The sequence below is a fragment of the Pseudophryne corroboree genome, chromosome 1, assembly GCF_028390025.1.
Source record: "Pseudophryne corroboree isolate aPseCor3 chromosome 1, aPseCor3.hap2, whole genome shotgun sequence".
NCBI lineage: Eukaryota > Metazoa > Chordata > Amphibia > Anura > Myobatrachidae > Pseudophryne > Pseudophryne corroboree.
Genome location: NC_086444.1, coordinates 443,057,503 through 443,129,591, shown reverse-complemented (window position 1 = coordinate 443,129,591; position 72,089 = coordinate 443,057,503). Strand labels below are relative to the sequence as shown.

Sequence of the window (72,089 nt, the reverse complement as noted above, 5' to 3'; positions counted from 1 at the left end):
GAGTGTTTTTTTGAAGGGCCATCCTGCGTGACACTGCAGTGCCACTCCTAGATGGGCCAGGTGTTTGTGTCGGCCACTAGGGTCGCTTTGGTTACTCACACAGCTACCTCATTGCGCCTCTTTTTTTCTTTGCGTCATGTGCTGTTTGGGGAGTGTTTTTTTGAAGGGCCATCCTGCGTGACACTGCAGTGCCACTCCTAGATGGGCCAGGTGTTTGTGTCGGCCACTAGGGTCGCTGAGCTTACTCACACAGCTACCTCCATTGCACCTCTTTTTTTCTTTGCGTCATGTGCTGTTTGGGGAGTGTTTTTTGGAAGGGCCATCCTGCCTGACACTGCAGTGCCACTCCTAGATGGGCCAGGTGTTTGTGTCGGCCACTAGGGTCGCTGAGCTTAGTCACACAGCTACCTCATTGCGCCTCTTTTTTTTCTTCTTTGCGTCATGTGCTGTTTGGGGAGTATTTTTTGGAAGGGCCGTCCTGCCTGACACTGCAGTGCCACTTCTAGATGGGCCAGGTGTTTGTGTCGGCCACTTGGGTCGCTGAGCTTAGTCACACAGCTACCTCATTGCGCCTCTTTTTTTCTTTGCGTCATGTGCTGTTTGGGGAGTGTTTTTTGGAAGGGCCATCCTGCCTGACACTGCAGTGCCACTCCTAGATGGGCCAGGTGTTTGTGTCGGCCACTAGGGTCGCTGAGCTTAGTCACACAGCTACCTCATTGCGCCTCTTTTTTTTCTTCTTTGCGTCATGTGCTGTTTGGGGAGTATTTTTTGGAAGGGCCATCCTGCCTGACACTGCAGTGCCACTTCTAGATGGGCCAGGTGTTTGTGTCGGCCACTTGGGTCGCTGAGCTTAGTCACACAGCTACCTCATTGCGCCTCTTTTTTTCTTTGCGTCATGTGCTGTTTGGGGAGTGTTTTTTGGAAGGGCCATCCTGCGTGACACTGCAGTGCCACTACTAGATGGGCCAGGTGTTTGTGTCGGCCACTTGGGTCGCTGAGCTTAGTCATCCAGCGACCTTGGTGCAAATTTTAGGACTAAAAATAATATTGTGAGGTGTGAGGTGTTCAGAATAGACTGAAAATGAGTGGAAATTATGGTTATTGAGGTTAATAATACTTTGGGATCAAAATGACCCCCAAATTCTATGATTTAAGCTGTTTTTTAGGGTTTTTTGAAAAAAACACCCGAATCCAAAACACACCCGAATCCGACAAAAAAAATTTGGTGAGGTTTTGCCAAAACGCGTTCGAACCCAAAACACGGCCGCGGATCCGAACCCAAAACCAAAACACAAAACCCGAAAAATTTCTGGTGCACATCTCTACTTTGTAGTGTACTGTACTGTAATGTAATACTGAATAATAATACTGCATGTTTTTTGAGCATATGTTTGTTATTATTTAGTGATGGTAATGTTTTGTGAGTTTTGCCTTTTGAATATTGTCATAGCCAATTAGTAACTAGTAATATGTGTCATTGGTTTAGTTTTGTTTGTGTTTTTCTGGGTCCAAAAATGTTATGGCTATATTTTTAGTTTTTAGTTTTTAGTTTTGCTGTATAAAACGAGATTTATGGTAAGAACTTACCTTTGTTAAATCTCTTTCTGCGAGGTACACTGCGCTCCACACAGTGGCGTAAGTTCGCCCCAGTCGCCCGGAGGCATGATAAAATGTGGGTGCCCCCCCACCACCCCTATACATATAGGGATATATATATATATATATATATATATATATATATATATATATGTATATATATATATATATACACATACGCCACATGTAGATATCTGGTACACAGGGTGAACAGTAGCAGTGTACTCAGGCGCCTTTCAAAATAGTATAGATACACACACACACACCTCTTTTCTTTGCACACACATGCCTTTTTCACTTAAAACACACACACCTCTTTCACTTACACACACACATCTTTTTCACTAACTCGCACGCCTCTTTCACTTACACACGTCTCTTTCATTTACACACATGCCTTTTTCACTTACACACACCTCTTTCACTAACTCACACGACTCTTTCACGTAGACACACGCCTCTTTCACTTACACACACGCCTTTTTCACTTACACACAATTACACACACGTCACTTTCACTTACTCACAATTAAACACACACGCCACTTTCACTTACATACACACGCCACTTTCACACAATTACACACACACACACACGTGTCACTTTCACTTACACACAAAAATTACACAAATGCCTCTTTCACTTACACACCCACACACACACACACAATTGCACGGGTGGTCTTCAGTATGCCGGCGGTCGGGCTCCCGGCGACCAGCATACCGGCGCCGGGAGCCCGACAGCCGGCATACCGACACTTATTCCCCCTCGTGGGGGTCAACGACCCCCCTGGAGGGAGAATAAAATAGTGTGGCGCGCGTAGCGTGGAGAGCGCAGCGAGCCCGCAAGGGGCTCATTTGCGCTCGCCACACTGTCGGTAAGCCGGCGGTCGGGCTCCCGGCGCCGGTATGCTGGTATACCGCCGGCATATCGTAGTGAACCCCAATTGCACACACACCACTTTCACTTACACACACGCCACTTTCACTTACACACAATTACACACACACGTCACTTTCACTTACACACACAATTACACAAACACACATGCCTCTTTCACTTACACACACACAATTACACACACATGCCACTTTTACTTACACACAATTACACACACACATGCGTCTTTCACTTACACACATGCCTTTTTCACTTACACACAATTACACACACATGTCACTTTCACTTACTCACAATTACACACACACGCCACTTTCACTTACATACACACGCCACTTACACACAATTACACACACACGTGTCACTTTCACTTACACACACAAATTACACAAATGCCTCTTTCACTTACACACCCACACACACACACAATTGCACACACACCACTTTCACACACGCCACTTTCACTTACACACAATTACACACACACGTCACTTTCACTTACACACACAATTACACAAACACACATGCCTCTTTCACTTACACACACACAATTACACACACATGCCACTTTTACTTACACAATTACACACACACACACACACACACACATGCGTCTTTCACTTACACACACGCCACTTTCACTTACACACAATTACACACACATCACTTTCACACACACAATTAAGGGGGGTACACACAGAGCGATAATCTAAGCAATCTGACTAGATTGCTTAGATTTTCAGCAAGATCGCTCCGTGTGTAGCCCTAACAGCGATAGCGATGCGCAGCCCCGCGCATCGCTATCGCTGCTGCTAGATTGGCCTGCATGCAGGCCAATCTAGCGAGTCGCTCACTTCACCCGCTGGGTGAAGTGAGCGGCCCCCCCGTCTCCCCCCGCACGCTCAGCACAGATCGCGCTGTGCTGAGCGCCGGGAGACATGTGTGCTGAGCGGTTCGCTCAGCACACATCTCTCCAGCATCGGGCCGTGAGTACTGGCCTTTACACAAACACACACATGCCACTTTTACTTACACACAATTACACACACACGCCTCTTTCACTTAAACACACAACTTTCCTTTAAAAAACACAGACACACACCTCACTTAAAAACATTCACACACATAAACACAGTGCTGCCAACATTTATTAAAGATACCCCCCCACACACACACACACAAACATACACATACACCACACACATACACACACAATGCAGCAGCTGGAGGCAGGTGGTGCCAGTGCCTACCTGTTGCTATCCCCAGGACGGAGGAAGCGAGAGCTTCAGCAGGCCAGCTCTGTTGGAAGTCCTGTGAGCAGCTGTGCGCTAGAGCTCCCCCTAGCTGCAGCCAGCTGTCAGCTGAGCTCTCGTCTCTGTGCATAGATAGAGGAGGCAGCTGCTGCTGCTGCCGTGTCCACAGCTCCTCCGTCCACTCGCGGCGATGGATTGTCGGGTGGGAGGCAATGGAGAAGTGCCCCCTGCAGGTCAAGAGCCCGGCGGCAGCCGACTCCATTGCCTCCCACAGTTCCGCCACTGGCTCCACAAGGATAGACATTGGGGTGTAGAGTAGGATCTTGATCCGAGGCACCAACAGGCTCAAAGCTTTGAATGTTCCCAGAATGCACAGCGTTGCCTCCTCTATAACCCCGCTTCCTTGCACAGGAGCTCAGTTTTTAGTTAACCAGCCCAATGCAGTAGCAGGAAAAGAGACGACAACGGTTAGTAGCCACATACACCACACTCTCATGACAGGAGACGTGTCAGCGGCTAATGCCATACCAAAGAAGCTAAGTGCGTCAGGGTGGGCGCCTTGTGGAGCCCAGTGTACCTCGCAGAAAGAGATTTAACAAAGGTAAGTTCTTACCATAAATCTCGTTTTCTGCTGCGGGGTACACTGGGCTCCACAAGGGTAGACATTGGGGATGCCCTAAAGCAGTTCCTTATGGGAGGGGACACACTGTAGCGGGCACAAGAACCCGGCATCCAAAGGAAGCATCCTGGGAAGCGGCAGTATCGAAGGCATAGAACCTTATGAACGTGTTCACTGATGACCATGTAGCCGCCTTGCACAATTGTTCAAGGGTTGCACCACGGCGGGCCGCCCAAGAAGGTCCAACAGACTGAGTAGAATGGGCCGTAATGTGAGCAGGAGCTGACAGACCAGCCCTCACATAAGCATGTGCAATCTCCATTCTAATCCATCTGGCCAAAGTCTGTTTGTGAGCAGGCCAGCCCCGTTTGTGAAATCCAAACAGTACAAAGAGAGAATCAGATTTCCTAATGGAAGCAGTTCTCTTCACATAGATATGGAGAGCCCATACCACATCCAAAGACTTCTCTTTGGGAGACAGATCAGGAGAAACAAGTGCCGGAACCACAATCTCCTGGTTAAGGTGGAACGAGGAAACCACCTTAGGTAAATATCCGGGACGAGTCCTAAGAACCGCCCGGTCACGGTGAAATATCAGATATGGGGAACTACAGGACAAGGCACCCAAATCCGACACTCTTCTAGCTGAAGCAATAGCCAGCAGAAACACCACCTTAAGGGAAAGCCACTTAAGATCAGCTGAACCAAGAGGTTCAAACGGAGACTCTTGTAACGCCTCCAAAACCACCGACAAGTCCCAAGGAGCCACAGGCGGCACATAGGGAGGTTGGATACGCAACACACCCTGAGTAAAGGTATGCACATCAGGAAAGGTCGCAATTTTTCTCTGAAACCACACCGACAAGGCAGAAACATGAACCTTGAGGGAGGCCAGACGGAGGCCTAAGTCCAGGCCCTGCTGAAGAAAAGCCAACAACTTGGCTATACTAAACTTAGAAGCATTATAATCATTAGATGCGCACCAAACAAAGTAAGAATGCCAGACCCTATAGTAAATCCGAGCCGAAGCCAGTTTCCGGGCTAGGTCCTGGTGGACACAGGGGCCCTAAACGAGGAGGTCTGGGCATTGTGGAAGTAGAATTGGACGCTCTGACGATAGGCCCTGCAGGTCTGAGAACCAGTGCCGTCTGGGCTACGCTGGAGCTATGAGAAGCAGAATTCCTTTTTCTTGCTTGTACTTCCAAATTACCCTGGGCAGGAGTGACACCGGAGGGAACATGTACGGCAGCCGAAACCTCCACGGCACCGCCAGCGCATCCATGAATGCTGCTTGAGGATCACTTGTCCTTGCTCCGAAGACCGGAACCTTGTGATTGTGTCGAGACGCCATCAGATTTACGTCTGGAAGGCCCCACTTTTCCACTAGGAGTTGAAACACTTCTGGATGGAGGCCCCACTCGCCGGCATGCACGTCCTGACTACTGAGAAAGTCCGCTTCCCAATTCAGGACTCCCGGAATGAAGATTGCCGATATGGCCGGTAGATGGCGTTCCGCACAAGAATCCGTGAGACTTCCTTCATTGCCAGACGACTTCGAGTGCCGCCTTGATGATTTATGTAAGCCACTGTGGTGGCGTTGTCCGACTGCACTTGAACAGGACGGTTGTGAATTAAATGCTGGGCTAGGTTCAATGCATTGAAGACCGCCCGCAATTCCAGAATGTTGATTGAGAGGAGGGACTCCTCCTTGGTCCACCAACCCTGAAGGGAGTGTTGCTCCAGCAGCGCGCCCCAACCTCTTAGACTGGCATCTGTCATCAACAGGATCCAGTTGGATATCCAGAAGGGACGGACACTGTACAATTGTTGGTCCTGGAGCCACCAGAGCAGCGACCGATGGACCTCCGGAGTCAATGAGATCATTTGAGACCTAATCCGGTGAGGCAGGCCATCCCACTTGGCTAGAATCAGCGTCTGGAGGGGGCAAGAATGGAATTGAGCATACTCCACCATGTCGAATGCTGATACCATGAGGCCCAGCACCTGCATCGCCGAATGTATCGACATTTGCGGATAAGAAAGGAAGCAACGAATCCTGTCCTGAAGCTTCAGGACTTTCTACTGACACAAGAACAACCTTTGGTTGTGAGTGTCCAATAGCACTCCCAGATGCACCATGCTCTGAGCAGGGATCAGGGAGGATTTCTTCCAGTTGATGAGCCACCCGTGGGCTTGCAGACACCGGACCGTCATATCTAGATGACGTAGGAGAAGTTCTGGGGAATTTGCCAGGATTAACAAGTCGTCCAGATACGGCAGTATCCTGACACCTTGACGGCGGATTACCACGGCATCACCGCCATTACTTTGGTGAAGACTCGCGGAGCCGTTGTTAAATCAAAAGGTAACGCCCGAAACTGGTAATGGAGGTTGCCAATAGCAAACCTCAGGTATTGCTGATGTGACGCTGCTATAGGAATATGCAGGTAAGCATCCTGTATGTCCAGGGAGACCATGTAGTCCCCAGGTTCCAAGGCCAGAACTATAGAGCGAAGGGTTTCCATACGGAACTTGGAAACGTTTACAAACCTGTTCAATGCCTTGAGGTTGAGAATGGGCCGGGAGAACCCATTCGGTTTCGGGACCAGAAACAGTGGAGAATAGTACCCCCGGCCCCTCTGAGCAAGAGCCACCTGTACTACGACTCCTGTATCCAGGAGGGTCTGTACCACCGAATGCAGAGTGTTTGCCTTTGTCTGGTCCAACGGGACGTCTGTCTGGCAAAATCGATGAGGGGATTGGTTTTTAAAGGCTATGGCGTAACCTCGAGAGACGACTTCCCATACCCAGGCATCTGAAGTGGTCTTCAACCATTCCTGTGTATACCCTAGAAGCCGGCCCCCCACCCTGGGATCCCCAAGGGGGAGGCCCACCCCGTCATGCAGCAGGCTTATCAGCCTTGGAAGCTGGCTGATGGGCCGCCCAGGCTCTTTTTGGCTTTGGCTTACCAGGTTTGGAAGTGCGGGCCTGCTTGTTGTACGCCTGACCTTTTGCTTTACCTGAAGGACGAAAGGGGCGAAAGGAAGTACCTTTAGCCTTCGACACAGAAGGAGAGGTACTTGGCAGACAGGCAGTTTTGGCAGTAGCCAAGTCAGCCACTCTCTTATTTAAGTCCTCCCCAAACAGAATATCTCCCTTGAAAGGGAGTACCTCCAGGGTTCTTCTAGAGTCCAGATCCACAGACCAGGATCTCAGCCACAATATCCGGTGAGCCAGGACTGACGTAGTAGAGGCCTTGGTTGCTAGGATACCGGCATCAGAAGCCGCCTCTTTAATATAGCGAGAAGCTGTGACAATATATGACAAGCATTGTCTAGCATGGTCAGAAGAGATTTCAGCTTCTAACTCCAAGGCCCATGCTTCAATAGCCTCTGCAGCCCATGTTGCTGCAATAGTGGGCCTTTGTGCAGCACCCGTGAGGGTGTAAATCGCTTTAAGACAGCCCTCCACATGTTTATCCGTAGGCTCTTTTAGAGACGTGACGGTAGTGACAGATAGAGCTGAGGAAACCACCATCCTAGCCAGATGTGAGTCTACTGAAGGAGGCGTTTCCCAATTCTTAGACAGCTCTGGTGCGAGGGGATAGCGAGTCAGCATCTTCTTTTGAGGCACAAACTTCGTACCCAGGTTTTCCCAGGGTTACTGACGTATATCCACTAGGTGATCAGAGTGAGGTAAAACTTGTTTAACCACCTTCTGACGCTTGAACCTATCTGGTTTCTTAGGAGGAACAGATGGCTCGGGATCATCCGTAATCTGTAGAATTAACTTAATAGCCTCCAAAAGATCAGGAACATCCACATGTAAACTACCCTCCCCATCAACAGTATCTGAGTCAGAACCTGTGGGGTCAGTGTAAGTGCCGTCTTCATCAGACGAGGTGTCAGTGACAGCAGTGGATTGTGAGGAGACAAGCGCTCGCTTAGAGGACCCCTTGGACTTAGGCGAGCGATGCTCAGACTTTTTAGTAGTCAGGGACTGGTTCAACTTCTTCAATTGAGCAGATAAATTGTCCGCCCACGGCGGGTTAGCTGCAGGGACCACATACGGTTGTACCGACATTGGGGGTCCCATAGGGGGTGTTAGTTTATTAACTAGTGTATGTAGAAGCATGGAAAAAGCGGCCCACGGTGGGTCATTATGTACCTCCGTTGCCACACTCCCACTGGGGGGCAAGGAGCCCCCAGAACCAGAGCCCACAGCTGCTATATTCTCCTCATAGGGATCTGTGGCTTCAGCAACACCGGCAGTGTGTTCAGCCCCAGAACCGTTACCCTCAGAAGCAAACATGATATAACTTGCAGTATCAGGTAACACAGTACAATTGGCAGCAGCACAATACCTCTTACCCAAACCCCTGCGCAGTGTAGTCAGCACTAGCAGATATAAAGGAGAGATATGGTGACTAAATCACAGAGAAAAATACGTATTAAAGTATATCTTTGTGAAAATCCTATAACAATATAAAACCTGACGCACCAAGCCCCCTCAGGTTATAGAATATAGGGATAGCAAGTTGAGTGAAAGACACGAAATGGACCCCACTCAGCTATCTAATGCACACACAGATAGTCACAGTTTGTACAATGCAGAGGTTATTACTAACAATAATACTGCACTGGACTAGCTTATATATATATATATAGCTATATAGTCAATAGATATAACACTGCACAGTAAGAACTGGATGTATATCACAGGGTAATTGTACTAGAAAACCCTGACTAAATGCACTCTTTCTTAACTAGCACTGTCTAAAAAGGCAGGTAGAATACTTCAGTGTCATGTAAAGTCACAGCACTGACAACCAGGTGGCTTTACACAGGAGGATTTGCTCAAGCAGTCCCAGGAACAGTGAAGCTGAGAGATAATGGCACCCAGACACTGACAGGGAGTGAGGGAGAGACAGATATGCAGCTCCAGGGTGGGAACATTTGCGGGAAATGATGCCCTGGGGCTGGGGGAGGGGCTTCAGGTCTAAGCCTTATCCCCCTGCTGTCAAAACCACCGGGTACTGTGGGCTACTGAATGGTTTAGAGAGAAAATCTGACCTGCACCCATGCCCTGGTGATCTAGTGGGATCGCCTGTACTGCCACAGTTTCCACTGCCAGCGCGCATGGCCCGCCTCCCACTGACCGCGCTGGATCGCGATAAAGACCGGGTCCCGCAAGCAGGACCCACTCACCACTTCCCGCAGCACGGCCACGCGATCCCGGAGAGCCCCCGTCGTGTGTGCCTGTTTATTCGTGTGTGCCTGTCGTGAAGAAAACCTGAGCCTCCAGCTGTAGTTACCAGGCAACCAGGGCTCAGGAGTGTACAGCGCCGCTGGGGAGAGCTGGAGCTGCAGCAGTGAATGTCTTCTGACATTTACCACCGCTGCTGCCCTTGAAGTCTTTACTTTTTACTTCAAAAAAAGCTCTTCTTAGGGCTGCCTGGAGCAGCCCCTCTGTTATGTGCCTGCTTACTGCAGCACCAACTACAAAACTGAGCTCCTGTGCAGGGAGGCGGGGTTATAGAGGAGGCGGCGCTGTGCATTCTGGGAACAGTCAAAGCTTTGAGCCTGTTGGTGCCTCGGATCAAGATCCTACTCTACACCCCAATGTCTATCCTTGTGGAGCCCAGTGTACCCCGCAGCAGAAAAAAATGTTCACATAATTTTATAATGTCATTTGGCCTGATGCCTTAATGGCATTGTCCTTACCTCCACTACTTCTTACAGTAGGGTCTTGAACATTGTATGGGCCATGAGCATGAGTGTCTTATTATGGGTCTGCTCACAAGACTGACATCTATGTTAACAACTGTCTTTTCAAGCATATATCATTCAATATTTGTACTTTGCTGATAGAGTTAGTGCCTTCACCTATATACTGCCACCCCTTACGACAGAATTTTTGGGAACTAGCCCCAAAGAAGATTCCTTTTATTATGTATAATACATTTTTATATGGTTATAATCTTAAAACGTAACTTTTAATTCTTTCTTATAAAAAAGAGAACAGGGGCTGACTGTGTATAGTGAGACACTATTACACATGTGGCTAAAAAATATATTTGTATCTGTCACCCCTCAATTGACTAAAAAGGCAAATATAAAGCATTAAATAATGTCTACAGTATGTTAAACATTAATAGGTTTAACCTCCCAGCAGTGGAACTCTGTCATGCATTCATAACAGTCATTTATACAAACAGTTTCTACATATATCCTATCAGGCCTACAGGCTATTGGTTCCCTTCCAAAATCTCTGCATAAATATCATGAACATTTGGCAATTACATTTGTAGCTGCTGTACCAAATTTGCAACATAGTTTAAAATGCCACTGCAGTGGCGCACCCAGGGGGTTTTTCCGAGCACCCCGAAACCCCCCTCCAGTAAAATTTTTTTTTTTTTTTTTTTTTGCTGCATGAGTATTATTAATGGCTGTCTAGCGTCCTCTGCAGCCTGCTGTCTTCCTGGTGGCACTTGTAAGTGCAATAAAAGTTTACTTTATTTTAATTATAGTACATATATATCCATGTGCATACATATATATATACATATATATATATATATATATACATGTGTATATATATGTGTACTGTACATATATATATATATATGCATGTTTAATATGCTATGTATATGTGTATGTGTGTGTGTGTATGTATATATATATATATATATATATATATATACATGTATATATATGTGCAGATATATGTACAATATATATATATATATACACACACACACACACACACACAGACACACTAGTTTTACGAACCAGCATATACTGGGTTACCTCAGTCCCCACCCCCGTGATTGGCTCCGCCCAGTTCTGGAAACCCCCCCATGCAAATCCTGCGTTTGCCACTGCACTGTATTATTTAAGGTGCATACACAGTGGGCATTTTTGCCCAGCGTGTATGCACAGCGATGATCGCCGACATCGCTGGGCCGAAAAGTGCTCAGTACATACACACTGAGCGCTTTTGCCCTCTGCCCAGCGATGTCAGCGGGGGTGAACGGCTTCAACGACTATCATTCTTAAATTGCATGTTGTTTTGATTACATCATTTATATGCACCAATAAACTGTATTTCCATATTTTAACAAAATACTGAGTTTCAGAGTATATTTGCTGATTGACATATAACAAAAGTAACAAAGGGGTGGTCTTAAGTTTGCCGGCTGTTGGGATCCCGGCACACAGTATACCGGTGCTGGAATCCCGACACCCAGCCAATTGCTAACAAATTTGCTGCTGCGATGAGGTCTGAATTAGGCCCTATGTCTTACTACTTGCAACAGTGTATGCAAAGGTGATAATTGCATTGTTTAGCAACAGTGATCATTTGTGAAAACATGTCTGATAGGGTAGATGGTCAGATTGGAATGATAAGTGCGTTGATGGGTTGTTGCGCAGAAACAACTGATAGAAGCATGAAGTTGCCATTTGTGCATCTCGCTTATCAACAGTGTGTTAGTTTGGTGAACCCTTAGGAAACTGCACGAGTTAAGGGTCTATTGTAACAATTGGAACTGAAGTATTTTAATTACATGAAATGGATGTCTTTAATTATGCTCCAAAATGACAGAGTTTTAGAATAAAATCATGTTTGAAATGCAAGAGATCAAACAATTTTTTTTTTAAATAGAGAAATGCAGAGTTTGGAAAGCAGAGAGAATAGACAAAGGGACCATGGGATGCCTAATCAGTTTGTTTACACAAATTGTATACAAACAACAGTAGATGATAAGAACTTTGGATCTGCAAATATACAGTAACAAAGGAAGATGAAATACAACAGTGTGAAGTTTTAGCACACTAACAGAGGATGGGATGCCTGCTGTCACTATCCTGACAGTGCCATCCTGCCCGTCAGAATGCCGGCAGTGGGGTGAGCGGTATGAGTCCCCTTGTGTGCTCACTGTGCTAGCCACGCTGTCGTGGGCACCCATGAGTAGGATTAGCCTCTGTGCGCCGGTACTCCGGCTGTCAGGATTACGGCATCGGTATCCTGACCACCTGGATCCAGACAGCCGCCAAATAGATTCCTTCACTATCTGGAATGGAGACAATCAGAGGAGCTGTTCAGAGTTAGAAGGGGCTGATCCTGATACCCACAAGATTTCACAAACTGCAGGTGTGAAAGGTTGTTGTTTTTTTTAGTTACACGGCACAGAGGTAGGTGTGTGTGTGTGTGTGTGTGTGGGGGGGGGGGGGGGGGGAGGCAGGGAATTGCTGCCCCATTCAGATTATCAGAGACACAGGCCAAACTGTGATACAAAATTGTCATACAGCAATGACCATGCACAGTTACACTACAGGTAAGGACAATGAATCTGAGCAGAAGTGTGAATGTGGGGTGGTAGAGGTTTCTTTTAAGAAAATGGCATGTGAACCCATATTGAATGATTTCACTGTTGAGTTTAATGCTGAAAAAATGTGAACAAGATGTGCTTCATGAGCAAACATGCAATGCCAACTTTGATTTTATACAAATGGGGATTTGGTCTGCGCTCCCTTAAATAAATTATGTTATGTGCATGGATGTCCGTGCAGCTGGGGATAGGTTGGAAAATACTTTTCTTGATCTTTTCTATTTAAGCGATATCTAGAACAAAAACCCTTGGCGCTACTGGATAATGTTGTTAGTAAATGAATAAATGTGAATAGAAATGCATTTACTTTTTGAAGAGTTTATTATATAAAAATATCAGTTATGCTAATTGTATATTAGGGGACAATGTTACATATAATAACTGTACAATTTGGGGATTAGGTGGATTGGTGATTATAACATTCAATATACCAAAAAATATTGAAAAAATGAAGATGAAATAAATAAAGGTTATAATATCCACAAAACAGGTGTTCTAAATAAAATTGGATAGTATATAGGCCAGAAGCAAGGAATGGATGAAGAGGTATATTTTAAAATAAAGAAAGAGATAGATAGCTAAATATCTAAAGGTAAAATTTGAGGGGGATCAGTCCTCTTTACAAAATTAATAAAATTGCATGAAGTATATTTTACGGGAGTTCCGTTGGTAAATGTCCAAAGTTCATACAAAAAGTCAGTTCGTATGTCAGCTTCCCTCAGAGCCTCAAAAGCAGATGGATATGCTGGAATGGTGCACTTACGTGTCTTCACCCCCGCACGGGGTTCAGCTTGTTTGTAATGTGGATTCCCTTACTTCTAGTTGTTTGGCGGGCTGGCGGCATCTCTTTCCCAGGAGCCGCAGTGTTTTACAGGCGCCTATAAAAACTGATCCTCGTGAAGTTTCTGCCGGTGTCTTCCAGGGGAATCAGGGTTTCCGGGTCTTAGATGAGTAGGGGGGCGTGTAAGACCTGGAAACCCTGATCCCCTGGAAGATGCCGGCAGAAACTTCATGAGGATCAGTTTTTAAAGGCGCCTGTAAAACACTGCGGCTCCCGGGGAAGAGACACCGCCAGCCAACTAGAAGTAAGGGAATCCACATTACAAACAAGCCGAACCCCATGCGGGGGTGAAGATATGTTAGTGCACCATTCCAGCATATCCATCTGCTTTTGAGCCTCTATGAAGGAAGCTGCCATACGAACGGACATTTTGTATGAACGTTGGACATTTACCAGCAGCACTCCAGTGAAATAGAGTTCATGCAATTTTATTAAATTTTGTAAAGAGGACTGATCCCCCTCAAATTTTACCTTGAATATAAATTCTAAATGAAATATATATATATATATATATATATATATACACATACATATACACACATATACACATACATATACACACACAGTGTGGCAAAAAAGCTTTTGGACAGCCACCGATTGTGCAAGTTGATCCACTTAAAAAGATGAGAGGTCTGTAATTTCCATCATAGGTACACTTCAACTGTGAGAGACAGGATCTGAAAGAAAAAAAAAACAGGAGGAGATCACAGTGTATGATTTTTAAACAATTTATTTGTATATTCTTGTGGAAAATAAATATTTGAACAATCAAAAAGTTCAACTCAATACTTTGTAATATAACCTCGGTTGGTAATTACAGAGGTCAAACGTTTCCTGTAGTTCTTGACTAGGTTTGCACACACTGTAGCAGGTATTTTGGCCCACTTCCATGCAATTCTTCTCTAGATCTGTCATGCTTTGGGGCTGTCGTTGGGCAACACGGACTTTCAACTCCCTCCACAGATTTTCTATTGGGTTGAGGTCTGGAGACTGGAGAGGCCACTCCAGGACCTTGAAATGCTTCTTACGGAGCCACTCCTTAGTTACCCGGGCGGTGTTTGGGGTCATTGTCATGCTGGAAGACCCTGCCACGTTCCATCTTCAATGCTCTTACTGAGGGAAGGAGGTTTTTGCCCAAAATCTCATGATACATTCATGCTCTCCTTAATACGGATCAGTCGTCCTGTCCCCTTTACAGAAAAGCAGCCCCATAGCATAATGTTTCCACCCCCATGCTTCACAGTGGGTATGGTATTCTTGGGATGCCATTCATCATTCTTCTCCCTCCAAACACGTCGAGTGGAGTTTATACCAAAAAGTTCGATTTTGCTCTCATCTGGCCACATTACATTCTCCCAATCCTCCTCTGGATCATCCAGATGGTCACTGGCAAACTTTAGACAGGCCTGGACATGTGCTGGCTTAAGCAGGGGGACCTTTTCGGGCGCTGCAGGATTTCAATCCATGACGACGTAGTGTGTTACTAATGGTAACCTTTGTGACTGTGGTCCCAGCTCTCTTGAGGTCATTGACCAGTTCCCCAGTGTAGTTCTGGGCTGATTCCTCACCGTTCTCAAGATCATTGATACCCCACGAGGTGCGATCTTGCATGGAGCCCCAGGTCGAGGGAGATTGTCAGTGATCTTGTATTTCTTCCATTTTTTTATAATTGCGCCAACAGTTGATCTCTTCTCACCAAGCTGCTTGCCTATTGTCAAGTAGCTCATCCCAGCTTTGTGCAGCTCTACAATTTTGTCTCTGGTGTCCTTAGACATCTTTCTGGTCTTGGCCATGGTGGAGAGGTAGCAGTCTGACTGTTTGCGGGTGTGGACAGGTGTTTTTTATACAGATAACCAGTTCAAACAGGTGCCATTGATACAGGTAACAAGTGGAGGATAGAAGAGCTTCTTAAAGAAGAAGTAACAGGTCTGTGAGAGCAAGAAATCTTGCTGCTTGGTAGTTGTCCAAATATTTATTTTCCTCAAGAATATACAAGTAAATTGTTTAAAAATCATACAATGTGATTTCCTGTTTTTTTTTTTTCAGATTCTGTCTCTCACAGTTGAAGTGTACCTATGATGGAAATTACAGACCTCTCTCATCTTTTTAAGTGGGTCAACTTCCACAATCGGTGGCTGTCCAAATACTTTTTTGCCCCACTGTGTATAATACAGGGCCGTAACTACGTGTATGCCAAGTGGACTTGGCACACAGCGCAGTTGCCCTGAGGGCGCATGGCCAGCGGCATGTAATGAGTCAAATTGACTCATTACATGCCGCCCCTGAAGTCTGCGCCGTGCGCCGCAGCCGCGCTGGAGGAGAGAGAAGCGCCGGAGGCAGCTGAGAAGGAGGAGGAGGGAGGGGGACTGGAGCCGCAGCAGCGCTATTTCATTGGTAGTAAGCGCCGCTGCAGCATCCCCCTCTCCTTCCGTATTGGCTGCCCGGCGCTGCTGTGGATGCTGGGATGCGGTTCCTCCTTCCCAGCATCCACAGCAGCGCCAGGCAGCCTATACAGAAGGAGAGGGGGATGCTGCAGCAGCGCTTACTACCAATGACATAGCGCTGCTGCGGCTCCAGTCCCCCTCCCTCCTCCTCCTTGTCCGATGCCTGCACAGAGGGAGATGCCAGCACGAGGAGCCTGTCAGCGGGGAGAAGGAAAGTATATCCCTCTCTCTCTCTTTCTCTCTCTCTCCCTCTCTCTCTCTCTGGGGGACACCGTCTGCCATAATGTGTAAAAAGGGGTCCTGGCTGCTGCAATGTGTAAAAAGGGGGTCTGGCTGCAGCAATGTGTAAAAAGGGGGACTGGCTGCCGCAATGTGTAAAAAGGGGGCCTGGCTGCGGCAATGTGTAAAAAGGGGGACTGGCTGCCGCAATGTGTAAAAAGGGGGACTGGCTGCCGCAATGTGTAAAAAGGGGGACTGGCTGCCGCAATGTGTAAAAAGGGGGACTGGCTGCCGCAATGTGTAAAAAGTCGGACTGGCTGCCGCAATGTGTAAAAAGGGGGACGCTGTCTGCTGTAATGTATAAAAGGGGCTCTACCTGGTTTAGTGGCGCTACACTACTGTGCAGCGTAATTTGAATAATGGAGACTACTATGCACCGTAGTATGAATTGCTATTATTTTGTGGCCACGCCCCTCCCCATGCAAGGGGCGCCAATGTCGTTTCTTGCACACAGCGCTAAAATGCCTAGTTACGGCACTGGTATAATATATATATATATATATATATATACACATACACACACACATACATATACACACACACACACACACACACACACATATATATATATGTACACACACACATATATATATATATATATATATATATATATATATACATACAGCACACATACATACACACACATATATGCATACATACATACATACATACATACATAGGGCTGGTGCTAGGGTGTTCGGCGCCCCCCTGCAAACTATAAATTTGCACCCTCCCACACTTTACAAAGGCACACATAGGGGGTCATTCCGAGTTGATCGCTAGCTGCCGTTGTTCACAGTGCAGCAAACAGGCTAAAAATCGGCATTTCTGTGCATGCACTGCAATGCGCACACGCAACGTACGGGTACAAAGGCCGTTGGGGTTTTTGCACAGGTTCTAGTGAAGTTTTCAGTTGCACTGGCGGCCGCAAGAAGATTGACAGGAAGGGGGCGTTTCTGGGTGGCAACTGACCGTTTTCAGGGAGTGTTTGGAAAAACGCAGGCGTGCCAGGGAAAATGTAGGCTTGGCTGGGTGAACACTGGGCGGGTGTGTGACCTCAAAAGCTGTCCCACCAACGTTAGAATCAATGCACACAAAGAGTATGTCCAGGGCTGGTCTTGTTTTGCACAAAATGTTTTTGCAGGCGTTCTGCTGCACAGGCATTCGCACTTCTGCAAAGCGAAAATACACTCCCCGGTGGGCGGCGACAATGCGTTTGCACGGCTGATGAAACCTGCTAGCGGGAGAACAACTCGGAATGACCCCCATAATGCCCCCTATAGCAGTGACGCTTATACACATAATGCTCCCTGTAGTACTGCCACTTATACACACAATGAACCCTGTAGTAGTGACACTTACACATGTAATGCCCCCTGTACCAGTGACGCTCTCACATGTAATGCAAGCTGAACCAGTGACACTTACACACGTAACACCCCCTGTACCAGTGATGCTCTCACACATAACACCCACTGTACCAGTGACGCTCTCACACGTAACGCCCCCTGTACCAGTGCCGCTCTCACACGTAACGCCTCCTGCAGCAGTGACGTTTCTACAAGGCTCCCCCTGTACCAGTAATGCTTACACACGTAACGCCCCCTGTACCAGTGGCGCTCTCACGCGTAATACCCCCTGTACCAGTGGCGCTCTCACACGTAATACCCCCTGTACCAGTGGCGCTCTCACACGTAACGCCCCCTGTACCAGTGGCTCTCTCACACATAACGCCCCCTGTACCAGTGACGCTCTCACACGTAACACCCCCTGTACCAGTGACGCTCTCTCACACATAACGCCCCCTGTACAAGTGCCGCTCTCACACGTAATGCCCCCCTGTAGCAGTGATGCTCTCACACGTTACGCCCCCTGTAGCAGTGACGTTCTCACATGTAACGCCCCGTACCAGTGATGCTCTCACATGTAACGCCCCCTTTAGCAGTGCCGCTCTCTCTCACGTAATGCCCCCTGTAGCAGTGATGCTCTCACATGCAATGCCCCCTGTAGCAGTGACACTCTCACACGCAATGCCCCCTGTACCAGTAGCGCTCTCACATGTAATGGCCTCCCTGTAGCAGTGGCACTCTCACATGTAACGGCCCCCCTGTAGCAGTGATGCTCTCACATGTAATGCCACCTATAGCAGTGACGCTCTCACACGTAACGTCACCTATAGCAGTGATGCTCTCACACATTATGCCACACAGTCACATATACATACATTACACACACACACACACACACACACACACACACACACACACACACACATACACACACACACACACTTACCTAAAGAAATCTGGCAGGCTGCAGATGTAGCATCTCATCCCCCTGTGTAGCAGGGTGCTGCAGTCTGTTCCCGTGTAGCGCCACCCCCTTTTAGGTCCCTTGCGGCCACTGCACTGTCACATGGGAGGGGAGGGGAGAGGAGGCTTCATGCAGCCCTACAGTACTTTAAGCAGCAGCTGTACCTCTGAGTCTCTGGCAGCCTGGTCCACAACATGTAGCTCCAACCCATTAAGCTACACCTCCTCTTCACATGAGTCTCTGCCCCCTTTTCTGACTAACACTATCAAGTGGGGGAGGACTGGAGGCTTGCCTTGAAGCTGCCGATGCCGCTGTCACACAGTGTGAAAGGGGCAGCAGCAGGGGGACAGGCGCAGAGGCAGCACGGGGATGCAGAGCAGGGAGAGCGCCTCTCCGGTCCAGCGCCTACCTGCACTGCATCCCTTTGCTGAGTGGGTAGCGCCGGGCATATATATCTCTTTCTTCATTTTAATATATACCTCTTCATCCAATCCCTGCTTTTGGACTATATGCCATCCAATTTTATTTAGAACACCTGTTTTGTGGATATTATAACCTTTATTTATTTCATCTTCATTTTTTCAATATTTTTTGGTATGTTGAATTTTATTATAATAACCGATCCACCTAATCCCCAAATTGTACGGTTATTATATCTAACATTGTCCCATAATATACAATTAGCATAACTGATATTTTTATAAATAAACTCTGCAAAAAATAATGTATTTATATTCACATTTATTCATTTACTAACAACATTTCCAGTAGCGCCAAGGGTTTTTGTTCTAGATAATGCAATGCAAACTGGTTACCTGACAATTGTATACCAGCTGATGATGACACAGGGGCTGGTAGACAAGGGTACCACAACTTTTTTGGTTGGGGGGGCAAACTATAATTGAATTTTGGCGCCCCTATATCACTGATTGTCACCCTCTCATGGGCAGCTGGACTTACTCGCCACACCACCTACAGTACCTGATGAGATATCCATCTACAAATATATCTATCCATCTATGCTTACTGTGCACACACATATGCACACTGGATCGGTATGAGATCCCACCACCCGGGATGCTGAATGTCAGGATCCTGACATCGGCATCCTGAGCAGCGGAATGCCAGCAGGGGGGCAAGCGCAACAAAGCCACTTGTGGGCTCACTGCATTCGCTACAGGTTCTATTCTCCCTCAATGGGTACCCATAGAGGGGGAATCACCTACCTCGCCAGTATACCAGCAGCGGTATGGTGACCCTGTCGGGATCCCAGCATCGGTATTGTGACAGCCGGGATCCCGACTATAGGTATGCTGACTGCATACCATGCACACATTTATGTAAACTGTAACAAAGTGCTACACCCTGTGATTTTGAAAGGCACAATACACATGACAATAAAATGTATGTTTTATTAATATAAAAATCAAATATAAAAATACAAATAATACTCCCAGGAGCTAATTAGTCACAGCTAGTGTAAACAATGCTAGCATAGAGCATTTCTTGTAACATTAATTGGAATGTATGTCCAGCGGTGCAAGTATGCGGGTACGCTTGGGTACGGAGTACCCTTAAGAATTTGCATGCCTATATTCTGTGTGTGACTGCGGCTGTATGTGCATACGAAACGCTATGTTGACTGTGGCAGGAACCTGTTCCAAGCCTATAAGAGAGAGGCCAGTGGTATCACTCCTGTGTGCTTCATGGAAATGCTTTGGTATACTGTGATTCAGAATTCCTTTCATAATGTTTCTTCTGTTTTCTAAAAACCTATTTTTAAGAGTAGTGCGTCCTACATAATACTTATTACATGGACAAATTAACAATTAAATGACATGATCTGTAGCACAATTAATGAAAGTTTTAATATGAAACATTTTTTTATCAGTAGAAAGAATGGATCTGCAACTGTTAACTACAAACTTACAAGTAAGACGAAAAGGACCTAATTCAGACCTGATTGCTGCTGTGTATTTTCGCACAGCAGCCGATCAAGTCTGAACTGCGCATGCACCAGTGACACAGTGCGCCGATGTATGCCAGACACCCGACGGCCGTCTCAGCCCTGCGATATTCTTTGCCTGATAGACAGGCAAAGGCGGTCGCTGGGCATGAGGAGGCGGGCCGGCAGTGTTTGGCCGCCGATTTAGGGGCATGGTCCGGGCATCACAGGCATGCCTGGACCATGCAGGGGGCGGGCCACAGTGGCTACATGACATCACATGCAGCCGCTGTGACCCGGACAGTGACGGGTAACTCCCTGCTAGTGCACAGGAGCTGCGCTGGCAGGGAACTACTCATGAAGTACAAAAGCATCGCCGATGTGCGATGGTTTTGTACTTGTGCGGGGTGGGTAGGGCCTATCGGGTGGTCTTCAGTTTGCCGGCGGCTGGGCTCCCGACGACCAGCATACCAGCGCCGGAATCCTGACCGCCGGCATACTGACAGCTTTTCTCCCTCTTGGGGGTCCACGACACCCCTGGAGGGAGAATAGATAGCGTGGTGCGCGTAGCGTGTCACCTTTCCCGCAGCATAGCGATCGCAGCGAGCCTGCAAGTGGCTCCTTTGTGCTCGCCCAGCTGTCGGTATACCAGCGGTCGGGATTCCGGTGCCGGTATGCTGGTCGTCGGAAGCCCGCCGCCAGCATAACATACTACACCCGGGCATGACATGCGGAGCGGACTAGCCCTGTGCTGGGCGTCCCCCCGCATGTCTATGTAACTGATTGTAGATGTGCTAAATTTAGCTCATCTATGATCAGGTCTCCGTTAGGCCCACAGAATGGTTACATCTGAAGAAACCTATTAATTCACCACCCCCAGTAGTTGTTTGTTTCTTCTTATCTATTGGACCCTGATGGAAAAAACTAGGGGCCAATATATTTTCAAGGATCTTTGCTTTTTTAAAGACTATGGAAGGAGTATCTTTCAGATTTCTTTGGAATTATAAATTACTTATTGTCATGTCCCACGATATATGCGTTTCATGTGTTGCCATGTTATTATTGCAGAGCTTTGCATCTTGTTAAAATGTGTCCCTCCTGATTTCCTGTAGCTAAGTTCTGTAGTTATTAGTCCTGCCCTCATCCTGTCCCTAGCTCTGTGTGTGTCTGCCATTTAAGATTCTAACCAGCTCTGGTAAATCATCATCTTTTCACCTACCATTTTGTTCATAACTACAAGAATATCAGCTTGAAATCAACCCTCATCTGGATTCTTCACACATGCCTCTGAAGTTGAGTTGACACTATCTGACCAGGTCTTTTGGTGTGAGTACTGGTTAATGTAGACATATACTCAGAGTAACTGTCTCAGGAGCCTTACACTTACAGCCTGGTTATTGAGTCAGAATAGTGAAAAGATGATTGATAAAAACTACCAGTAAGCCAGTTGCAGCTTCTGCAGATACAAATACATAACAAGCTTGCCTGCAGTGTAACAGGAAATCAGTGTTTGCAGCTTTAGCACAGCCCATTATAGCATAGCAAGCCAGAAACTCACTCTAGCATTATTCAGATCCATTTTCCTATATAATATTATGGCTGAAGGGAAGCCTATTCAAAATGAGCAATGTCTACAATCAGAACAAGAAGTAGTTATGGATCTCAACCTGCAGTCTAAACGCCCTGCTAAGCCTACATGGAAGGTAAAAGAGAATCTTGAAGGTAGGAAACATGAGCTTTCTTCCACTGTCCTAAACTTATGACAAAAATGGCAAGGTCATATGTCCACCATCTCTCAGCCTGTTTGTGATGTGTCACCACTAGAGGGAGCCCTATGACAGCTTTGTTCAGTATATGAACTTTATAAAGTCTCAAGTAAGGAATATATAAGCATTTTGAAGAAATTTAATACTCAGGATTCTTTAGAAGAACTGCAAAGATTTAGTTATCTTAATTTGGATCGAGACAGTTTATTGCGCGAAGTTAAGTCTAAGACAGCGGCCAGAATTGCACAATTATTGGAAACATCTTCACGCATTTCTGTGTCCACCAGGCTTTCAAAATGATCATCTAAGTCACGCAGTTCAAAATATTCCATGCTTAGCGAACAACTTATAAAGGCACGTGCAGAAGCAGAAACTACTAAAATACAAGCCGATTTTGCACAAACGAAGGCAGAACTGGAAGCTAGAATAGCACATGAAAAAGCCGAAACGGAAGCTAGAATAGCACGTGAGAAGGCTGAAATGGAAGCCAGAACAGCCGAAATGGAAGCTAGAAAAGCACATGAAAAGGCTGAAATGGAAGCTCTAGAGAAACAATGTGAGTATGCCAAAGCAATGGTACGGTTAAAGGTTTTTGAAAAAGCTGCGAGTGGAAGTGAAAGTGACAGCATCAGTTTAAGTGAAGTGGATGTGGAGGATCCTCTTAAGCGCACAAAAGACTATGTCCTAAGTCAAAACAGTGAACCCGATTGCTGCAAACATTCCCAACAGTGCGGACATCCTTCCAGGGGACATCCTTCCAGAACAAAAGGACTCAGATCCCTATGCAACACGCCACATCCAAGGTCAGTACAATGCACAATCACTTGGTCATCCTGACCCATTTTCACATACCACAGTGCACCAAGGCTAAACACCTCAACAAACTCAATATACAAATGCCTGGTCACAAACCAATATGCCAGTAAGTCACCAAATCCCAGGAAACCACACAGTTCCACATGCAGCGAGACCTACAGACTTTAAACCAGCTCTTAGACTGAATACCTATGCACCCCCCTATGTCTCTTACCCACAACACCACAAATAATATGAACAGCACTACTCAGCCACCAATTCTTTGCCCGAAGTCAAAGAAAACAGACATGTAAGACTTTCCAAGATACATGGTTCATCGTGAACTTACTAAGACCAGCCTCACTAGGTTTGATGACCAGCCTGAGAACTTCAGAGGTTGGAAATGTGCCTTCAGAGCCGCAACTAATAACCTTGGTATTACTGCTGCTGAAGAACTAGATCTGCTGATCATGTGGCTGGGCCCACAGTCTACAGAACGTGTCAAAAGACTCAGATCTGTCCACATTGATAATCCTGCGGCAGGCCTCACTGCTGCTTGGAAAAGGTTAGAACGAAGCTTTGGAAGTCCTGAAGCCATAGCGAATGCTCTGTTCAAACGGATGCAGGATTTTCCAAAAATATCCGGCAAGGACAATGAGAAATTCCAAGAGATCAGTGACCTACTCTTTGAACTCCAGCTGGCCAAAATGGACACTCACTTACCTGGCCTCAGTTACCTGGACACAGCTCATACTGTATTCAAGAAAGGTGGACTACACTTGGGTCTAGATACAAAAGGGAAAATTGAGTCTCCTTTCCCCTCTTTTTTTACTTCTGTGAGTTTATCAAGAACATTGCGGAATCCAAGAATGACCCAAGCTTCTCCTACAGTGAGTCAAGTCACCCTGGTTCACCTACCCCCAAGTTTGACAGCCCATGCTCTAACTACAACAACCACAGAGGTCCAGTATCAGTGAAAAAGACTGAAATCCTTCCCACACCAGCATCAGCTCCTGTCAAGAGCAACCAAGGTGATAGGATCAAAAACCCCAAACGCATGTGTCCCATTCATAAGAAGCCACATCCCCTCAAGAAATGCATTGGTTTCAGAAAGAAACCCCTCCAGGAACGCAAGGAACTTCTAAAGAATTTTGGGGTATGTTTCAGATGTTGTACTTCTATTGAACATTTTGCTAAGGACTGTAAAACTGCTATTAAGTGCATAGAGTGCGGCTGTGAGGACCACGTGCAGGCAATACACCCATCTCAACCCAATACTACACCGCCTGCACATTTCCCCTCTGCACCAAGGCATGGCAGGGAGAATGCAGATCAAACAGCAAGTCCTACTACTGTATCTTCTACATGCACTAAAGTCTGTGGGGAAGATCTCTGCAACAAGTCTTGTGCAAAAATATGTCTAGTCAAGGTATACCCCAAGGGACAGCCAGAAAATACTCTATGGGTGTGCACCATCTTGGACGACCAGAGCAACCAATCACTCGCAAGACCAGAACTCTTTGATCTGTTAAACTTAAAGGGAGATGCTTACCCTTACGCCTTGGGTACCTGTAGCGGAAATACAGATGAATCTGGAAGAAGAGCCGAGGACTGGTTGTAGCTTCTCTCAAGGACAATCTTGAGATACCCTTACCCACACTTGTTGAATGTAACGAGAAACCATCCAACAAAGAGAAGATTCCTACACCAGAGGCCACTCTTCATCACACTCACCTAAGGCTTATATTCAATGAAATACTAACCCTTGACAAAAATGCAGAGATCTTACTTCTGCTTGGTAGAGACATTCTCAGGGCACATAAAGTACGTCAACACATCAATGGACCAACTGATGCTCCATTTGCCCAACGTCTTGATCTAGGCTGGGTTATTATAGGCAATGTCTCTATAGACAAGATGAAGACGCCTACCAAGATTCCTCATTTAAGACAAACATCTTGCCTAATGGTCGCAGCACCTGTTTACAGCCATGCCCACATCATTACTGGGTGAAAGAGAAGCTGGGCAGCAGTAATTTGCAGCATAGCCATCAAGATAACATGAACATGGTCCTGTCTTGGGACGACAGTCTCGGATCGACAGTGTTCAATTCAACAAGTGAGGACAACAAGATAGCATCTGTGAGAGAAGACAAAGAATTTCTCAAGATAATGGACAAAGATTCCAACAGCTGGGTAGCACCTTTACCCTTCCGCTTTCCAAGAGTGAAACTACCAAGCAATCTACAGCAAGCAGTTGCTAGATTTTCCTCATTAAAACGAACTCTAAAGAGGAAACCAGAGATGGAAAAACATTTTGTTGATTTCATGCAAAACATATGTGACAGAGATCACGCAGAACCTGCACCACCAGTAAAGGAAGGAGAAGAATGCTGGTACCTTCCATCCTTTGGCGTGTATCACCCGCAGAAACCCAATCAAATTAGAGTGGTGTTTGATTCCAGCGCTCAGTATGATGGTGTCTCCCTCAACAATTTGCTCCTTACTGGAACAAACCTAAACAACAGCCTCATAGGAGTGCTAATTCACTTTAGACAAGAGCCTGTGGCAGTAGTAGCTGACATCCAGCAAATGTTCCATTGCTTCATAGTCAGGGAAGACAATCGGAACTAGCTGAGGTTCCTGTGGCACAAAGACAACAATGTCCATAATGAAGTCATAGATTACCGGATGAAGGTAAATGTATTTGGCCACAGCCCTTCATCTGCTGTAGCAATCTATGGACTCAGGAGAACAGCCTAGGAAGGTGAGAAGGACTATGGATCTGACGCTCGTCATTTCGTTGAAAAGAACTTCTATGTTGATGACAGACTTAAATCCCTACCCACAAGTGAAGAGGCAATTGATCTCCTCACCAGAATACAAGAAATGCTTTCTGTAGCAAACCTCAGGCTCCACAAGATTATCTCCAACAGCCAGAAAGTAATGGAAGCATTTCCTTCTGATGATCATGCTACCAACTTGAAAGTTCTTTATTTTGGTTCTGATGTTCCTCCCATACAATGTAGCCTAGGCTTGCTCTGGGACATCAAACAAGACATATTTACATTCCAAGTATCAGGCTATGACAAACCTTTCACCAAACAAGGAGTTTTATCTGTCATAAACAGTATCTATGATCCTCTTGGATTTGTAGCTCCAGTCATCATCCACGGCAAGATGTTGCTGAACAGTTAACCAAGGTGAACTTAGACTGGGACACTCCATTACCTATTGAGTAAAACAACAAAGGTGGGAGACGTGGAAGAAGTCGTTGAAGATATTAGAACAACTCCAAATTCCACGTTGTTATACTCCCAGCTCCCTTTCAGCTGCCACCAGGAGAGAAATCCACATTTTCTCAGATGCATCGGTTGAAGCCATAGCCGCAGTAGCCTACCTGAGGATCTCTGAATCCAACAACAAACTACACTGTGGATTTGTCCTGGGTAAAGCCAAATTAACTCCAAAACCTGCACACTCTGTACCAAGACTCGAGCATTGTGCAGCTGTGCTAGCAGTAGAAATTGCTGAAGTTATAAAGGATGAAATGGATGTTCCAACTGATTCATTTGTATTCAACACAGATAGCAAGGTTGTGCTTGGTTATATACACAACCTAACAAAATAATTCTATGTATACGTCAGCAACAGAGTAGAGCGCATCAGAAGTTTCTCCACTCCTGAGCACTGGCATCAAATCACCACTAGCCTTAATCCAGCTGATCGTGGATCAAGACCTTCACCAGCATCCAACCTTTGTGACATGTGGTTGTCACCTCCAAGATTCTTATATGATGATCCCTGCTTACCTCCTACCAAAACCAACTATGGGCTGGTCGATCCCGAGTCCGACAAGAAATTAGGCCTATAAGCTCCACGCTCTACACTACCGTGACTACAAAACTGAAGCTGAAGTCACATCGTTTTGAGCATTTCTCAAGTTGGTCATCCTTAGTGCGAGCTGCTACTCGCCTAATCCACATTGCTCACTGCTTTTCAAAGGACACATCACCAGAGTGTCATGGTTGGCATATCTGTAAAGAACACCCTACAGTTGTAGACCTTGAACATGCAGAGGAGGTTCTCATTCGGTGTGTACAACAAGAAGTATACTGTCAAGAAATTGATGGGATCGCAAAAGGAGTCAATCTGTCCAAGAATAGTGCACTCTTTGAACTGAACCCAGTAATGGATCAGCACAAATTGCTCAGGGTAGATCCGATCTATCTAGCAAGTAACACAATCCTGTCATCATACCAGGTCGACATTATATTGCTACGCTACTGGTTCGACACCATCATGAATGAGTACAGCATCAAGGCAGACAGTTTACTGAAGGTGCCATCAGGTCAGCCGGCTTGTGGATCATAGGGATGAAGAGATGTATCTCCTCCGTGCTCCATAGATGTGTTAAGTGCCATAAGTTAAGAGGAAGACACCAATAGCAACAAATGGCAGATCTTCCAGCAGATCGTCTAAGTACAGACCCGCCCTTTACCTATGTTAGAGTGGATGTCTTCGGTCCATGGTTGGTCATTACACGAAGGACCCGTGGTGGAGCCGCAAACAGCAAAAGGTGGGCCGTGTTGTTCACCTGTCTTAGCATCCATGCAGTACACAGTTCAAGTACTGATGCTGTTGTCAAGCCATGAAAGAATTGAAGCTTTATTTCAGCAAGTTCAAATCAGAGGGATTGCCTGTTTCCAGACCATGGCTGACATTACAGAGTACTGTTGGGTTTGCCAGCAGTGAAAAATCTGGACTTTCTTGACTGACATTGAAAAAGGCCATATTAACTTTGAAATTTCAGCAGCGCAAATATAGCATTTTGAATTCATTGTTTACCAAAAAGGAAAAAAGTGCTGATTGGAACAGCTACAGAACAGTCATTCACGAGTGAAATTTTCTAAAGCAGAGTGATACAAGATAAGAGGCTTGTTGTTATGGGATGTCCAAGAAGATTTGAGTGAAGACACCCATTTTAACAAAATAATATGGAGTTTATTGGGCTTTCTATGATTCATGGCATTCACAAAGCTGACATTAGTCTGACTGAAGGAATGGATGTGTTGCTTAGAAAACAGGAATGGTCATAAATATTCATGAATTGGGATTTTAGAGTAGGATGTTTATATGTTTTATTAACCGGAGGATGATAAAAGCTTGAACTTTTTGGGACATCTGGTACACAAACATATATATTTATAAGATTGTTTGAAAGAAATGTTTAAAAAGAGAAATAGGTAGAGAGATATTAGAAGTAGGGTAAAGATATGTTTATTTTGTTTTAATGTAATGTTTTGTCTCACACTGTCTCACACTGTCAATATTTCTTAAGCTGGCAAGCTGATTTAATTTATGGTGTGATGACAATGGCTAGAGACTGGTTTCTTGTACAAAAAAAGAAAAATAACCCTTGAAGGGGGTGATTCAGAGGCGATCACTGCAACGGCAGCGATCGCACTCTGAAGACTTTTGTAAAGTGTGCTTGCGCAGTGGGCATACTGCGCGTGCAAACCCAGTAAATCCCAGGCAGAGGCGGTCGCGGGAGGGGGTATGCCAATGGTGTTGATGGGGCGTGGTCCGGACAACGCAGGCGTGTCCAGACAGTTGCGGGGGTGGGCCGAGGCGGCTGCATGATGTCACACGCAGCCGATTCGACCCAGGACATGGTGGGTAGCAGCCTGCCAGCGCAGATAGGCTGCGAAAGCAGGGAGCTACTTGGTGGGTGTGAAACAACCGCCGCTGTGTGATGCTTTCACATTCGTGCAGGAGGGGGTGCAGGGCCTGACATGCGGGGCAGACTAGCACATCTACGATCAGGTATGAGTCACCCCCAAAGACAAGACAGTTGCACAAGACTGATGGCACTGCACACAATTAATTTCTATATTATGGAAAATTGAACATGGTCCAAATATTGGTTGGATCCACACTCACCAATATTTCCAAGACTTTATTGAACTGAACTTTACCAACACAGTTACCATATAGGTTTTTGAAAAATGTGATATAAATATGTAATCATATTATTGTCATCAGGGGCTGGCTGGCAAATTTTAGCCTGGGGGGCATGCAGAAAGCACTGCCTATGAGCGGCAGCCCATCCTTAAAGCAACCAAAAGTAGTCTAGATTAGGAAAGTGGAATAAAAGAAATCTGCCTTCCACCTATTACTCGTGTGGCCATAACACACTGACACAAGAGGGTCCCTGTATTTATATAGAAGTTGCCCCAGCATATTCTCTAGCCCGTACCCTATCTAGCTTGCTGCCATTACCCTCCAACGGTGGGCTCACTCTGCCCCTACCCCTGCTCTGTCCTGCAGCAGCACATAGTGAAGTGACCCAGCATATCCCAGGTCACTGCTGACTGCCTGCAGCCCCTACTCTCATATGGCTGGCTCATCTGCCCCCCACCCATGACTTGTCCTGCCAATGCTTGACAGTTACCGGTATTGCAGTAATGCATTCTCCAGAAGGCTCACCAGGATCTCAGATGGGCCATTTATTGGAAGAAAGGTAAGCTGTCCTGAACGGCTACCAAACACTACTATACATCGCATTGATGCGATATATAGAAATATTTTCCAGAAACCAGTTTGGAGATATTATAAAAGAATTTCACAAAATAAAGAGAAAAAAATCAGAGAGAGATATGGGGATAACTGTAATAGGGTGCAAGAAGCTGGAGGTCCAGGATTTAGTCTGAAAATGGCCATCATTTCAAAGCATCAATCATTTACAAGGCAAAACCAATGTGGTATTGCCTTGTAAATGATTGTCGCTTTAAAATTACAGCCATTCCCGGACAAAATCCCAGATCTCTGACTTCTTGCACCCTATTACAGTTATCCCCTAAAATGAGACATATTATAAATATGGTATATGACAGATCTGACATAAAATAAAGGGGTTGTTACCTTATTGTCAGCTGACCTGTACTTCTGTCCTTTATTTTATTTGAAGCAGGTGGGGACAAAATAAAAGAAGAAAGAGGTGAGATGCTGGGGACAGGAAGAAGAGATTAGGTGCTAGGGACAGAATAAAGAGATGAGATGCTGGGGACAGGAGGCATGGGTGAGGCAGTGGGGGCAGGAGACACAGGTGAGGTGCTGGGGACAGGAAGAAGAGATTAGGTGCTAGGGACAGAAGAAAGAGATGAGATGCTGGGGACAAGAGGCATGGGTGAGGCAGTGGGGACAGAAGACACAGGTGAGGTGCTGGGGACAGGAAGAAGAGGTGAGATGCAAAGGGACAGGAGGCAAAGGCAAGTTGCTGGTGACAGGAAAAAAAGGGTGAGGTGTTGGGGAGAGGAGGCTGAGTTGAGGTGCTGGGGACACATGGCAGGGGTGAGGTGCTGGAGGCAGGAGCCAGAAGTAAGATGTTGGGGACAGGAGCCAGGGTGAGGTGCTGGCTAAGGAGGCAAGGGTGAGGTGCTGAGGACAGGAGAAAGAGGTGAGGTGCTGGGGACAGGTGAGGAGTTGAGGCGCTGGGGGCAGGAGGCAAAGGTGATGTGCTGGGGACAGGAAGAAGAAATGAGGTGCTGGGCACAGGAGGCAGGGGTGAAGTGCTCGGGACAGGAGGCAGAGATAAGATGCTAGGGACAAGAGGCAGGGAGCTGGTTGATAGATAGACAGTTAATAGATAGACAATCATTAGGTCAACACCATATGGTCGACAGTGTCAACAGTCCTACATGGTTTAAAGGCAGACATTTACAGAGTGGGAAGGAATGGAGAGCGGGAAGCTGAGGAGGCAGGGTTTCTGCTCTGAGGAGAGTCATTGAGGCTGTAGCGTGGAGAGTCATCATCCAGAGATCCCTGAAGGGGTGACCAGCGGCGAAGGCTGAGCAGTCACATGTGGAGCTGCCTGCATCCAACACTGGAGTGAGACACCAGGGACAGGACCGTTGCAGCCACTGAGAGAAAAGCGCTGACAGGAATTAGGTCAGCATGCGAGACGCAAGTGAAGCAGCAGGGAGTCCCTGTCATCACAGCTGGGAAGCACTGAAGAGGCTGGCCGACAGTCAGAGGGTGGAGTGCAGCTGCGGGTAACAGTGAGAGCTCAGGGAGAGAATTTGATGCATTTAGTCTGCGCAAGGTCACCCCGGGATAGCGACAGTGTTGCGTTCAAGGAATGAGGAAAAGAGGTTACTGCCTATTAGGCGTTACCTTAAAGAGGGTGATATTAGTCAGCACTAGTACCTACAGAACCAGCCTGTGCGAACAGCATTGATCCCGCCTTACCCTTGAAAGTGAGTGGATATCTGACAGAATTGCATCCAGTTATCCCAGTCCCTATTTACCTCAGGATTTGTACTGAAAGCCTTCCTATAGGACAGGCATGTCCAAACTGCGGCCCTCCAGCTGTTGTGAAACTACATATCCCAGCATGCCCTGACACAGTTTTGCTGTCAGAGAATGCTAAAGCTGTGTCAGGGCATGCTGGGATGTGTAGTTTCACAACAGCTGGAGAGCCCGCAGTTTGGACATGCCTGCTATAGGATATCTGAGACAATACACAAAACCCAGTTACTAGTTACTAGAGATGAGCGGGTTCGGTTCCTCGGAATCCGAACCCCCCCGAACTTCACCCATTTTAAACGGGTCCGAGGCATACTCGGATTCTCCCGTATGGCTCGGTTAACCCGAGCGCCCCCGAACGTCATTATCCCGCTGTCGGATTCTCGCGAGATTCGGATTCTATATAAGGAGCCGCGCGTCGCCGCCATTTTTCACTCGTGCATTGGAAATGATAGTGAGAGGACGTGGCTGGCGTCCTCTCACTTTGTTTCAGGGAGCTGCATATCTTTATTCTGGGGACCAGCAGTATTATAGGAGGAGTACAGTGCAGAGTTTTGCTGACCAGTGACCACCAGCATTATACGTTGTCTGCCTGAAAAACGCTCCATATCTGTGCTCAGTGTGCTGCATATATCTGTGCTCACACTGCTTTATTGTGGGGACTGGGGACCAGCAGTATTATATAGGAGGAGTACAGTGCAGAGTTTTGCTGACCAGTGACCACCAGTATACGTTGTCTGCCTGAAAAACGCTCCATATCTGTGCTCAGTGTGCTGCATATATCTGTGCTCACACTGCTTTATTGTGGGGACTGGGGACCAGCAGTATTATATAGGAGGAGTACAGTGCAGAGTTTTGCTGACCAGTGACCACCAGTATACGTTGTCTGCCTGAAAAACACTCCATATCTGTGCTCAGTGTGCTGCATATATCTGTGCTCACACTGCTTTATTGTGGGGACTGGGGACCAGCAGTATTATATAGGAGGAGTACAGTGCAGAGTTTTGCTGACCAGTGACCACCAGTATTATACGTTCTCTGCCTGAAAAACGCTCCATATCTGTGCTGCATTGTAGTATATAGTAGGAGTACAGTGCATAATTTTGCTGACCACCAGTATATAATATATAGGAGTATACAGAAGGCCACTGCTCTACCTACCTCTGTGTCGTCAAGTATACTTTCCATCCATACCTGTGGTGCATTTCAGTTTTGCACAGTTTGCTGACCACCAGTATATAATATATAGCAGTACGGTATGCGTGCACGCAGTACGGTATGATATAGTGCAATGTATGGGGACACATAGGGTGCATGTAGTTGTACACGCTGCTGGAGGTGCATGAGGCACTTAGGGAATTTGGGGCACATAGGGGAATATTGTCCAACAGTATCCCCTTTTTTTCTATATTTTTGACAATCTGATAATTTTAGTCTAACAGGGTTTTTTTTAAGGTAGGATTTGGGGTGGTGGTGGGGGGGGGGGGGATAATTGCCTTGCTCCAGGTGACTAAAATCCTAGTTTCGGCCCTGGGTTTCTAAACTTAATGTGAAACATACTGTAGGAGCTCAACAATGTTTCTGGGGTAAAATGAGTCTTGGTGGCAAATAGGCAATGGGAATATGGGCGGAATTCTAGCAGCTGTGAATAGGATAAGTTATAGTGTGGTGTGTAATTGAAAGCTGCTTGCCAGTAAGGGTAAGTGCGGGAGATTATGTACATCGCCTTTTTACTGGCAATAAAATCACTATTGACCATACACCAAACCCACTGTATTCACCAGCTCATCGGCAGGTCACTATAGGCTTGCAGTATAAAGAATATTAGCTGGAAAACTTTTTTCCACCAACCGTCAGCATTATTTTGAGTAACATGTAGCTATTAAGTTGTTCCTACAGCAGTAACTCCCTTATTTACAAATCAATTGATGTAAGCTCCCACAGTAGCTAACTCCCATACATTGGCCCTCATTCCGAGTTGTTCGCTCGGTATTTTTCATCGCATCGCAGTGAAAATCCGCTTAGTACGCATGCGCAATGTTCGCACTGCGACTGCGCCAAGTAACTTTACTATGAAGAAAGTATTTTTACTCACGGCTTTTTCTTCGCTCCGGCGATCGTAATGTGATTGACAGGAAATGGGTGTTACTGGGCGGATACACGGCGTTTCAGGGGCGTGTGGCTGAAAACGCTACCGTTTCCGGAAAAAACGCAGGAGTGGCCGGGGAAACGGTGGGAGTGCCTGGGCGAACGCTGGGTGTGTTTGTGACGACAACCAGGAACGACAAGCACTGAAATGATCGCACAGGCAGAGTAAGTCTGGAGCTACTCTGAAACTGCTAACTCGTTTGTAATCGCAATATTGCGCGTACGTCGGTCGCAATTTTAAGAAGCTAAGATTCACTCCCAGTAGGCGGCGGCTTAGCGTGTGTAACTCTGCTACATTCGCCTTGCGAGCGAACAACTCGGAATGAGGGCCATTGTTCACATTCACACTAATGATAATGCTGCAGTATTCTAATTCCCTATTCCTTCTCTGCAAACTTTGCCATTAAACATTGATTCCTGATTAAATACTGGATGCATTCTTTTAAATTAAATATATTGTGACCAGGTAGCGGCCATAACGCCGCCGACACGTGTTTCGTATAAAGACTTTTTCAGGGCTGACCCGATTGTTTACCCTGGTTACCCTATATTGGCAACCAGTGTCCAATCGGCTGCTCTCTAATAGATCATGTGATCCTCCAGGCCAATCACGCGTCTCCCATTATTTAACCAACACTCAGCATTTATTTACATGCTGAAATCATTCATAGCATTCCATTTCCTTTACAAGGAGATATACTAGATGTTTTTTCTCTTCTCATTAAAGCTGTCCCCGGTAATCATACTGTACTGTACTATAATAAGAATAACTACTGTAGGGCATTATATGATTTGGCTTGGAGCAACGAAAATTATTGTAGAATGCTGAAAATGTATAATATGTAAAACTATTGCCAAATTCCTGATCTTTGACAAGTGAATCATGAGAATATACTTAATTAATATTATACAGTGCTCAGTACTTCAATACTAGATCAATTGATACATTCAATTTGGACCAATAAAATACAACACAGGTAGCTTGCCTTGATATTAACAGATTTATTTCCAGTTACTATACATGGTAATTATATTTCATAAGTATAACATATATTTTATTTTGTGTTTAGACAATTTTAATGAATTTATTAAAGGTTAATTTTTAAATCATTATTTGTGCGCCAGCAAAGAGACATTCTTTCTCCCTTTCCTTTTTCTGTATAACACAATTTGTCTCTGGTAGCACCCCCGAACGTCCTATAAATAATATATAATGCAATTGATGGACATTTGTTGGGGCCCTTTTCCATAAATTACTCAGGACTTAATAGCTTGTGCAGAACATACCCCCATTTCCCCTTTCCTTGGATATCTTTCACTCGTGCATTGGAAATGGTAGTGAGAGGACGTGGCTGGCGTCCTCTCAGTTTTGTTCAGGGGGCTGCAAATATCTGTGTTCATTGCTTTATTGTGGGGACTGGGGACCAGCAGTATTATATAGGAGGAGTACAGTGCAGAGTTTTGCTGACCAGTGACCACTAGTATTATACGTTCTCTGCCTGAAAAACGCTCCATATCTGTGCTGCATTGTAGTATATAGTAGGAGTACAGTGCATAATTTTGCTGACCACCAGTATATAATATATAGCAGTACGGTACAGAAGGCCACTGCTCTACCTACCTCTGTGTCATCAAGTATACTATCCATCCATACCTGTGGTGCATTTCAGTTTTGCACAGTTTGCTGACCACCAGTATATAATATATAGCAGTACGGTACAGTAGGCCACTGCTCTACCCACCTCTGTGTCGTTAAGTATACTGTCCATCCATACCTGTGGTGTATTTCAGTTTTGCACAGTGTATAGTAGGCCATTGCTATTGATACTGGCATATAATTCCACACATTAAAGAATGGAGAACAAAAATGTAGAGAGTAAAATAGGGAAAGATCAAGATCCACTTCTACCTTGTGCTGAAGCTGCTGCCACTAGTCATGGCCGAGACGATGAAATGCCATCAATGTCGTCTACCAAGGCCAATGCCCAATGTCAAGGTAGAGAGCATGTAAAATCCAAAACACTAAAGTTCAGTAAAATGACCCAAAAATCTAAATTAAAAGCGTCTGAGGAGAAGCGTAAACTTGCCAATATGCCATTTACGACACGGAGTGGCAAAGAACGGCTGAGGCCCTGGCCTATGTTCATGGCTAGTGGTTCAGCTTCACATGAGGATGGAAGCACTCATCCTCTCGCTAGAAAACTGCAGTGCCACTCCTAGATGGGCCAAGTTTTTGTGTCGGCCACTTGGGTCGCTTAGCTTAGTCACACAGCTACCTCATTGCGCCTCTGTTTTTCTTTGCATCATGTGCTGTTTGGGGACTATTTTTTTGAAGTGCCATCCTGTCTGACACTGCAGTGCCACTCCTAGATGGGCCAGGTGTTTGTGTCGGCCACTTGGGTCGCTTAGCTTAGTCACACAGCTACCTCATTGCGCCTCTTTTTTTCTTTGCATCATCTGCTGTTTGGGGACTATTTTTTTGAAGTGCCATCCTGTCTGACACTGCAGTGCCACTCCTAGATGGGCCAGGTGTTTGTGTCGGCCACTTGGGTCGCTTAGCTTAGTCACACAGCTACCTCATTGCGCCTCTTTTTGTCTTTGCATCATGTGCTGTTTGGGGACTATTTTTTTGAAGTGCCATCCTGTCTGACACTTCAGTGCCACTCCTAGATGGGCCAGGTGTTTGTGTTGGCCACTTGGGTCGCTTAGCTTAGTCACACAGCTACCTCATTGCGCCTCTTTTTTTCTTTGCATCATGTGCTGTTTGGGGACTATTTTTTTGAAGTGCCATCCTGTCTGACACTGCAGTGCCACTCCTAGATGGGCCAGGTGTTTGTGTCGGCCACTTGGGTCGCTTAGCTTAGTCACACAGCTACCTCATTGCGCCTCTTTTTTTCTTTGCATCATGTGCTGTTTGGGGACTATTTTTTTGAAGTGCCATCCTGTCTGACACTGCAGTGCCACTCCTAGATGGGCCAGGTGTTTGTGTCGGCCACTTGGGTCGCTTAGCTTAGTCACACAGCTACCTCATTGCGCCTCTTTTTTTTCTTTGCATCATGTGCTGTTTGGGGATTATTTTTTTGAAGTGCCATCCTGTCTGACACTGCAGTGCCACTCCTAGATGGGCCAGGTGTTTGTGTCGGCCACTTGGGTCGCTTAGCTTAGTCATCCAGCGACCTCGGTGCAAATTTTAGGACTAAAAATAATATTGTGAGGTGTTCAGAATAGACTGAAAATTAGTGGAAATTATGGTTATTGAGGTTAATAATACTATGGGATCAAAATGACCCCCAAATTCTATGATTTAAGCTGTTTCTGAGGGGTTTTTGTAAAAAAAACCCGAATCCAAAACACACCCGAATCCGACAAAAAATTTTCAGGGAGGTTTTGCCAAAACGCGTCCTAATCCAAAACACGGCCGCGGAACCGAATCCAAAACCAAAACACAAAACCCAAAAAATTTCCGGTGCACATCACTACTAGTTACTGCCGTATTATACTCCTTTACCCTCTAGTGGACACTTGAGATACTGAAAGGAACACTACGGTTAATACTAATTCTGCAGCCACCGTGTGGACACTTGGGACACTAATTTAAACACAGTTCCTGGTTACTTGCTGCCAGTCAATTGGTAGACATTTGCGGTTATGGTTAATAGTGACGTAATAATATACAATAAATAATTTGTGAGAAGTTCGTTTACAATGAGTGTATTGAAGAAATATACTTGTAATTGTGAGTTCTCCTAAAAGCCGTGAACTTATTATATGTACAGTAACTAAAATGTTTAATGCTTGACTATATTGCCTGTGATACCATATGATCTCGAACTGCTGATCTTCTGCATACTGATCTATTCTTATATATGATGGCATTGCTTAATTTCAATTCTACCCTACTAACCCGTTTAACCCAACAGTAATGACACCTTATTGGTGATAATAAAATACCAGTCACTGTCCAAACGTGTGGTGACTGGTTAGTCTGGGGTCTGTTCGGGGGTCCTCATTCTTCTGCTGGGTGTCCAGAGGTGACAAGAAAGCAGAGTCCAAGAAGACTGTGACCGACATCATCAATGGTAATTAAGGTACGAAGCACCGCCACTTCACTACCCGGTGTCCTGTGACAACAAGAGGCAGAGGTAAGGTGCTGGGGACAGGTGGCAGGGGACAGGAGGTAGGGGTAAGGTGCTGGGGACAGGAGGCAGTGGTGAAGTGCTGGGGACAGGAGGCAGGGGTGAGGTGCTGGGGACAGGAGGCAGGGGTGAGGTGCTGGACAAGGAGGCAAGGATGAGGTGCTGAGGAAGAGAGGCAGGGGTGAGGTGCTAGGGACAGGAGGCAGAGGTGAGGTGCTGGGAACAGGAGGCAGAGGTGAGGTGCAGGTGGTGGAAGGCAGAGGTGAGGTGCTGAAGGCAGGGGTGCAGAGATGGGGTGCTAGGGACATTAAAGCTGCAAGGGATCCTGGGACATAAGGGTTAGAAGGGAGTGGCAGACAGGAGGAATAGGCATGAAGGCAGAGATGAGAGGCAGAGAGCCATGTATTGCTGGGACCAGGTGCGCCTAAGTTCTGGCAGTTCCTCAATCCCCATAGGTGCCTGGATATTATAGCCTGTCTGGTTGATGTTGGCTGCGCTGCCCTCCGAAAGCAGGCAGGGGAGGAAAGACTGAGGCACAGAGATTAGTAAGGAGGCAGGGCCACACATCTGGATTCCCCTGTACAGTACCTTGGGCAATAGCACATGGCCAATGCTGTAATGCTGCAGCAATACATACCAGCAGCCGGCCCAAAGTGCTAAAAGTGGGACTGGCCCGGGGTCATCTGTCTCCCTACCAGCCACTGGCTGTGGTACACTACAACCTGTAGTACAATTGAATGTTAACTAGTTGTAATAATCAAGTGGGCGGTCATGGGGAGCAATGAAGGGAATGTGAGTCCCGTCATGGCACCCACAAATTGGGGATAACCACACCTCAGGAAGCCTTGGATTGTGTCATCAGTGGTGGTAGATTATATCCAGTTTTGCCTGAGTCACTTGATACATGATCTTGCAGATGAAGCCAATCCCAACTCTGAACAGGAGAGTGTTCAGTACAATCATTAGCCTCCTTCTTGGCTTGGTGGGCTTTCATAAGTTGGTCATATACATGATCAGTGCTGGGAGCTTTAGGTCCAGTAGATTCAGAAATATAGCACACAACATCCGGACGTGTGCCATTCACTGCTCATCCTGAAAAGTATTCCATAGTTGTCATGAAAGCCTCTCCGTGCCTGCTGTCTCTATCCCAAATTCTCGGTTTCGCAGTGTTGACTTTCAGTATGGCTGCCATGGGCGCAGACAGCTGTGTCGAGCCAAGGCAATCTGAGGGGGCGTAGCCAATTCAGGGAGATGTGTCCGGCCCCACTACTTTAAAAATATTTAAAAATAAAGTTGCACGTGCTGGACAGGGGGTGCCGGGTGAGAAGCAGGGGCCAGCGGGAGCACCTTCTGGGGGGCAGCGGGTGCAATTGCTCATCCCCCCCTCCCATCATCAAGCAGGATGAGAGAGGACACTGCTGTAGATGCCTCTCTCCCCAGTGCAGCACACAGCGTGTGTCAGTGCTGGGGAGAGAGGCTGCCGCAGTGTCCTCTCTCTCAGCTCCATCCCTGTGCTGTTTACATTAGAGAGGGTGGGAAAGCAGGGTCTGGAATTCCCCTAGGACCCTCCAACAGGCCCAGGTAAAGAGTACCCGCTCCCCTCTCCCCTCTGCACCACTGATGGCTGCCGTGGGGACTTATTCAGAGATAGATACAGCCGATGCATTCGCTTGCAGTGGCTTCGTCCATAGGGTCTGTGCATGTGCACCAGCCATAGTGCATGAGCACAACCCTTCACCATGTGATCGCATCCGATAACAATGCAATCACATGGTGATTGACAGGTGACTGGCATCCGGGTACAAGGACGCGGCTTTAGGGGGGAGGAGATCAGGAAATGCAGGCATTTCATTGCCATTTTCAAGGGCCGGCCTATGACATTGACTGCCTTTCCTGTGAAAGGAAACATGGTGGCAGTGACACTGCCTACGCAGTCATGCTGCGTAGGCAGCGGTCTACCTATATTCAATGTGATCACAATTAAATTGCAATCACATCATAGGGCGGTGCCAAACATGCTGGTGGCCCCCAGCATGTGAGTATATGGTTGCAGATTTATACATTTATCCGAATGAGTTGTATATGTCTAATATGAAATCCATATAGGGCCACTAAAATGTTTGACCTGGTTTTATTTAATACAACCTTTATTTGCACAGTTGGAAGTCTTTGAGTGATATTTTTATGTGAAAGTTTATATATATATATATATATATATATATATATATATATTAGAGATGAGCGGGTTCGGTTCCTCGGGATCCGAACCCCCCCGAACTTCACCTATATTATACGGTTCCGAGGCAGCCTCGGATCTTCCCGCCTTGCTCGGTTAACCAGAACGAGCCCGAAACGTCATTATCCCGCTGTCGGATTCTCGCGAGATTCGTATTCTATATAAGGAGCCGCGCGTCGCCATTTTCACTTGTGCATTGGAAATTGAACGGAGAGGACATGGCAGCGTTCTCTCCCTGAAAAGCTCTATAATCTGTGCTCAGTGTGCTGCAAATATCTGTGCTCAGTGTGCTGCAAATAATCTGTGCTCAGTGTGCTGAAAATATCTACGTTCTCTGCCTGAAAACGCTCCATATCTGTGCTCAGTGTGCTGCAAATATCTGATCAGTGTGCTGCATTATGGGGCCTGGGGACCACCAGTATATAATAATTATAATAGTACAGTACAGTAGACCATTGCTGTATCTTGCAGCTCTGTGTCACTGCAAGTATCTATTCCATATCTGTGCGGCATTTTTGTGAGCAGTATATATAGTGTTACAGTGCAGCATTTAGATGACTAACAGTATATAGTTGCACAGTAGGCCATTGCTGTATCTTGTAGCTCTGTGTCACTGCAAGTATCCATTCCATATCTGTGCGGCATTTTTGTGAGCAGTATATATAGTATTACAGTGCAGCATTTAGGTGACTAAGAGTATAAAGTTGTACAGTAGGCCATTGCTGTATCTTGCAGCTCTGTGTCACTGCAAGTATCCATTCCATATCTGTGCGGCATTTTTGTGAGCAGTATATATAGTATTACAGTGCAGCATTTAGGTGACTAACAGTATATAGTTGTACAGTAGGCCATTGCTGTATCTTGCAGATCTGTGTCACTGCAAGTATCATTTCCATATCTGTGTGGCATTTTTGTGAGCAGTATATATAGTATTACAGTGCAGCATTTAGGTGACTAAGAGTATAAAGTTGTACAGTAGGCCATTGCTGTATCTTGCAGCTCTGTGTCACTGCAAGTATCCATTCCATATCTGTGCGGCATTTTTGTGAGCAGTATATATAGTATTACAGTGCAGCATTTTGGTGACTAACAGTATATAGTTGTACAGTAGGCCATTGCTGTATCTTGCAGCTCTGTGTCACTTATAGCAACACACGGGGCGATCGGACACAGGTCACAAGAATATAATAATGTATATAAAAGAAATACCAAAATTGGACAATTAATTACCCATAAGTAATGGGAAAGAGAAAATGTATACCATTTTCTCTTATTAAATACTGTTCTAGTTGGTGGTGCGCCCAGAGCCAGAAAATACACAGATTAACAATGGGAGAGAAAGAAGGCTCTTGTGTGGGCGCACTCTTATGCAAGGAAAAAGATTCCTATATTCTATATTGAAGAATATTTAAAACATAACTTTTATTAATGTTATTCAGAATATAATTACCCATCTAAATGATCCATAAAGAATAAAGAATTGAAAAATATTAAAATATTCTGGTCTCTTTCTCCAAAGAGTAATTGGAAAGGTTGTAGACACTGGATTGTCATACCCCCATTTCCCCTGACCAGTACAGATATTCTGTATTGATGGGACCGAGGAGTGGTCAAAAATTGTTGTGGATATGTTCAGATAGAACCACTTATATTAAGTTATTACGATATTATTCAATGGTCACCAATATTTGGACACCTGAATTGTTGACAGACACCACATTTATTGATAAAAAATGAGGTGTTAAACTGCATGGGACACGGAATAGATAAAGAGGGGGATAAGGAATTGCTGGATAGAGTTAGTGGTGATACTGCTGTTGGTGTCCCTTCTCACATAGAGAGGAAAATAATTCCTACTCTACAACACCAGGTATTCGCAGGCAGTCTCCTCTCCTGGTACCAACCCGGCCCAATGCTGTTTGGCTTCCAAGATCGAACGAGATCGGGCATTGGCAGCGTGGTATGATAGTAGAGAATTATGCAATCTATACACCAATGAGAGCAGGGCCGTCTTTTTGTATGGGCTAAATGGGCTCTTGCCCAAGGGCCCCAGGAGTAAAAGGGCCTTAGGCTGATAGCTGAGAGTCCCTTCTTTCCAGGGGAACCAGATTTTTGAAAATCGCCCCTGGGGAACTGGAGATATCCGACTTCAAAGCAGCAGCCCCCATCCTAACCTGTTAATTGTTCTTCCCAGCCAGATATCTCAGGTTCTGTCTGACTTTGAGTTTTTCTGAGGGTATACTCCAAAGGCTGGGACACTCCCGTTTTGGTGGACACTGACAGCTTGTCTCTACTATGCCCAGAACCAGAGATATCAGCCTTCCAACAGCTGATCCCTGCTCCAGCTCCACAAGCCTGGTATGCAGTTTTATATTTTTGTTGGTGGATTGCTCTGGTTCCTGAATTCTGATCCCCAAGTACCCAGTCCCTCCTGAAAGGTGGGATTCTCTAGTTTGTTTTATCCCATTAAAGCTAAGAAATCTATTTCCAGGAACTGGAGATATCTGCAGTAAAGCAAGATGCCCTCCCACCAGAAAATGATGAATTTTCACCATTCCACTATCCACCCCTCCCCTGCGTATTAAACATCCCCTACCACCCTGAAAGTCATGTACCGGGGCCCTTTCATTGAGCCCAATGTCCCCTACTACAGTTTAGTGCTTTCCCTCCAGCCCCATCTCTCACCATCTGTGCAGTAAAGGAGTAATTAGCAGAGATTATTTCTCCAGGTCCTACATGCTGAGCGGAAGAAAGAACCCTCCGCGGAACATCAAAGCTGCCGCTGACAGCACCCCCCACCACTACTGCTGGAGGATGGGTAGGGGCCTCAGTGCATTGCTGTGTCCAGGGGCCTACACTGCTGTTAAGACAGCTCTGAATGAGAATGCACCTATATAGGAAGTAGTAGAGTAGGAAGTAATTAGAAAAGAGAAAAGAAGAATGAATAAGCAAAGTGGGTGAAAATGTGTGGATCTGCTTTCCACGTTAGGCATGGTTCAACAGTTCCCACATCCGTGGTACTGTGCTCCGTGGATCGTGGATGAGAGTCCACGAAAATTGTTGGTTAGAAGGGGAAAGAATAAATCATTGTATTGACATTCCAAGACAAAAATAAGTATTGTATCAACATAAAGTGAGTTCTGGACAATGTAACAGATACTGTAAATGATATTATGCTCCTGACATACAGTGTTGTCATAGACGGTGATACAAATGTATTCTCACAGCAAAAATAACCGTATATATAAAGTTTCTACATATTAGAACGTCTGAGCCAACAATTTAAAAAAGTCAAGAATTAGCAAGGATTATTACTATAGATGGACTGGTGTGACAGAATAATTGCTTCAATTTAGAACAGCCTATCTGCGAGTTCAAACCATCTTGACACAGCAGTATCTAGTAGGTGTTAGGAATCATATAGGTTATAGAACACTGTCCTGGCCTCATTAAAAGAATTGAGCTCGGAACCAGTATCAGAAAATAATTATCCCATGGAGAAATTATTCTGGAGGAAATGCAACAGTCATCATATAATGATCCTGACACAGGGTTTTATTATAAACAACGGCGTAGATTTTGTAAATGTGTAAGTATATTCTCACAGCGTGTATATATATTTCTTACATATTAAGCCGTCTGAAACATATATTTATGGTATTCAGATGTCAAAAGGATCCAGAATTAGCATAGATTATTACCATAAATGAACCAGCATAACTAAATCATTCCCTTAATTGGAAAATACGAGCAGATTGTTTACAAAAGCAAATAATCCTGACAGAGGAATGTCTGATAGATACTAGGAGTCATGCAGGTTATGACAAAAGAAGGGGATTAGTAACAGTGTCCTGGCCTCTGTTGGAGGTTACACTTTCAGCCTATATCAAAGAGCAATCTTCACATGAAAAAATTGTTATTAGCTCTGATATGTAAAGAATATGGCTGACTGCAGATAAGGTGATATTGTCTGTGGAACAAAACCACACAACAGATGAGTCTTACGGAACTCCAAACAAGAGGACAATTGAGCAGATCAGTGCGTCGTCAGGTGAATAAAGGTGATTCCATGAGATCACTCCATATACGGATCCCCCGTGGAAGACGTGTTTCGCCGGTCAGGGCTTGTTCACTTCCGGAAGTGAACAAGCCCTGACGGGCGAAACGCATACAAAAAGACGGCCCTGCTCTCATTGGTGTACAGATTGCATAATTCTCTACTATCATACCACGCTGCCAATGCCCGATCTCGTTCGATCTTGGAAGCCAAACAGCATAGGACCGGGTTAGTACCAGGAGAGGAGACTGCCTGCGAATACCTGGTGTTGTAGAGTAGGAATTATTTTCCTCTCTATGTGAGAAGGGACACCAACAGCAGTATCACCACTAACTCTATCCAGCAATTCCTTATCCCCCTCTTTATCTATTCCGTGTCCCATGCAGTTTAACACCTCATTTTTTATCTATAAATGTGGTGTCTGTCAACAATTCAGGTGTCCAAATATTGGTGACCATTGAATATTATCGTAATAACTTAATATAAGTGGTTCTATCTGAACGTATCCACAACAATTTTTGACCACTCCTCGGTCCCATCAATGCAGAATATCTGTACTGGTCAGGGGAAATGGGGGTATGACAATCCAGTGTCTACAACCTTTCCAATTACTCTTTGGAGAAAGAGACCAGAACATTTTAATATTTTTCAATTCTTTATTCTTTATGGATCATTTAGATGGGTAATTATATTCTAAATAACATTAATAAAAGTTATGTTTTAAATATTCTTCAATATAGAATATAGGAATCTTTTTCCTTGCATAAGAGTGCGCCCACACAAGAGCCTTCTTTCTCTCCCATTGTTAATCTAAGCTCTGTGTCACTGCAAGTATCCATTCCATAACTGTGCGGCATCTTTGTGAGCAGTATATATAGTATTACAGTGCAGCATTTTGGTGACCAATAGTATATAAGCACATGAGGGAAGAGGGCCCTGCTCGTGAGATCTTACAATCTAAAGGGGAGGGGTAGACAGACATAGGTGACACAGACGGGGTACATAGAGAACGTGGAACAGAGGGTTAGGAATCAGGATGAGATTTGGCTGGGTTTGGTGAAGAAGTGGACCCCCAGAAGGCACAAGTCAATACTTAACATTGCAACATTTTACTGGGCTATGCAGGAAAAAATTAAAAATAGGGGAAAATAAAAATAAAAAAAAAGAATCGATAACTTCTACCGCTTTCAAAAAGGTCAATGGAAGCTGAAATAATGGACAACTACCTAATGGAAGCCAGATACAGTATACCAAACAGTACTTAGCAGAGTTAGGAATGAGTGCTTATGAAATACAGTAACATTTTGTCATAATATTTCAGAGACTGCATGGCGAGTCTCTTGCAGTCTTTTGCTCTAATACACCACCTGCTTTAGGATTTATATTCAAAAACATTTTGTCTCCATAATCCCAAAAACGTCAGTCTTCTTCCAGTGATTTGGACCAATAATACCTTTGATTAGAACGAATAATTCCTGTGATTTTGTAATTTTCTTCCAGTGATTTGGAGCAATAATACCATTGATTAGAACAAATAATTCCTGTGATTTTGTCACTTTCTTCCAGTGATTTGGACCAATAATACCATTGATTAGAACGAATAATTCCAGTGATTTTGTCATTTTCTTCCAGTGATTTGGACCAATAATACCATTGATTAGAACGAATAATTCCATTGATTTTGTCATTTTCTTCCAGTGATTTGGACCAATAATACCATTGATTAGAACAAATAATTCCAGTGATTTTGTCATTTTCTTCCAGTGATTTGGACCAATAATACCATTGATTAGAAGAACGAACAATTCCTGTGATATTGAGGTGTTTGTGTCGCTTAGCTTAGTCATCCAGCGACCACAGTGCACCTCTTTTTCTCTTTTCTTTGCATCATGTGCTGTTTGGGGCCAATTTTTTGAAGTGCCATCCTGTCTGACACTGCAGTGCCACTCCTAGATGGGCCAGGTGTTTGTGCCGGCCACTTGGGTCACTTTGCTTAGTCATCCAGCGACCTCGGTGCAAATTTTAGGACTAAAAATAGTATTGTGAGGTGTGAGGTGTTCAGAATAGACTGTAAATGAGTGGAAATTGTGGTTATTGAGGTTAATAATACTATAGGATCAAAATTACCCCCAAATTCTATGATTTAAGCTGTTTTTGAGGGGTTTTTGGAAAAAAACACCCGAATCCAAAACACACCCGAATCCGACAAACAATTTTCAGGGAGGTTTTGACAAAACGCGCCTGAATCCAAAACACGGCCACGGAACCGAATCCAAAACCCAAAAAATGTCCGGTGCACATCTCTAATATATATAAATATATATATACAGTATATCTCAAAAAGGAATGGGGGTATAAGTGAACACTGGTGTTGTAATAGTGGTATGACTGATAAGGGAGCAATACCCTATGTGTATGAAAATATATATACAATTTATTATAATTACAAGAGTTTAAAATAATTAGCAAATAATAAAAAATAAGCATAAAAAATTAAACATGAGATAAAACAGAAATCTTCACATATGACATAATTTCGTTTAAAAAGCCACTTTTTAAAAAGACACAAATGAGATAAAAATTAAATGAGCATATACTGTATATGAGTAGAAAAATAGATATATAAATAATATATATATATATATATATACAGTATATATATATATATATATATATATATATATATATACATATATATATATATATAGATATATATAGATATATATATATACACAGTATATAGATAGATAGATAGATAGATAGATAGATATTGCTCTCAATCAGAGGTAATTTTAGGGGATTGTCCCAACACATTTCGTCTCACTGACTTCATCAAGGGGTAGGGACAGAATGAGCCTATATGTCTATTTATACCCATAATAATTAGCTTTCTTGTTAAGACATCACTATATATACACAGTACAGAGAACTAACCAAAGATCTTCTGTGGATGTAGGCATGTCAAATCCTTCTGTCTATTCAAGTAATCACAGACAGACTCAATGTTTTTGAGATCAGGGCTCTGTGGGGGCCATATCATCAATTCCAGGGCTCCTTGTTCTTCTTTACACTGAAGATAGCTCTAACTGACATTGGCTGAATGTTTGGTTTCCTCCTGCTGCAGAATAAATTTGGAGCCAATTAGGCGCCTCCCTGAAGATATTGCATGATGGGTAAGCATAAATGAAACACAATTTTTAATAATATAAATAAAAGTTACATTTTAAAGTTTTTGTAATCGGATAGCAATTCAGTGCACCAAATCAGATTTCTTTCAAAGGGAATTTTTCCATTTAAATTTCTGTGCTTTGTATTTATTTCCATGGTTGCACCCTCTTATATATGAACATAATAATAAATACAATTGTATATTTACATAGCATACCCCTATAAATATTATATTGTACTATCTGATTTTGGATATAATATGTAAATCCAACGCAGTGACATCTTCTGCTACGTACTAACCAGTGACTTCTGAGCCATTTACTTCACCGCATGTCCTGGCCAAGGGGTAAATATATATGCTCCTGTGTCTGACTGAGCTGGATGACATACTATTACTGCTGAAATGGTACATGCACTTGGATCACCTTAAATGCTGCTCGCCCTCAACTGCTGAGTAGAGGAGGAGCTACCCAAATCCTAACCCCTAATGTGCTGACTATGTCCATGCCCCTTCCTGCGATCAGGTGATTGTCAACTAGAACCAGCTAATGAGGATGAACCCATGCAGTCAGAATATAATATAATCAGATATAGGTAGACTAACCCACCAAACAGGGTCAGAAAATGAGTCACCGGATGAAACCGTACAGTACAGAGGCGGAACTACCACCTGTGCAACCAGTGCGTTGCACTGGGGCCCGCCACTGCCCAGGGGCCCAAAGCATGTAATGAGTCAAACTGACTCATTACATGCCGCTGTGTGCTGCGGGCAACCGCTGCCCGCAGCACACAGCCGCCCGGACAGAGGGGAGAGTAGCGCAGCGGTACGGGGGAGAAGGAGGAGGAAGGAGGTGGAGGAGGGAGCCGCAGCAGCACTTTGTTACTGGTTGAGGCGCTGCTGCTGCTGCTGTCCCTCTGCTTCACTATAGGCTGTCTTCCGAGAACAGCCTATAGTGAAGCAGAGGGGCAGCAGCGCCTCCACCAATAACACAGCGCTGCTGCGGCTCCCTCCCCCACCTCCCTCCTCCTCCTTCTCTCCTGCCCGGGAATCGTGACCAGAAGCTGCACCGAGGAGCCTGATCCAGCGGAGAGGGTAAGTATAATTCTTTCTTTCTTTCTTTCTTTCTTTCTTTCTTTCTTTCTTTCTTTCTTTCTTTCTTTCTTTCTTTCTTTCTTTCTTTCTTTCTTTCTTTCTTTCTTTCTTTCTTCAAAAAGGGGGACTGTCTGCCGCAATGTGTAAAAAGGGGGAATCTGCTTGCCGCAATGTGTAAAAAGGGGGAATCTGCTTGCCGCAATGTGCAAAAAGGGGGAATCTGCCTGCCGCAATGTGTAAAAAGGGGGAATCTGCTTGCCGCAATGTGTAACAAGGGGGAATCTGCCTGACGCAATGTGTAACAAGGGGGAATCTGCCTGCCGCAATGTGTGAAAAGGGGGAATCTGCCTGCCGTAATGTGTAAAAAGGGGGAATCTTTGCCGCAATGTGTAAAAAGGGGGAATCTGCCTGCCGTAATGTGTAAAAAGGGGGATGCTGTCTGCCGTAATGTGTAATAAGCGCATGCTGTCTGCCGTAATGTGTAAAAAGGGGACGCTGTCTGCCGTAATGTGTAAAAAGGGGGACGCTGTCTGCCGTAATATGTAAAAAGGGGACGCTGTCTGCTGTAATGTGTAAAAAGAGGAATCTGTCCGCCGTAAGGTGTAAAAGGTTCTCTACCTGGTGTAGTGGTGCTACTGTGCGGCGTAATTTGAATAGTGGAGACTACTGTGCACCGTTTTATGAATTGGTATTATTTTGTGGCCACACCCCTTCCCCACGAAGCCACGCCACTATAGCGCGCACTGCCCCTGTTTTGCATGCAGGGGTGGGGCTCCGATGCCGTTTCTTGCACACAGTGCTAAAATGTCTAGTTACGGCACTGTTGCTAGGTATCCATTTCTCTGGCCCTGAGCAGGTCCCCCTCACCAGATCCGCTCCTTGGGTGAGGGGGTGGACTTGGATGGGATGGGGGGGCAAAGCATTTTGTTGCACCTGGGCCCACCGCTCGCTAGTTCCGCCACTGGTACAGTATATTCACCAGAAACCGCTGCCCAGATCTTGCACCAGACATCTGCATGGGATCCTTGAGCTCCAATTCAACCTGTAACAGGGGGATAAAGGAAAGCAGATAGCTTCTAATACAGCAGGTAAAATTTGCAAATTCCCTGATCTGGAGACAGCAACTCTCTGACAATGGGCTGCTAATGCACCAGTACCCACAGGAAAAATCACCTGTGCCAATTGCCTTGCCCATGCACTGCCACCCACCTCTGACACCACAGCCAAGGAATGTCCAGCACCCGATGCCAGCCCCAACCCTGATATCCTGCTGAGTGGGCTGGTGGTCAAAATTTGTACCAGAGCCAAGACTATTTATGCACAAAGCACCTACATGGTCCACATGACCAACACATCCAACCCCACAGCAGCATCTGTGGTAGCACCACTCATCACAACAGTGACAGGACCCACAACTAATTGAACATCCTTTTTCTCATGATGCACCACTTCCAAATGCTGTAGGACCTACACTTCCTCAATGGAATTGAGTTCCTGTCTGCCCTTGCTGTAACTACCAGCTTAACAGAGTTCACCGCATCTGAACAGCAAGGAACAGCAGATGATCCTGCAGGCCCTGTCATTCCACTCTCTACCAACCCAGAGGATGGCACCACCATGCCGGCATCTATGAAGTCTGCACCAGCCCTACTTAACCCTTCAAAATGGCTGCAACTCTTTACTGATGGTACGGCCCAGCATTCCCAGCAGCTGCACCCTAAGCCCCCTCAGCAACATCCCCATTGCTGAGATCTGGGAATGGTTGTGATTGGACCCTCCGACCACTTCCAAACCCATCCCCCACTAGGCACAGCAACTTTCATTGTTGTATGACCTGATGGCCATGCAGCAGCAGCCTGGTTCTACTGTGTGACCACCCATCAGGGTTACACTGACACTGTGTCTCTGCCTGGTCCATGCACGCATCTCCACTGACATTGGAAGTGACTGCTAGATTAAGGACACAGACAGGCCGCAAACTGAGGCCCTCTCATTGGGATGCCCAGACCACAGGACACAGCTGGACTACTACCACTGGCCTCCCCTTGAATCACCAACCCCAGAGCACCCCTCACATCAGCCAGGTACCTGGTGGGCAGGACTGCAAAGTGACGGGGTTGGGACATGGCATCTAATATTTTATCTAACATAATATAAACCAAGAAATGAAAAAGAAATCCAGAGTACGAATGAGTGAAAGTATAGTAAGGAAGAAAAGAAACAAAATACAGAAAGCAATAAGGAACCAAGTAAGAAAGCTATTATTATTCACAATAAAATAGTACTTTCCCGCCCAAAGAACCAGGAAAAAGAGACCTTCACTAACCTAAAACAGGAGTGTGAACCTAACAAAACACACCCACTGCAACCTAACACCCATGCCTATTGGCTGACCCATTTAATTACTGCACATTTCTGAAACTCTCCCTGCTGAGCAGAGTGGTGCTGCTGGGTGTGGTGCTTGCAGATGGTCTGAATAGTCTTGATCGTGGGGGAGTGGGGGAAGGAACTGTGTGCCTGTGTGCTTCAATGTGACTGGAGGCAGGGGAGTGGTTGGCCCCACAGGCATCCCGTGCCCTGTAGCAGCTATATCCCTTGCTCCCAGAGCCGCCATCAGGGAGTACTGGGGACACAGCTGTCCCGGGCCCGGCCTCTCAAACAGAGAGGGAAGGGCCCGGGCTACTCATGACACTGTCCGCCAATCTCCGTTCATCCCCATCCATTCGGCATCAGCAGCACTCTATTGAAAATGTCCCTTCCAAAATGGCCGCCGCCTCAGTGGAAACAGTTATTAAACATACTAGAGGAGGCCTCTAGTATCTTCAATAACTATCTCCTCAGAGGCGGCAGCCATTTTGGGAGGAACATTTTCAACAATTTAAAGTAGGCAGGCAAGAACAGCAGCCACCTCCTGGATGGCAGACCCACAGTGGCATCGACAGCGGCATCGGCGGCCGGGGTAGGGAATACACTGACAACTAGCAGAAACCCTGACAATGAGCAGGTACTGGCATAATTACTGTGTGGGTATAATATAGTGACAAGGGCATTAATGTGGGGGCATAATATGGTGCAAGGGGCATAATATGGTGTTGCTCCATATGTGTATAGGAATTGTTTTATTTTATTTTTTTAAATATGTATTTATTTTTATTTAATTTTTAATATATTTTTATTTTATTTATTTATTTATTTATTTATTTATTTTGGGGGGTGCTGCCTATTTTGTCAGCCTCAGGCCGTGCAATTTCTGATGGCAGCCCTGCCTACACCTATGGTGGTTACACCACTGATAGCACCTAATACCGACAAGATAAGATGTTGCCACCAGGTACCTCTCTAGATGATGGAGCCTAGACCAGAGAAGCCAATGAGAGCAGCTGCAGAAAACTTCTACAACTTAGCGGCACATTTAAATCTCTGAAAATACAGGAGTGGGGTTTCATTGGCTGGGCTTCAGATGACACATCCATGCAGGCACGGAGCTTAGAACAGCCTAGGGGTGGAGCTTCAGGCGACCCGAGGTCTCATCTGTGGACGGACCAAGGAGCAGAATTTATCATGGCAGGAGGGGTGGAGCTTTGGGGGCATATAGACAGAGCTTTGAGATGGACCAGAGATGGAGCACATCATTATCTGGAGGTGGGGCTTAACACAGTGGTGGATCTTTGGGTGACAAAGTGGGAGCGGGACACAGCTGCGGATGCCCCAGAGCGTACTGACAGAGGTTTGGCCAGCCGAGAGGCATATGGAGGAAATGCTGTTACTGGTGACAGGAAAAAAGTTTTTTATTCCCGTCAACACTGCCTTTACTGCAGCAGATTTCTGTGCTTGACTGGGTGCAGAGGGAGCAGCAGGCCTGGAGGCATTCCGGGCCACATAGCAGCTGCATTCCCTGTTCTCCTGGTAGTTAGGCCACTCGGCATTCCTCCAGATACTGCAGCCTCCTCTGTCCACTCCTATTAGGGAGGCTCTCAGTATTCTAGGTTTTCTCCCTCGGCCTGAGTTAAGACCTGCTGCCAGACACCAGACTATTTTACCATACATATTTAACATATTTTTAGAAAAAAATAGTGCATCATATTATACTATATCTACATTGGAGGCAAACAGTACAGAGTGGCAGGCCTGGATTTCCCACAAGGCAACCTAGGCACCCACATGGACTCCCCCGTACCCCAACATCCTCGTTTTCTGCACTGTGCATGTTTGATACTTAAAATATGTGTATCTTAAGGCAGTTTGTCCATTCCCCACCTACCATGAGGTCTAAATACGATTCTGCACAGTGGACCCAATTCAGCATCAGTAGCAGATTCTGCTAAATAGCAGAATTTGCTACTGCTTCTATCGCATGCTGGGGTTCTGCTATTGCTTCTATTGCATGCTGGGGGTCTGCTACTGCTTCCATCACATGCTGGGCAAGGTCACCCAGCTTGCTAATTGGTGGCCAGCCCAGCAATGCGAACATGGCGTGTGACATCACGCGGCCGTCCCGAAAATGGTCCGGACATGCCTCTGTTTTTAAGACCGTGCCACGCCGACGCCTCCCCCGATGACCGCCACTGTTAATTACAGCATGATCGCATCCTTCAGGGATGCAATTGCACTGTGATGGCCTGCACACGTGCTGAAAATCACTCATTTGTGTATATCAGTAATCTGATGCCTATACTGAATTAGCCACAGTATCCTTATATAATACATACAAGCAACTCTCCCTTTAACTTTATATCATAATCCCTGACTCTCTGCACCTGTACCATCCGGCTGACAGGGTCTGCCCAGGTGGTAGAGAAGCCAGTGTGAGCACTGCAGCTGCAGCTCCCCACCATATGTCCAGTTAACAGAGCTGCTGCTTTCATGCTGGGTCCACTTCAAGGAGCTGGAGAGCAATGAACCCCTGGCAAAGTGCCCTCAGCGAGTCTCCTTGAATAGTGGGCTGCTGACCACCCCTGCTCCCCGCACAGCGCTTCTCTCCAGCATCTACATGCCAGCTGCTGCCCGCTCCCCACACAGGCACAGAGCTTCTCCCCAGCATCTACATGCCAGCAGCTGCCAACTCCTAGGGTCCACGCACAGCGCTTTTCCACAGCATCTACATGCCGGCTGCTGCCCACTCCTCGTCTCTCTGCACGGCGCTTCTCCCCAGCACCCACATGTCAGCTGCTGCCTCCTCCGATCACGAAGGACCTGGAGTACAGAGCCCAGGGTGCCAGGGTTCACGCTCTACTGTCTGCACAGTCAGGGGGGTCCCAGGGAAAAGGGAACCAGTTTGTTGAATGCAAGACCCCTAAAAGTCTCCAATTTCTTGGCCGGTGGGTGTGACGGGAGAGCTACTGTAGAGTGAGAGCCTGAGCCGGTCGCCCTCTCTCCCCACCCCCCTCCCCGACCAGTACACTCGATCAGTGGGGCGATGGTGATCAGGCAGTGGAGACAATGATCATACCTTTGCAACATTCACTCTGTGACGCCGCTCCACTCCAGCCCGAGCCAGTGGGAATGGTTAGTAACAGGGGAAGGTAGCCATACATCTTCTACATCATTGAGGGTGCATGCCTTGAGCCCATGTCAAGGCACGCATGTCAGTGCTGCCTCCACTGGCACATTTTTTAATGCAGTGAAACTGCATGAGCTATGGCCCCGGCCTCAGCTCCGCTCCCATCTCCAAGCAGATTCTGGTTGCCGGAGGAAGGCAGAGATTTCACTGCCTCTCCTTTGTCTCTCTCTACATGCGGGGGAGCGCTGCTAATTCTTACCCCAATGAAAATAGCAGATATTTGATGATTTGTGTTATACCACAGATCATTGGAAAACAGCTATTTTCATTGGAGAATGACTGGTGAGGCTCTGCCTCCCCTGCCTCCCATGACTTTACATTCCTGCTGCACCACTTGTAGCAGGGCTGATTATAGGTAATTTGTCTTCCAGTGCGAGAGTTTCATGCACTGGGTGTCACACTTGTTGTCAGGGGTTTCATGCACTGGGTGTTACGCTTGTTTCATGGGTTTCATGCACTGGGTGTCACACTTGTTGTCAGGGGTTTCATGCACTGGGTTTAACGCTTGTTTCATGGGTTTCATGCACTGGGTGTCATGCTCGTTGCCAGGGGTCTTATGCGCTAGGTGTCATGTTCGTTGCCAGGGGTTTCATGCACTGAGAGTCATGCTCGTTGACAGGGGTTTCATGTGCCGAGTTTCGTGTAATGGCGTGGTTGCATCGTGGCATCATTATGCAACTGCCTCCCCCGAGCAGAGTACTATGGAAGGGATAGGAGAGCAGGATAGTAGAGCCCACAAGTGCCAAGGCAGGCGCCCTGTGCGTATCCCACAATTAAATCTCAGTAAACATCTGCATTTTCCATCATCAGAAATTTCCTGAGACTGAAATACGGTCAATTGCAGTTTTTATTAATTCATTAGCATATTGCTGGTTTTTAATCTGTGTATATGTCTTGCTCATTGAAAGAAGATACTGCAAATATTCCACATTGCACAAAGAAAGAAAATAATGTTTCATAGAGCTCTGGCATCATTAAGGAAATAGAAATTCATATAATGTATATTGTAATGAGGTTATTAATCTGATAGCATCATTCTATGCATACATTTTTGTGTTTTTCATCTGTGCATCTGTGTATTTACTTTAGTATGTTAATAGGCATACTATATTTTGGTGTCTGCTGCTTCCAAGTGGTAAGATGGTGTTATTGTTCCTGAAAGTTTTTGTATGGGAAGTTTCCTCCTTTTGTCACTGTGCTTGGCCTTCTAGCACAGTAATATGTGGCTGTATCATCCACACTCAGTCTGTCTATCTGTAGAAAGGCCGTAGTAATGGCATTATCTCTGGAGATTGTGAATCTTCCTTTGAATGATGATGAATACCTTTCTTCTCCATCACTAGGGTCAATTTCTCCGACCCAAGTCAGTCCTTTCCCTGGAACTTGTTGAACCCAGTTTACCCAGTAGCTGGTGAATGTGTATCCAGATGTTTTACAGGGTATCTTCACACTGTCACCTGGCTTTTTTATTTCAGAGGGTGGCTGAGTAAGCTGTATCTGTGACATGACTCCTGTAAGTGAGAAATCATATATGAGAAACAAAATAAATCAGACAGACCCCCCTGATTTATTGTATCTTCATTGGTTTCTGACTTACCAAGCAGTGGGGAGAGATACAGGACACAGCTAAATAAAAGCATGTTATATGATTTGCGCCAGACCTATGGTCAGAACACAACTCCAAGTCACTGTAATATCACAGCGTATCATGTGCTGCTTTTCTAGCTGCCAAATCTGAGCCAGAATTTGCATGAGGTTCTGAATGCTATAAGAGGCTCCCAGTCCTGCTGTAGCCAGAGGAAGTCAGTGTAAGAGATCGCGTCTTGTCTGATGTTCTCTTAGGGTTTGCAGATAAACACAAATCTCCATTTACAGAAAGTAACATTTTACCCATTTGTTCTTTCTTGATGAACAGTGTATTGATTTATGGAATCATATTTATGAATATTAATATTTAATATATCATATATGGTATTTAATATATGGATATATTTTAATTATTATGCGTTATCATATATATTATGTCAGGCTTACAAACTGATAAATAGATGTAGTCCTTATATATATGACTTATTAATTATGAAGTTAAGATTCCTTAAAGAGAGTTCAAGCTTGAATATTACCGCTCTTTTTATATGATTATTTATTTACAGGCAGATCAAATCGTACAGAATAAGATATACACAGTAGTGATATATATACTAATTATTTATCTAATGCTTCCTTCGTTATATAACATAAAACAACATGACATAAGTTTCACAAACAGTTTCAATTACTATCATAGTTTATACTTGCAAGTTACATGGTTGCCATCTCAAGGATCCTGTCTCCTTCTCTCCTTCTGACTGACTTCCTTCTCCTCCTTCTCCTTCTTCCTTCTAACCCCTAACTATCAGACCTACCTCTTTTTATCCTATATTTTACCAATTATCATATTCTCATAGTTCTCAGTGCAAAATATAATTATAGGTGTGCCATTTACATTCCAAGGTGTCGTAAAACATGCTCTGCTCCAAATTGGATATTCTGCTCAAGCAGGTTTGGTGCCATAAAACGTGTCCTTTCCTTATACTGTACATCAAAGACCTTCCTTTGGTTATTTGAAGTGTAACAATATTTGTTTGCCTGAAGCATGTTTTATCAATGGATGTGATCTCTTTTTGTAGTAGCTAATGTAAGCTACTGTTTTATGACCCATGATCTGACCTACAACTGGACCATTGACCAGCTAGTTTTATAATTACTAGAGGTATTGCAAATTTTGATTCTGATCTAAATGTACACCTGTGGACTCCAGTGTCCATTTGATTGTAAATGCTTTCTTTATTATACTGTGACCTCTATAGCCTTATTTATGGCTAGAGCAGAATAAACCTGTTCCCTACACTATGTTTTACCATCTTGTAGTAAAACACAAATAGACAGTTAAATATATAAACACATATACAAACCTAATTTCTTAAATCAGCTACACATTACCTCATACATTCAAACTTATTTCATATCTATTCCTTACTATATATATCCAGTACACTGTTCACTATGGTTACATCGCCTATTTATAATGAATTATATTTTGATTCAGACAACATCCATTGCCCTAATATTATATTGAGTGCGGACAATTACCTATATGGCAACAGTCGCCCCCTTGTGGCCATGAGAAATTCTTTTGATTGGCCACACATTAAACTAGCGTAATTGCTTCCAAATACATTTCAAAATATTTCTTCAAAACATAACTTTTGTTGTAACCATAATATAAACCATAAGTGTAATAATAATAACCATTGTGATTTTAAAAATCTCTAAAAATTCTTAGCTTACCTAACCTTATTTTACTTTTTAACTAAAGCAGACAAGACTGAGGTTTTTATTCAGTATTCATGAGGAAAACTAATTTCTACAGACATTTGGAATACCATAGCCCAATTGTAGACCTTTTTTCTGTATCTGGATCAGTACGTTGGGACATTTTTGCTGTTCTTGGCTGTAGCAATTTACTGGGATAAGACTGTCATCTGCGTGGTTTGCTTGCAATTGGAGATGCCTTGCGTTTGCATTATGGAGGCAGTTGAAGTAGAATTCTTCATAGCAGCTGCTCCTTTGCTTGCCATTTCGCTGTTTGAGGCAGAGGGCTTTGTACGTCGATTGCTGTGTATTTTGCGTACTGTGATCTTGAGTTTGCAACTCAGTACTTGTGATGACCCTTGGTAATGGTCTTTATACAGTCCTTAGCAGTTCTCTTTCCTTTGCGTTTATCCAATGCCGCAGTTGTGACCAGTGTCCATATTGCTTTGCACAAAACAGGTTGTGATTTTGAATAGAACAGGCATATATGAACCAGTCTTTTTTTCTTCTTCTTTCTTTTTCTTTCTTTCTTTCTTTCTTTCTTTCTTTCTTTCTTTCTTGCTTTCTTTCTTTCTTTCTTTCTTTCTTTCTTTCTTTCCTTGTTAATAGTAGGTCTTAGTTGTCTTTGGGCAATAGTACCACAAATGGCTGTGAGTAGTACACCTACTCTGTTTACTGTATTTCCTCACTGAATAAATTACCATGCAATCTTAAATCTCCTTATTCTACCTTGTCTCTATTTTATATATCTCAGTCTAAAATAACCTTATACCAATTTAACCCATATAAAGGCGTTTCCTATCCTACCTATATTTGAACTAATAATGCTATATAAAATGATTTGACATGTCTATAGCAACATCCTATCAATACAATAAATGAATATAATTTTGCTTCAAACAGATATTAAATATAATTTAGGAATGGCTTTAAATATATCTAATTCCATCCAGTATCAGTTTATATGCAGCCATGTGCATATACAGTGACCCTGTTATGCTACAAATAATTCTCTTTGACTTGTTACAGTCTTTATTAAGAGAATTATTCATCCCACTTAATAATCTCGGCCCAATTTGTTTAAAACGCGGTATACCATCCTGTATTAGATATTTAATTACTTTTGAAGCTTTTACGAAGGAAGCATAGGTAGTATCTACTGTGTAATATAAAAAAAAAGCATAAAATATTTACAAGGTATATAATACAATGATATAATATATATATATATATATATATATATATATATATATATCAGACAAATGTTTACATATATTTGATTAAGGTATATGAAGGGATGAGACAGTTCTGTATAATCACAGTGATGAGATGTACTGTACACTGTTGTGGGGGTGTACATGTAGTTTGAAAGACAAGTAATGATTACTTGTGATGAAAGGGTTAATGAAAACCTTCCCCTTTCTTGTGAAACTGGAAAACTCCTTGAGGATTTGTCCATATATCAGTCTTTAGGGATGCTATGTAGATTTTGCTGGATAGCAGCGATGAAAGGGTTAATGAAGACCTTTTCCCTTGTAAATTGGAGTCTTTTTGGAGTCTTGCACCATTCTGTATACAGGTTGCCAGGATTACTATGAATCAAACAAAAAGACATACAATGAATATCACAGATATTTATACAGTGATTTAACATAGCTTGTTATGCATTCTGTCCTATCTGCTGCATGTTATCAGGTACAGAATTTACAAATGTGTCTTTAAAGATTGAATAACAAACAAACAATTGTTTCTGGCCTGTGCCAATCTTTCCTGTCACATTGTGTGTCAATGACAGCACAATTGTCGCTGCAGATATGATGCAGGTTTAATTTGGAAACTGTGGCTGTTTGAACATCAAAGCAAACAATGGCTACATTGGATCTAACAAGTAAAGGAATGATACTACCGTATTCACTTGTGACCATACTCCCTTGTGACGCAGCCTGGGCACAGACTGTCTCCAACCATAGCGTTTGCTGCTTGGTGTGGCTCCTTAGTCTGGAAGAATCTTGGAGCTTCTGAAAAATATTCTTGTGGGGGGAGAAACTTGTTAGACTTTGCCAAATATGTTTGGTAGGTCCCAGGGCCTTCTGTTTGTCCATACTTTTGATAAAATGGTTATGGCACCAGTGCATAAAAACATTTTCATGCTGGTGATCCTTTTTGTCATTGTTAATTGGTGTGTGGTTTGCAGAATTACACTCTGCATGTGGTCTCTCTGAGAGCCTGCAAACATTTGCACCATCACCAGATGTCTCTGAGTGTTGTGTGGGGGTTACAAAAGTTTGGGAACTTTGTTTGTAAACATGCATTCCTGAATTAATTTCATGGATTTTCCCTTTAAACATGTTCCCAGGTGAATACATTTCAGGGTTTTCAACTCTGGTTACCATTGGATTTTTCACCATGGAGAACTCTTCCACTCCTGTGTGCACTGTTCTGCAGCTATCAGTGTTTAAGTCTGCTGACAATTCACCTTTGCCTAAGGGCTTAACAAATTCTTCATTTACATTGGGAACTCTGAGAGTGTATTCAGCAGAATACTCATAATCTGAGTTACAATGATCTTCCCCCTTACTAGAAACAGTATAGGGGACATCTCCTATTGCTGCTACCTCCTTTACATTAATGTGCTGTCTGATGATAGACACACCCTGCACATTGCTACTTTCTTCATTTACCACAGAGGCGGTTCTGCTTGTGGTCTGTGTGACCATAACAGACTCCATGCGCTGCACATTGATGCAGTCCTGCAACATGTAACTTTTATTCATTTTAGGATCTTGACTGATTAAGTCATTTCTGAATCCTGTAGACAGTGTCTCACATACTACACTATTTCTGTTAGGTGGTTCCATAACCTCAGATTGCTTGCTGGATGTTATCTCTTCATGAGAGATCTTGACAATTTGATTACAAACTGCCAGACTTTTTCCTTTTGCCCCACACTTTTCCTGTTTATTTTCCTGTTTAAGGGACTTAATTAATGAATGCATTTTTGCATTAATGGTCAGGCACGCCATACGAAGACGTGAACCTGATTCTTCTTTACATTTCTGTTTGGCTTCTAAAGCCGCAGTTCTGCGCATTTTTCTTAATGCTACAGAAAACTTTTGCATTTTTAACATTGCAATCATTTACAATGCTAAATTTTTATATTCCTTGTTTTTGTACTGACGGTATCCTCTCCTTAAGATTGACCGGTGTCTTAAGGTTAAACTCTAATACCTGGTACATATATTCATTTATTTGGAAATACTCATTTCCACTATGCACCTTTTATTTTTATTCTTGGCCTTTAACTTCTTTACTTGTAACCTATTCCACTGTGATCTTGTAAACTGCCAGCAGGCTTACAGCCATTGGTGCTGCTTCCTAATAGATATTATGTTAGTTAAAATAACATATATTGCACTAACACATTTATCCTAGGTTATACAGAATACAAAATGACATTACACAATGGTAATAAATTTTCATAGATACATCCCCACCGTGATTCTGCAGATTTGGTAGCCAGCTTATAGCATTTGCTACTCCTCATAAATATTATAATAAGATACTCAGATACAGTAATAACAAGTCCAATTCGTGGTCGCCAATATTGATTTATGGAATCATATTTATGAATATTAATATTTAATATATCATATATGGTATTTAATATATGGATATATTTTAATTAATATGCGTTATCATATATATTATGTCAGGCTTACAAACTGATAAATAGATGTAGTCCTTATATATATGACTTATTAATTATGAAGTTAAGATTCCTTAAAGAGAGTTCAAGCTTGAATATTACCGCTCTTTTTATATGATTATTTATTTACAGGCAGATCAAATCGTACAGAATAAGATATACACAGTAGTGATATATATACTAATTATTTATCTAATGTTTCCTTCGTTGTATAACATAAAACAACATGACATAAGTTTCACAAACAGTTTCAATTACTATCATAGTTTATACTTGCAAGTTACATGGTTGCCATCTCAAGGATCCTGTCTCCTTCTCCTCCTGCTCCTTCTCTCCTTCTGACTGACTTCCTTCTCCTCCTTCTCCTTCTTCCTTCTAACCCCTAACTATCAGACCTACCTCTTTTTATCCTATATTTTACCAATTATCATATTCTCATAGTTCTCAGTGCAAAATATAATTATAGGTGTGCCATTTACATTCCAAGGTGTCGTAAAACATGCTCTGCTCCAAATTGGATATTCTGCTCAAGCAGGTTTGGTGCCATAAAACGTGTCCTTTCCTTATACTGTACATCAAAGACCTTCCTTTGGTTATTTGAAGTGTAACAATATTTGTTTGCCTGAAGCATGTTTTATCAATGGATGTGATCTCTTTTTGTAGTAGCTAATGTAAGCTACTGTTTTATGACCCATGATCTGACCTACAACTGGACCATTGACCAGCTAGTTTTATAATTACTAGAGGTATTGCAAATTTTGATTCTGATCTAAATGTACACCTGTGGATTCCAGTGTCCATTTGATTGTAAATGCTTTCTTTGTTATACTGTGACCTCTATAGCCTTATTTATGGCTAGAGCAGAATAAACCTGTTCCCTACACTATGTTTTACCATCTTGCAGTAAAACACAAATAGACAGTTAAATATATAAACACATATACAAACCTAATTTCTTAAATCAGCTACACATTACCTCATACATTCAAACTCATTTCATATCTATTCCTTACTATATATATCCAGTATACTGTTCACTATGGTTACATCGCCTATTTATAATGAATTATATTTTGATTCAGACAACATCCATTGCCCTAATATTATATTGAGTGCGGACAATTACCTATATGGCAACAAGTGAAAACCACATAACATTAATACATATGATTTGTGTAAGTATATACATTTATTTTCATACAGTGTTGTGCATACATTAGGATCACATGTAGATTTACATGGTTGGTTGGTTGAATAAAGGGAAACATATTAATATTACAATGGTCCATTTAAATTTATATATAGTCAGCTTTAGATTATATGTATCTTCCTCAGCTTTGATTGTTCCACTGCACCTCTGGTATTGTAGACAATCATTTTTAAGAGAATTGACCCATTAAGAAGTGGTGTTGATATTATGCAGAGGATGGGACTTTGTGTGACTTAGATGATTGGGGAATAGTATCGCCCTGAATTTTGTGGAACCAAATTGGTGACAGCGCTGTAGTCCCCTTTTTGATTTTTATTCAAGACTGTGTTGTGGGCAGATAGGCTGTTCTGCCATTATAAAGAAGAAGCAGCTGTAGTTCTCCAGAGTGCTCCAGGTAAAGGATTCCACCTATTCTTGTAAGATTTTAACTCAATTTATAACTGAATAATGGTGTCTTTTCACAGCTACAGCTTAGAACAGGGTCTGTCTGGATAATGTGCCAGTGTTTCATTATTCCTGTGCACAAGATGCCTGATGATATGGAATAGGTACTAGAAAGTACCAATCTATCACCAGTTGTCTCTTTTATTTTTTGTGTAAGTTAAGCTTCTCTGTTCATTTTAAAACATTTTGATTTTCCATAATTGACATCTTTAGGATCATATCCATGATTCACAAAATCCTGTCCCATTTTATTCAGAGCCCCTGTTTTACTTTTTAAAGAGGAAGACCTCTTTTCTCTTGTTGTGGATCAAAACTGGCTTTTATCAGTTAGCTTTTTAAATAATTCAGTTGAAAAACTTTAATTACTGCTCCTAATTGTAACATCCAAAAAGTTAATGGTGCATGAGTCCCAAGTACAAGTGAATCTGATAGACCCAGGAATCAAGTTTAAAAACTCTGCAAAGTCCATATGTGCACTCTTGGTCCCAGTATACACCAGGAAAAGATCATACATACTGTATGTCCCACCTATATAATGCCACATATTTGGAATAAAATGTATTCCCATAATGTGCGTCCTCTCATATTCATGCATAAATAAATGGCATATGACGGGGCCATGTTAGACCCCATCACAATGCCATTAAGTTGCAGATTAAAGGAATTACAGTATCAAAAAGGAAGTTGTTTTTATGCAGAGTTAATTCCATAAGTATGGACAGGTACTCAGTCAGAGGACCAGGGTAATGTAGACCAATAGCACACCGGACTGCCTGCACACCATCTATATGGCCAGTTTTAGTGTATAGTGTTTAGTGTGAGTTTATTAAAAAATCAGTTATATCCTTTAGTTAATACAGAGTATTTTGAGCAACAGAATGTAAGTGAAAATCCACATATTGTGAAATAGGTTGACTCAAAGATCCCATAGAAGAGATTATGGGTCTGCTGGATGGTGAGACCATAGACTTATGAATTTTGGGCAGCATACAAATTAAGAAATTTCACCAAATGGGAGTCAATCCAATTATTGGTGAGACCCGTTTGAATTATAGAATCAATTTCTCTTTTATACCCCATTCACACTGCCGCAAAATCCCGGGCTATTGCTGGGGCAAGTGTTGACGACCTGGGTCATCTCTCAGTGTGAACGGGTGTCTGCACCTTTCCGGGTCTTTTGATCCAGGATTTGTATGTGGGACTTTTGGAGGGTTATTTCCGTGTATGACACGGATAGCCTCCAGTGTGAATGGTGCGACACGACTTTTTCTATCTGTGTGTGGAAAAAATGAGCTGATTGGGGAATTTGATCACGTGACACCTTTTAATGCTGCAGAGAGGAGAGGAGAGGAGACATGGCTCACTGGAGGGACAAGGAGGTATGGGAGCTGCTGGCTATTAGAGGCAAGGAGGAGATCCAGAAGCAGGTCACTGGCACTGTAACGGATGCCACAGTGTATTATAATATATGTAAAATACCGAGTGCCCGGGGCATCATGAAAACCCAGCATCAGATAGTAAACAAGTGAAAAGCTCTTAAAAACAGTACTCAAAAGTGCATGATCACAACTGCATGAAGAGTGGTGCCGCCCATATGGTCAGGGCAATATTGTATTTGTAAACTCTGCCCTTGACAATCCTATTTCGCTGTCCTCATCTAGCAGCTTTGCTGGCAGTGCAACACCTGAATGCAGTGAATCAAGCACATCATCACCTGTGGTTATTGATGACTCTAACCATTTTTAGATTGCTTCCTCTGCTGTGACAGACGACAACATGAACACATCTATGGACTATTTCCAGAGTCGCAAACAGTCTCAGTGCCTCTGTCTTCACCAGCACCTCAACCGATGCCAGTGCCTCAAGCAACATCAGTGCCTAAAGCTACTGCAGCGCCCCAACCTACAAAAGCTACCCTAGGCTTACATTCCAACAGTAAGTTTAATTTAATATTTTGTCACAAACTAATCAAACATCATCACATATCTGTTGCAGTGTGAAGCTAGTGTGCATGAGGGAAGAGGCCTCAAGCACATGTGAGCATAAAACACTGCTTTTTGATGTTGCACCAATGTGCAGGAGTTCTATATGCACTTATTAAACATTAAAGTAAAGTGCATGGCCACAACTGGAAAAAGAGTGGCATATATATTACTTGTACCCTGTCCAATACCATTGCCCTATCCTCCTGATACTACAGTATACTGTTACTTTTAAGTATGCCCATACACAAGTGTGACCTTTCCAAGGGGAGAAATTTTCCGTGATCCCCACTTGAACTGGTCGGCATTACTTTTGCATACAATGTTTGCAATCCCAGCCAATCCTGCTGGAAGGCATGTTGACGCAGTATATCTATAGTGCAGCAGGTGCGATCTTCATGCTCCAAGGTGATGCTGACGGGAGTGCACATTGCATGGGACCTGATGTCAAACCAATGCAATTTGATCACTTTTCATCCGTTTTCTCAACAGAATTGAATGATAAGTGAGCAAATCACCCTGGAATTTTCTTTAGTGAATGGGCACCGATACCGGAGAAAGTATAATGTTGTATCTTGGTGTCACTAATGTGTTCTGTTTGTTTTTCACATTTCTAGTTTACAGTGTTTCACAATGGAAGAAGAAGCCCACAAAGATGGAAAAAGCCATGACCACCATAATGTTCAAACAAAAGAAGGAAATGGATCTGTCTATGCAGGCGCAAGAAAATGCACCTCAACAGCACTTTTTTGAGAATGAGCATGAGCTCCAGAGATGTTTCCTGTCAAAAATAGTGGGTATACATGAGCATATAAACTAGTGATGAGCGGGTTCGGTTCTTCGGGATCCGAACCCCCCCGAACTTAACCCTTTTTTGCACGGTTCCGAGCAGACTCGGATCCTCCCGCCTTGCTTGGTTAACCCGAGCGCGCCCGAACGTCATCATCCCGCGGTCAGATTCTCGCGAGATTCGTATTCTATATAAGGAGCCGCGCATCGCCGCCTTTTTTCACTCGTGCATTGGAGATGATCGTGAGAGGACGTGGCTGGCGTTCTCTTAGTTTCTATGTTCAGTGTGCTGCAAATATCTGTGCTCAGTGTGCTGCAAATATCTGTGCTCAGTGTGCTGCAAATATCTGTGCTCAGTGTGCTGCAAATATCTACGTTCTCTGCCTGAAAAACGCTCCATATCTGTGCTCAGTGTGCTGCAAATATCTGTGCTCAGTGTGCTAATTGCTTTATTGTGGGGACTGGGGACCAGCAGTATTATATAATAGGAGGACAGTGCAGAGTTTTTCTGACCAGTAAACACCAGTATTATACGTTCTCTGCCTGAAAAACGCTCCATATCTGTGCTGCATTGTAGTATGTAGTAGGACAGTGCAGAATTTTGCTGACCACCAGTATATATATATAGCAGTACGGTACAGTAGTCCACTGCTCTACCTCTGTGTCGTCAAGTATTCTATCCTTCCATACCTGTGGTGCATTTAAGTTTTGCGCAGTATATATATATAGTAGTAGGACAGTGCATAATTTTGCTCACCACCAGTATATAATATATAGCAGTACGGTACAGTAGTCCACTGCTCTACCTACCTCTGTGTCGTCAAGTATACTATCCATCCATACCTGTGGTGCATTTAAGTTTTGCACAGTAACTATATATATAGTAGGAGGACAGTGCATAATTTTGCTGACCACCAGTATATAATATATAGCAGTACGGTACAGAAGTCCACTGCCCTACCTACCTCTGTGTCATCAAGTACACTATCCATCCATACCTGTGGTGCATTTAAGTTTTGTGCAGTATATATATAGTAAGAGGATAGTGCATAATTTTGCTGACCACCAGTATATAATATATAGCAGTACGGTACAGTAGTCCACTGCTCTACCTACCTCTGTGTCGTCAAGTATACTATCCATCCATACCTGTGGTGCATTTAAGTTTTGCACAGTAACTATATATATTAGAGATGAGCGCCTGAAATTTTTCGGGTTTTGTGTTTTGGTTTTGGGTTCGGTTCCGCGGCCGTGTTTTGGGTTCGAACGCGTTTTGGCAAAACCTCACCGAATTATTTTTGTCGGATTCGGGTGTGTTTTGGATTCGGGTGTTTTTTTCCAAAAACACTAAAAAACAGCTTAAATCATAGAATTTGGGGGTCATTTTGATCCCAAAGTATTATTAACCTCAAAAACCATAATTTACACTCATTTTCAGTCTATTCTGAATACCTCACACCTCACAATATTATTTTTAGTCCTAAAATTTGCACCGAGGTCGCTGTGTGAGTAAGATAAGCGACCCTAGTGGCCGACACAAACACCGGGCCCATCTAGGAGTGGCACTGCAGTGTCATGCAGGATGTCCCTTCCAAAAAACCCTCCCCAAACAGCACATGACGCAAAGAAAAAAAGAGGCGCAATGAGGTAGCTGTGTGAGTAAGATTAGCGACCCTAGTGGCCGACACAAACACCGGGCCCATCTAGGAGTGGCACTGCAGTGTCACGCAGGATGGCCCTTCCAAAAAACCCTCCCCAAACAGCACATGACGCAAAGAAAAAAAGAGGCGCAATGAGGTAGCTGACTGTGTGAGTAAGATTAGCGACCCTAGTGGCCGACACAAACACCGGGCACATCTAGGAGTGGCACTGCAGTGTCACGCAGGATGTCCCTTCCAAAAAACCCTCCCCAAACAGCACATGACGCAAAGAAAAAAAGAGGCGCAATGAGGTAGCTGTGTGAGTAAGATTAGCGACCCTAGTGGCCGACACAAACACCGGGCCCATCTAGGAGTGGCACTGCAGTGTCACGCAGGATGTCCCTTCCAAAAAACCCTCCCCAATCAGCACATGATGCAAAGAAAAAGAAAAGAAAAAAGAGGTGCAAGATGGAATTATCCTTGGGCCCTCCCACCCACCCTTATGTTGTATAAACAAAACAGGACATGCACACTTTAACCAACCCATCATTTCAGTGACAGGGTCTGCCACACGACTGTGACTAATATGACGGGTTGGTTTGGACCCCCCCCAAAAAAGAAGCAATTAATCTCTCCTTGCACAAACTGGCTCTACAGAGGCAAGATGTCCACCTCATCTTCACCCTCCGATATATCACCGTGTACATCCCCCTCCTCACAGATTATCAATTCGTCCCCACTGGAATCCACCATCTCAGCTCCCTGTGTACTTTGTGGAGGCAATTGCTGCTGGTCAATGTCTCCGCGGAGGAATTGATTATAATTCATTTTAATGAACATCATCTTCTCCACATTTTCTGGATGTAACCTCGTACGCCGATTGCTGACAAGGTGAGCGGCGGCACTAAACACTCTTTCGGAGTACACACTTGTGGGAGGGCAACTTAGGTAGAATAAAGCCAGTTTGTGCAAGGGCCTCCAAATTGCCTCTTTTTCCTGCCAGTATAAGTACGGACTGTGTGACGTGCCTACTTGGATGCGGTCACTCATATAATCCTCCACCATTCTATCAATGTTGAGAGAATCATATGCAGTGACAGTAGACGACATGTCCGTAATCGTTGTCAGGTCCTTCAGTCCGGACCAGATGTCAGCATCAGCAGTCGCTCCAGACTGCCCTGCATCACCGCCAGCGGGTGGGCTCGGAATTCTGAGCCTTTTCCTCGCACCCCCAGTTGCGGGAGAATGTGAAGGAGGAGATGTTGACAGGTCGCGTTCCGCTTGACTTGACAATTTTGTCACCAGCAGGTCTTTCAACCCCAGCAGACCTGTGTCTGCCGGAAAGAGAGATCCAAGGTAGGCTTTAAATCTAGGATCGAGCACGGTGGCCAAAATGTAGTGCTCTGATTTCAACAGATTGACCACCCGTGAATCCTTGTTAAGCGAATTAAGGGCTGCATCCACAAGTCCCACATGCCTAGCGGAATCGCTCCGTGTTAGCTCCTTCTTCAATGCCTCCAGCTTCTTCTGCAAAAGCCTGATGAGGGGAATGACCTGACTCAGGCTGGCAGTGTCTGAACTGACTTCACGTGTGGCAAGTTCAAAGGGCATCAGAACCTTGCACAACGTTGAAATCATTCTCCACTGCACTTGAGACAGGTGCATTCCATCTCCTATATCGTGCTCAATTGTATAGGCTTGAATGGCCTTTTGCTGCTCCTCCAACCTCTGAAGCATATAGAGGGTTGAATTCCACCTCGTTACCACTTCTTGCTTCAGATGATGGCAGGGCAGGTTCAGTAGTTTTTGGTGGTGCTCCAGTCTTCTGTACGTGGTGCCTGTACGCCGAAAGTGTCCCGCAATTTTTCTGGCCACCGACAGCATCTCTTGCACGCCCCTGTCGTTTTTTAAAAAATTCTGCACCACCAAATTCAAGGTATGTGCAAAACATGGGACGTGCTGGAATTTGCCCATATTTAATGCACACACAATATTGCTGGCGTTGTCCGATGCCACAAATCCACAGGAGAGTCCAATTGGGGTAAGCCATTCCGCGATGATCTTCCTCAGTTGCCGTAAGAGGTTTTCAGCTGTGTGCGTATTCTGGAAAGCGGTGATACAAAGCGTAGCCTGCCTAGGAAAGAGTTGGCGTTTGCGAGATGCTGCTACTGGTGCCGCCGCTGCTGTTCTTGCGGCGGGAGTCCATACATCTACCCAGTGGGCTGTCACAGTCATATAGTCCTGACCCTGCCCTGCTCCACTTGTCCACATGTCCGTGGTTAAGTGGACATTGGGTACAACTGCATTTTTTAGGACACTGGTGAGTCTTTTTCTGACGTCCGTGTACATTCTCGGTATCGCCTGCCTAGAGAAGTGGAACCTAGATGGTATTTGGTAACGGGGGCACACTGCCTCAATAAATTGTCTAGTTCCCTGTGAACTAACGGCGGATACCGGACGCACGTCTAACACCAACATAGTTGTCAAGGACTCAGTTATCCGCTTTGCAGTAGGATGACTGCTGTGATATTTCATCTTCCTCGCAAAGGACTGTTGAACAGTCAATTGCTTACTGGAAGTAGTACAAGTGGGCTTACGACTTCCCCTCTGGGATGACCATCGACTCCCAGCGGCAACAACAGCAGCGCCAGCAGCAGTAGGCGTTACACGCAAGGATGCATCGGAGGAATCCCAGGCAGGAAAGGACTCGTCAGACTTGCCAGTGACATGGCCTGCAGGACTATTGGCATTCCTGGGGAAGGAGGAAATTGACACTGAGGGAGTTGGTGGGGTGGTTTGCGTGAGCTTGGTTACAAGAGGAAGGGATTTACTGGTCAGTGGACTGCTTCCGCTGTCACCCAAAGTTTTTGAACTTGTCACTGACTTATTATGAATGCGCTGCAGGTGACGTATAAGGGAGGATGTTCCAAGGTGGTTAACGTCCTTACCCCTACTTATTACAGCTTGACAAAGGGAACACACGGCTTGACACCTGTTGTCCGCATTTCTGGTGAAATACCTCCACACCGAAGAGCTGATTTTTTTGGTATTTTCACCTGGCATGTCAACGGCCATATTCCTCCCACGGACAACAGGTGTCTCCCCGGGTGCCTGACTTAAACAAACCACCTCACCATCAGAATCCTTCTGGTCAATTTCCTCCCCAGCGCCAGCAACACCCATATCCTCCTCATCCTGGTGTACTTCAACACTGACATCTTCAATCTGACTATCAGGAACTGGACTGCGGGTGCTCCTTCCAGCACTTGCAGGGGGCATGCAAATAGTGGAAGGCGCATGCTCTTCACGTCCAGTGTTGGGAAGGTCAGGCATCGCAACCGACACAATTGGACTCTCCTTGTGGATTTGGGATTTCAAAGAACGCACAGTTCTTTGCGGTGCTTTTGCCAGCTTGAGTCTTTTCAGTTTTCTAGCGAGAGGCTGAGTGCTTCCATCCTCATGTGAAGCTGAACCACTAGCCATGAACATAGGCCAGGGCCTCAGCCGTTCCTTGCCACTCCGTGTGGTAAATGGCATATTGGCAAGTTTACGCTTCTCCTCCGACAATTTTATTTTAGGTTTTGGAGTCCTTTTTTTTCTGATATTTGGTGTTTTGGATTTGACATGCTCTGTACTATGACATTGGGCATCGGCCTTGGCAGACGACGTTGCTGGCATTTCATCGTCTCGGCCATGACTAGTGGCAGCAGCTTCAGCACGAGGTGGAAGTGGATCTTGATCTTTCCCTAATTTTGGAACCTCAACTTTTTTGTTCTCCATATTTTATAGGCAGAACTAAAAGGCACCTCAGGTAAACAATGGAGATGGATGGATTGGATACTAGTATACAATTATGGACGGACTGCCACGGTTAGGTGGTATAAAAAAACCACGGTTAGGTGGTATATATTGTAATACAATTATGGATGGATGGACGGACTGCCTGCCGAGTGCCGACACAGAGGTAGCCACAGCCGTGAACTACCGCACTGTACACTGGTTGATAAAGAGATAGTAGTATACTCGTAACAACTAGTATGACTGACTATGACGGTATAAAGAATGAAAAAAAAACCACGGTTAGGTGGTATATATTGTAATACAATTATGGATGGACGGACTGCCTGCCGAGTTCCGACACAGAGGTAGCCACAGCCGTGAACTACCGCACTGTACACTGGTTGATAAAGAGATAGTAGTATACTCGTAACAACTAGTATGACACTATGACGGTATAAAGAATGAAAAAAAAACCACGGTTAGGTGGTATATATTATAATACAATTATGGATGGACGGACTGCCTGCCGAGTGCCGACACAGAGGTAGCCACAGCCGTGAACTACCGCACTGTACACTGGTTGATAAAGAGATAGTAGTATACTCGTAACAACTAGTATGACTGACTATGACGGTATAAAGAATGAAAAAAAAACCACGGTTAGGTGGTATATATTATAATACAATTATGGATGGACGGACTGCCTGCCGACTGCCGACACAGAGGTAGCCACAGCCGTGAACTACCGCACTGTACACTGGTTGATAAAGAGATAGTAGTATACTCGTAACAACTAGTATGACACTATGACGGTATAAAGAATGAAAAAAAAACCACGGTTAGGTGGTATATATTATAATACAATTATGGATGGACGGACTGCCTGCCGACTGCCGAAACAGAGGTAGCCACAGCCGTGAACTACCGCACTGTACACTGGTTGATAAAGAGATAGTAGTATACTCGTAACAACTAGTATGACACTATGACGGTATAAAGAATGAAAAAAAAACCACGGTTAGGTGGTATATATTATAATAATACAATTATGGATGGACGGACTGCCTGCCGAGTTCCGACACAGAGGTAGCCACAGCCGTGAACTACCGCACTGTACACTGGTTGATAAAGAGATAGTAGTATACTCGTAACAACTAGTATGACTGACTATGACGGTATAAAGAATGAAAAAAAAACCACGGTTAGGTGGTATATATTGTAATACAATTATGGATGGACGGACTGCCTGCCGAGTTCCGACACAGAGGTAGCCACAGCCGTGAACTACCGCACTGTACACTGGTTGATAAAGAGATAGTAGTATACTCGTAACAAC

The 72,089-nt window shown here is 44.5% G+C and overlaps 2 pseudogenes and 1 gene segment (V, D, J or C); 1 reads left to right on the top strand and 2 right to left on the bottom strand.

Annotated features, from left to right (window-relative positions):
• Positions 1–41,825: 41,825 nt before the first annotated feature.
• LOC134942244 (5S ribosomal RNA) lies at positions 41,826–41,944 on the bottom strand (annotated as a pseudogene).
• Positions 41,945–44,185: 2,241 nt separating this feature from the next.
• Positions 44,186–44,304, top strand: LOC134941582 (5S ribosomal RNA; annotated as a pseudogene).
• A 10,690-nt stretch (positions 44,305–54,994) lies between these two features.
• Positions 54,995–55,354, bottom strand: LOC134974649 (immunoglobulin heavy variable 5-10-1-like). The segment is given in 1 exon segment: positions 54,995–55,354. A coding segment is annotated over 1 exon segment (360 nt).
• Between the last annotated feature and the right edge of the window lie 16,735 nt (positions 55,355–72,089).